At 36.4% G+C, this 62,723-nt stretch overlaps 2 protein-coding genes across 2 annotated transcripts; one reads left to right on the forward strand and one right to left on the reverse strand.

Moving 5' to 3' along the window:
- Positions 1-20,008: 20,008 nt before the first annotated feature.
- On the reverse strand, positions 20,009-39,577 carry LOC123547349 (uncharacterized). The gene is made up of 7 exons (XM_045334374.2): positions 39,509-39,577; positions 34,791-35,055; positions 33,679-33,906; positions 33,301-33,472; positions 31,196-31,323; positions 27,769-28,362; positions 20,009-26,084 (listed from the first exon to the last, which is right to left on the reverse strand). Exons 2-7 carry the CDS (start codon positions 35,053-35,055, stop codon positions 25,912-25,914), a joined length of 1,560 nt encoding a protein of 519 aa, XP_045190309.2. The 5' UTR covers positions 39,509-39,577; the 3' UTR covers positions 20,009-25,911.
- Positions 39,578-51,685: 12,108 nt separating this feature from the next.
- On the forward strand, positions 51,686-54,844 carry LOC123547350 (uncharacterized). Its single transcript, XM_045334375.2, has 2 exons — positions 51,686-51,833; positions 52,594-54,844. The coding sequence occupies exon 2, from the start codon at positions 52,621-52,623 to the stop codon at positions 54,475-54,477; it is 1,857 nt and encodes a 618-aa protein (XP_045190310.2). The 5' UTR covers positions 51,686-51,833; positions 52,594-52,620; the 3' UTR covers positions 54,478-54,844.
- The last annotated feature ends 7,879 nt before the right edge of the window (positions 54,845-62,723 follow it).

Consider the following 62,723-nt stretch of genomic DNA (forward strand, 5'->3'; position numbering starts at 1 on the left):
TCTCATGAAAAATTGGCCTTAAGGGGGTCACAATTTTTTTTTTCTTTTTTTATCCCTACTGGCCTAGTTTTTGCCCACACGTGCCCCCGGTTTCAAAAATGACCTAGTATCTCAAGGTGAACATTCGAAAATTTTCATAAGATCCCGAAAAATAGGCCCTTGAGAGGTCAAAGTTTTAACAATTTTTAGATATACCTAGTTTTTAACGCGTGAACCATTTTCAAATTTTGCCTAGTACATCAGATGACATTCAGCCCAATTTATTTAAAAATCCCCTGAAAAGTATGGCCTCAGAGGGTAAAAGGGTTTTTTTTTTTATTTTTTGCCTAGACCTTTTTTTTATGGCACGTGCCCCAGTTTAAAACTTTACCTAGATATCATCAAGGAAAATTCTCCCAATTTTCAGAAGTCCAATTCAAAGTATGGCCTTAGGAGGTCACAAGGTTTTTTCTATTTTTAGACCAACTGGCCCTTTTTTTGACCTCATTGCCCCCTTTCGAAAGTGACTAATTCATCAAGTGAACATTAAACCCATTTCATACAGATCCCATGAAAACTAGGGCCCTCTAAGGGGGCCAAAAGGGTTTTTCTATTTTTTGACCTACTGACCTGTTTTTGTGGCACGTGCCCCCATTTAAAACCCTACCTAGATACTAAAGATAACTTTGCCCCAATTTCATAAGATTAAAAATATAGGGCCCTCTAGAGAGGTCAAAAGGTTTTTCTTTTTTTTGACCTAGCCCTAGTTTTTAAACCGCTTGTGCCCCGTTTCAAACTTGACCTAGACATCATAATAAAACATCAGAAAACTTTAACGACCCCCTGAAAAATAGGGCCTTTTTAGAGAGGTCACAAGGTTTTTCTATTTTTTGACCTACTGACCGTTTTTGACGGCCGGCCCCGTTTCGAACTTGCCCTAGATATCATCAAGGTAAACGTTCTGACAAATTTTTCTGAAGATTTTGTAAAATATAGGGCCTCAAAGGAGGTAAAAGGGTTTTTTCTTTTTTTTAGACTATGCCCTATTTTTAAAGGGCCCGGACCCGTTTCAAACGCTGAATCATCAAGGGCATTCAGATAATTTTCATGAAGATTTTTTGAAAATATGGCCTCTAAGAGGTCACAAGGTTTTTCTTTTTTGACCTACTGACCTATTTTTTTTTGGGGAGGACCCATTTTCGAACTTGACCTAGATATATCAAGTAATTTGACTAACTTTCATAAAGATCCATGAAAAATGGACCCTAAGTGGTCACAAGCAAAATTTAGGGACGCACGCCGGACGCAGGGACGCACGGGACGGACGGCGAGGACACCGCGCGATCAAAAAAGCTCCCCTTGTCACTTTGGACAGGTGGCAAAAAAATTGGCCTCTAAGGGGTCACAGGTTTTTTTTAAAATTTATTTGACCTACTGACCTGTTTTTGATGGCACGTGACCCACTTTCAAAATTGACTAGATTTCATCAAGGTGAACATTCTGCCCCAATTTCAGAAGATCTCTAAAATATTTGGCCCTTAGAGGGTCAAAAGGGTTTTTTTTTTTTAAACCCTCCCGACATCGTTTTTGACCGCACGTGCCCCATTTCGAACATGACCAGTTTCATCAAGGAACATTAGCCCTTTCATACAGATCCCATGAAAAATTGGCCTTTAGAGAGGTCACAAGGTTTTTCTATTTTTGACCTCTGACCTAGTTTTTGATGGCACATGACCCATTTTCAAAATGACCTAGATTCATCAAGGTGAACGTTCGACCAATTTTCTTGGATTTGTGAAATATAGGGCCTCTAAGAGGTCCAAAAGGTTTTTCTATTTTAGTTTATGACCTATTTTTTTAAAGGCTGGCCCCAGTTTCAAATTTGCCCTGTATCATAAAAGGGAACATTCTGCCAAATTTTATAAGATCTTGTGAAATTATGGCCTCTGAGAGGTCACAAGGTTTTCATTTTTAGACCTAGCCCTTTTTTTTGAGGCACGTGCCCCAGTTTCGAACTTGACCTAGATATCATAAAGATAAACATTTGGCCAAACTTTCAAAAAGCTCCATAAAAAAGTGCCCTCTAGTGGTCACAAGCAAAAGTTTACGGACGCACGCACGCACGCACGGCGGCTGACGCCGGACGGACGGGGGACCCGCGCGACCCACAAAAGCTCAGCTTGTCACTTTGTGACAGGTGAGCTAAAAAACAACATGAAATAATGCAACTTTTTTATAACACAAAATAAACTACAACAGTGTAAGTTTATTACTGCTTCCATGTCGTTATCCAGTCACTGCCACTTGTGGTCCGTATAGGGCATGTCCTTCGGATCAGAGTATAGCGTTCTTAGTTTATGCAGGTAGCACCTAGGCATTACTTCTCATTTGTGCTGTACTGCTCATTTGCTCGATCAATCTTTACCGCTAGATGTCTTGAATCTTTCCAAGCTCCTAGGTTTGTCATAACTTTCCAAACACTGGCGTACCTGATACGTTTTAACATTTCAGTACTAATATATCTCCAAAACAGAATGCACTATAAAGACCTAATGTATCCCTTGCGGATGAATTTAGCAGTTCGGACCTGGAACGAACACGTTGGTAGGCCCTTTACATCCGGAAGTTCCTCCGAACAAGCACACCACCACCATTTGGGGAAAAACGACATAAGAAAAAGACATATATATTTGTACTAGACATTTGGGAACTTCTAGTCAGTGCTCTTCAAGAACGAGAAATACTCCCAGTGCAAAATGTGGGTGGTTTTGACAATGATGATGGACACTACGAAGAGCTTACAGATGATTTACTGTATTCAAAGGTGCTGTATAAACAATGACATGACATACGTTTTACAAAATGAATTTAATCATGTCAAGTCAATGGCTATTGCATTGAATATACCGGTAGTTTGTGTATTCAGTGACATTTTGAGCATAACATTAGTGTTTTGATGAATGCCCTTTTTGATTATACTTATATATATACATTTCTGTGTCTTGAAAAAGGCGACAGATGTTCTTTAGAGTATCTGTATCAGGTTGTAAATATTACTTGTTACCTTTTACTGGGTAAGTCATTACTTGAAATGATATTACCCTTCACTCCAGGTGGTGGCATGAAGCCTCATCTAAAAGTCATGCATCAACCATCAACCATGCATCTAGGTAACAACTGTTTGGTAACTGTTAAAACGACTTTACTTTAGAGTGCCAACATTATAATGTCACAGTTTTGAACATAGTTTTCACAGATGTCAGGTGCATTGCTACTGTGAAAGATTACAGCTTTTCCCTCAAAAATTTTTACAATTGTTTGAGAAGACGGAGATGGCTATCCAACACCATTTTATGGGGAATTCGAAAATCGTTGTTTGAGACTACTGACTGTTGTTTGTGATTAAATGGTATTGGTTTTATTAAAAATCGTTGCTTTTACCGGAGGTAAAGAAAATGAAAGTACCGTCCTTGTTAAAAATCGTTGTTTGTAGTCGATTTTGAAAGACGTCAGGGTGGTTTTTGAGAGCGTCTAGGGTTTTGAAATTAAACACCCCAGTAGTATTTCAATTAATTGTTGGATGTATTTAAAGTAATTTGAGCTTGGGATGTTACCGAAACTCTCAAAATTATATAGGAAAAGCAGATACATGTCAACAGCGGGAGACAGGTGCCTCCACTTCTTTTCACTGTACATGGTTTCACGACACTAGGTGAAGTATGTTAAGACATATGCAACAAAAACGTTAAAGCACGTCATGTTAAATACATATGCAACACAAATTCTCAATCGCTTTATGTGTATTTTTCACTAAGTCAAGGACAATAAAAATGGTTCAGCTGACTGAAATCCCAAAGAGAACACCATCAGGTGCACAACTTCACATGCTATATAACAATCCTCTAAAGTATTATGAGTCAATGTCAAGTATATTTTGAGATACATCGGACACAAACTTTTATGCCCTTAATGCATATTTTTAACTAAGTCGAGGGCCTTAACTCAGAGACAAATAAAACTCGATTCACATGCTGGATAATATTCCTACATGGTTTCATGACTCCAAGTCAAATATGTTTTGAGATATATGCAACACCAACTTTTAAGAACCTATATGTACTTATCACTACGTCAAGGACCGTTACTCTGGTCTGGCTTGGTGAAATCCCTAATAGGTGCACAATTTATCATTTATGCTATACAGCAATCCCTTAAAGTTTTATGACTCTAAGTCAAATACTTTGTGAGATACAAGCGACACAACTTGCATACCCTCAATACATATGTTGAACTTAATCAAGGGTCATAACTCTAGTCAGACCAGCAGAAATCCCGAACAATACCCCAGGTGCACAACTTTATTGCTGAATAAAATTCCCACAATGTTTCAATGACCCTATGGTAATACGTTCAAAATACATGCGACACAAATTAAACTGCTCCTTTCATTTCAATATTTTGAAGTAACGGCAATTACTTTGGCGCCCACCATTGACATCTCTAAGAAAACACTTGGTGTACAATTTCACATGCTGAATATGATATATATATATTTATAATTGAGATACATATGTTGAACTTAATCAAGGGTCATAACTCTAGTCAGACCAGCAGAAATCCCGAACAATACCCCAGGTGCACAACTTTATATGCTGAATAAAATTCCTACAATGTTTCATGACCCTATGGTAAATACGTTTCACCATACATGCGACACAAACTGAACTGCTCTTTCATGCAATATTTTGAAGTCAAGGGCAGTTACTTTGTTCTGGCTGAATGACATCTCTAACAAAACACCTGGTGTACAATTTCACATGCTGAATAATATTCCTGTAATGTTTCATAGTCCTAGGTCAATTACTTTTTGAGATCGTGCGACAAAATGTTAGGGCCTTTTATGAATATCTTAGCCATTCTGTTACCGTTTTACATCATAAAGAATAGATTAATGGCATTTCCTTCATTTTCGAGGTGTTTCAGAAAATTACATGTATTAAATTTTTGTTTGATTTTTCATGAATTTGCATTCATTCTCAAGGTTACACCTATTTCACAATGATTCTGCTTTGTTTGTGCAAATATTGAGAAAATATAGAGAAAATGGACAAATCCACTTACAGGTCACCCATCCAATAATATCAAAACTTAGCTGTGCAAGCAATATTTCAATTTATTTTACCTATTCGTGGGGTATTTACATTTAACATCCATTTTATCGTTATGATGTTTGTCAATTTTCATCAGAAACATGCTAATTCAATATTAATTAGACAACTGAAGTGCTAAATGGCGTGGAAAAGAATTTACTACGTCCTAAAACGAACAAAATAGTGGCCACCTGGTCGAAAAATTCGATCTAATTCCAAAAAACACAAGAAATTTAAGCGTTTTCAGCATTTGTTTACGGTTTACATCATAAAGAATGATTAAGGGCATTTCCATTCATTTTCGAGGGGTTTCAGAAAATAACATGTATTGCCCCTTATAAGAGAAAATTTTTGTTTGATTTTTCATGAAATTGCATTCATTCTCTAGTACACTATTTCCAATGATTCTGCTTTGTTTTGGTGGCAAAATATTGCGAAACTATAGAGAAATGAAATTCATTACAGGTCATGGGGGCGCAACCCCATCCCAAACATTATGCAAAACTTAGCCTTGTGCAAGCAATATTTCAATTAATTTTACCTTATTTGTGGGAATTTACCATAAACATCCATTTTTATGTTATGATGTTTGTCATTTCATCAGAAACATGGTAATTCATAGTTACTTGCACATCGAGTGTAAAATGCGAGAAAAAAGACTTTTACTTACGTCTAAAACGAACAAAATAGTGCACCTGGTCGGACAATTCGATTTCTAAATTCCAAAAACACAGAAATTTAGCGTTTTCAGCATTTGTTACCGTTTACATCATAAAGAATAGATTAATGGCATTTCATTCATTTTCGAGGGGTTCAGAAAATAACTGTATTGCCCCTTATAAGGGAAAATTTTTGTTTGTTTTTCCATGAATTTGCATTTCATTCAAGGTACACTATTTCACACTGATTCTGCTTTATGTTTTGGTGCAAATATTGAGAAAATATAGAGAAATGAAATTTATTTACAGGTCACCCCATCCCCTAACAAAATATGCAAAACTTAGCCTGTGCACGCATATTTCATTAATTTTACCTTATTCGCTGGAATTTTACATTTAACATCCATTTTATAGTTTTGATGTTTGTCATTGTCATTATGAACATGCTAATTTACTATTAATTAGCTAATGAAAGTGGCTAAAATGCGAGAAAAGTCATTTACTCGTCCTAAAAACGAACCAAAATAGTGCACATGGTGGAAATACGCATCTACCTTCAAAACACAGAAATTTCGGTTTTTCAGCCATTTGTTACCGTTTTTAATCATAAAGAATAGTTTAATGTGGGCTTTCCAATTCCTTTTCGAGGGGTTTCAGAAAATAACATGTATTAAATTTTGTTTGATTTTTCATGTATTTTGCATTTCATTCTCAAGGTACACCTATTTCACAATGATTCTGCTTTGTTTTGGTGCAAAATATTGAGAAAATATAGAGAAAGGACAATTCATTACAGGTCCCCCATCCCCCAAAATATGCAAAACTTAGCCCTGTGTCAAGCAATATTTCAATTATTTTACCTTATTCGTGGAATTTAACTTTAACTCCATTTTATCGTTATGATGTTTGTCATTTTCCAATTCAGAAACATGCTAAATTTCAATATTAATTAGACAAATGAAGTGCTCAAATGCGAGGAAAAGAATTTATACGTCTAAAACCGAAACAAATAGTTGCCACTGGTCGAAATTGATCTAAATTCCAAAAACACAAGGGGGGGGGGAAAAAAAATAATATTAGCGTTTCGCAGTTGTTACCGTTTTACATCATAAGAATAGATTAATGGCATTCATTCAATTTCGAGGTGTTTCAGGGAAAAATAACCTGTATTAAATTTTTGTTTGATTTTCCCATGAATTTGCATTCATTCTCAAGGTACACCTATTTCACAATGATTTGCTTTGCATATTGGTGCAAAAATATTGAGGAAAATATAGAGAAATGACATTATTAAGGTCCCCCATCCAAAAATATGCAAAACTTAGCCTGTGCAAGCAATATTTCAAGTTATTTTACATTATTCGTGGAATTTACATTTAACATCCATTTTATCGTTTATGATGTTTGTCATTTTCATTCAGAAACATGCTAATTGCGAATATTTAATTAGACAACTGAAGTGCTAAAATGCCGAGAAAAAGCATTTACTACGTCCTAAACGAACCAAAATGGCCATGGTCGAAAATTCGATCTAATATTCCAAAATACACAAGAACTTTAAGCGTTTCAGACATTTGTTACCGTTTTACATCCTAAAGAAATAGATTACTTGCATTTCCCATTCATTTTCGAGGGGTTTCAGAAAATAACATGTATTGCCCCCTTATAAGAGAAAATTTTTGTTTGATTTTTTTCCATGAATTTGCATTCATTCTAAGGTCACTCTTTCACAAAGGATGCTGCTATGTTTTGTGCAAAAATAGTTGAGAAAATATGAGAAATGACAATTCATTACAGGTCACCCCATCCCCAAAAATATGCAAAACTTAGCCTGTGCCAAGCAATATTTCAATTAATTTTACCTTATTCGTGGGAATTACATTTAAATCCATTTATCGTTATTGATGTTTGTCATTTTTCATTCAGAAAACATGCTAATTTCCACATATTTAAGTAGAAATGAATGCTAAAATGCGAGGAGAAAAGACATTTACTACGTCTCCCGCCAAATAGTGCCACCTGGTCGAACATTCGATCTAAATTCGAAAACACAAGAAATTAAGCGTTTTCAGCATTGTTACGTTTTTTACATCATAAAGAATAGATTTAATGGCTTTTCATCATTCATTTTGGGGTTTACAGGAAAATAACATGTATTGCCCCTTATAAGGGAAAATTTTTGTTTGATTTTTCCAGGAATTTGCATTCATTCTCAAAGGAACACCTATTTACAATGATTTATGCTTTGTTTGTGCTGCAAAATATTGAGAAAATATAGAGAATGTCAAATTCATTAAGGTCACCCCCATCCCCAAAAATATGCAACCTTCGCCCTGTGAAGCCATATTTCAATTAATTTTTTACTTATTCGTGGAATTTACATTTAACATCCTTTTATCGTTAAGATGTTTGTCATTTTCATTTAAGAATCATGCTAATTTCAAGTTATTAGATAACTGAGTGTAAAATGCGAGAAAAGACATTTACTACGTCTAATAAGAACCAAAATCGGGCCACCTGGTCGAAAATTCGATCTAAATCCAAAATACACAAGAATTTAAGCGTTTTCAGCCATTTGTTACCGTTTTACATCATAAAGAATAGATTAATGGGGATTTCCATTCATTTTCGAGGGGTTTCAGAAATACCATGTATAAATGTTTGTTTTTTGATTTTTTCATGAATTTGCATTCATCTCAAGGTACACTATTTCACAATGATTCTGCTTTGTTTTGGTGCCAAAATATTGAGGTAAATATAGAGAAATGACAATTCATTACAGGTCACCCATCCCAAAAAATATGCAAAAATTTGCCCTGTGACGCAATATTTCAATTAATTTACCTTATCGTGGAATTTACATTTAAATCCATTTTATCGTTATGATGTTGTCATTTTCATTCAGAAAAACATGCTTAATTTCAATATTAATTAGACAACTGAGTGCTAAATGCGAGAAAAGACCTTTACTACGTCCTTAAAACGACAAACTAGTGCCACCTGGTCGAAAAATTCCGATCTAAATTCCAACAAAAAGAAATTTCAGCGTTTTAGCCATTTGTTACCGTTTTTACATCATAAAGAATAGATTAATGGCATTTCCATCATTTTCGCGGTTGTTTCAGACAATAACAGTATTTAAATTTGTGTTTGATTTCTTCCTGTATTTGCTTTTACATTCTCAAGGTACACCTATTTCACAAATGTTTCTGACTTTGTTTTGGTGCAAAATATTGCGAAAATATAGAGAAATGACAATTCATTACAGGTCAACCCCCAATCCCCAAAAATATGCAAAACTTAGCCTGTGCAAGCATATTTCAATTAATATTTACCTTATTCGTGGAATTTACATTTCACATCATTTTATCGTTTTGTGTTTGTATTTTCATTCAGAAATGCTAATTTCATATTAAATTAGACAACTTGCGTGTAAAAATGCGAGAAAAAGAATTTATACGTCCTTAAAACGAACCAAATTAGTGCCACTGGTCGAAAATTCGATCTAAATTCCCAAAAACACATGAAAATTTAAGCGCTTTTTCAGCCATTTGTTACCGTTTTTACATCATAAAGAATAGATTATGGCATTTCTTCATTTTTCGAGGGGATTTCAGAAATACATGTAATTGCCTTATAGAGAAAATTTTATGTTGAATTTTCATGAATTTGCATTCCTTTCCAGGTACACCTATTTCACAATTGATTCTGCTTTGTTTTGGTGCAAAATATTGAGAAAATATAGAGAATTGACAATATCATACAGGTCCCCCCATCCCAATCATATGCAAAATTAGCCCGTGTGCAAGCAATATTTTCAATTCATTTTACTTATTCTAGGAATTTACATTTAACATCCATTTTATCGTTATGAGGTTTGACATTTTCATCAGAAACATGCTAATTTCATTTTAATTAGACAACTGAAGTTCTAAAATGCGAGAGAAAAGACATTTACTACGACCTAAAACGAACCAAAATAGTGCCCTGGTCGAAAATTGATCTAAATTCCAAAAAAACACAGAAATTTAAGCGGTTTTCAGCCATTTGTTACCGTTTTACATCTTAAAGATAGATTAATGGATTTCCTTCATTTTCGAGGGGTTTCAGAAAATAAACATGTATTGCCCACTTATAGGCTGAACCCCATAATCAGCTGTTCTTTTAATTTCATATAAAATCCACTCATTCTAACGGTGTTTCGACATTTTTAGCATATCAGATTTTCAGACACTTATATTCCATAAGAATAGATCGCTACCTTTAGAAAACACACAGCCACCCGGGGGTGTTAACTTTATATAAGAAAAATACCAGTTCGTTAAATACAACCGCTGAATTTATACTTTTCGTTCTCTTCACTTTTCTTTTCGTGACATTAAATTCTTACGCCGCATTTATACTCACGTGGCATCGGAACTGCCGATTTCATTAGAATGCAAAGTGATAACCTACTGAAAAAAAAACCGGCGGTAGGGTTAAAATGTAAGACGTTGCTGCCGAGAAAATGCATAGGACAGGAAAAAAGCTTAGTACTATTTATATTTGGACTACTTGTGACTAGACCTGCGGAGGCTTACATTCTATTTGGTAGTGATCAGCCTATACAATGTCCGTTTTGTTGTATGGTAGTTGATATAACATTCATACCAGCTATTGTATAACGTTCAATTTTCATTGCATTTCGTTAATTTGTGGTGGTAATGATAGCTGCAGTTTATCATTTCCTTATCTATAATTTTTCAACATATTCTTTTCATATCTTTTCCATACTTCATCTTTAGACTTGTAAGTAAATGGAAGTAATAAGTGACGTATAGTAATCACGTGACGTATGAACTTTGTAGCACTCATATTTTGTAAAAGTAGCACGTATTATTTACGTGAGGTATGGTGTACCCAAAGGAGCAGTTTTATGCCCTTATTTGTGTTTGCTACATGGTGCTTACCATATGTTATATATTTTAGCTTCTTCCACCAGACGACATTTTACCTGGTGATGATCGTCACGATCCGGAAGTATTTAACCGAGGTTCACTTGATTTTACTCGCCTGGATGTGAATTTTTCCAGCACAGAGATCCTTCGTCCCATGGTTGTGCCTTAACCGCAAAGAAGCGGCTTTTTGTAGTCAAATGGAGGACAGTCAGGGATGCAAACCCATACCAACATGGGAGCAAAAAGGAGTCAACGTTGTTTCACGGTTTTAACGGACTTATTTACAGGTATGTTCTTAGTGCTCTTTAGTTTGAAATAAAGGAAACCACTGTGATACGTTACAACAGACATGAATGTAATTTATAGGACTGTACATCTTCTAGAAAACAGATAATGAGCTCAGATTTTTTCAGTTTTCTGTTTTTTTTTCTTTTTTTCTAATAAGATTTCTTTCTTCCCCGTTCATTGTAGATAATCATTTTCTGTAAATAAACTTGTAAATATTGTAATGAGTGTTAAGTTGTTCAGATAGTTGCTGTCCCCAGCTCGTCCATCCTGTCACAATGACATTCTTTTGTACAAAAATAAAGAGGTACTGGATATCGAGTTAGATAACATGACTAAACTAGGACAAGAAACTAAGTTCAGAAATGAGCCAGAATGGCTCTTATTCTATATTAACACATTTAATAGTATTAGACAATGTTGAAATGCACAATTTGCACATATAAATACAGTTTAAATTACATAATGTTAAATTGCAAGACATAAACATAAAACAGGTTTAACAAATTTGTCAATCAATATAAATCAATCTAGTAATCTGCCTAACGAGGTGAGCTAATATACTTTTACCTCCTGGTATGGAAACAGACAGTGATAATAAAATAAGAATACTGACATCATATTCTTACATGAAGCATATCTGATCTCATTTTCAATGCCTTTTCAATGAAACTACATAAATTATTTAAGACTATGCTATTTTCAGAGTTCAATAGTTCCAACAGTTTAAACATGTCTGATTTGATAAAAGATTTTTGGTACATATATTCCTTTCTAATGTCTATATATCTCCATTTGATTAGAATTAACAATTTCACGCCAATTTTGTGAAAAAAATGTCAACAAGTCTTTGTTTAAATTGCTAAATGAAGGATTTGGGTTCAGCTGAAAATGGGTTATCCCATACATAACCAAATTCATATCTGCATAACAATAGTTTGACATTTGATGACCAATTTGTTTTACCTTTATCACAATCTTCAAGAGAATATACAATTATCAGTATATAATAATTTGAACCAGTATTTCAATATGCGTATATATATTAATATACAGAGGAAATCTTCCCACATTCCCCATACACACCTGCATTGCTCGCAGAGATTTTAACATATAGCATACGTTTACAAAAACGCAGATGTACTCTTTCCATTTCCTTTGACTTAATCATACCCCAGACTTCACACGGACAGTTCAATACAGAGCTAACAAAAGAATCAAATGACTATATAAAGTAAACTGTAAATAAGTTCTCACAGAAAAATCAAAATGTTTAATATTATTCAATAACATATTCATAGCATCGAGTGCATTACCTACAAGCATTTGTTGATTACAGTTAAAAGAACCTGAGTGACTAAATACAACGCCTTTAGAAGTAGTAAAACTGGTTAACGGCTTTTAATCTCACACCATCATAATAAAATTGTTCATTTTCTTTCAAACGACCTCTTTTGCGAAATACCTCTTTTGTCTTTTCTGTGTTAACACTGAATGCCCCACATACCACAATAATGTTTTAATGTATCTAGATTGTTTTGCAGTTTTCTTGGCTTAAGCTAACAATGCCGTGTCATCTGCATAGAGTAATAAAATTAATGTGATGTCTATGATTGCTAAACCAGATCCATTCTTTGATTGTAAAAACAGCTTCAAGTCCCCGACGAATAAAGAATAGAGCAAAGGAGATCACCCTGTTTCAAACCTACTGCTATGTTGATAAAGTCAGAGTAATTACCACAATGCCTCGCCCTTGATCTAAAAATATCGTACATAGATCTTATAATTTTCAACATTTTGCCAGTAATACCAAGCTTATATAATTCAAATCATAACGCATTCCTGTATATAGAATCGAAACACTTTTTCATGTCAGTAAAAGAACAATATAACCTTTTACCATCATAAAGGAAGTGATCGATTAAAGATGATAATGTATATATGACGATAACGGGGAGTGATCCGAGAATTCATTGAATTTCATTATTTCAAAGTTAACTATGCAAGAAAAATCACTTTCACTTGATAGTAAGTAGTCTTGAACCATTATGCCAACAGAAGGTGTATGACCCAGATCATTCCAGGCGACCGTTACAAATCCTCATTTCGGTAGATTTGCACAAATCGAGTATGTTAAGCCCTTTGGTGTTATTAATTAATTTTGTCAATTGACGAGCAACTAAGCAGCGGTAAATCTGGAGCATAATTTTCATGATCTGTGAAATTGTTTGTAGCATCATACGCAATAAAGTCTTGCCTTAGACCTACCCTACCGTTCATGTCTCCTGCTACCAAAACTGAAAGTCTACAATATCAGTCTCCAAGATGTGTGGCAATTGGTCTGCTGATGCGTCAAGTAACTACAAAGATGTTTCCAACATCCCCATCAACAGGGAACGGCAAAGGGAAGCCCGAAGAGAAAAAAAGAGAAAGGCAGACAGCGAAGTGACACCAGAATGCATGAAGCAGGGTCTTAAACTGCATGAGCTACAGACAGCTCTTAGGCAGTTGAAGACAAAGAAGTCTCCTGGACCAGATGGAGTCACAAATGAAATGCTGACCCATCTAGTCACTGAAGCAATTTGCAAACTCCTGGCAATTTACAACTACAGCTGGACACAAGGACTGCGTCTACAGATATGAGAAGACGCAGTCATGATCCCCATCCACAAGAAAGGGAATGATCCAAAGAAGGCTGCAAGCTACCGCCCAATCAGCTTAACCAGCCTGTTTGGAAAGCCCATGGAAGATTGTGAATGCAGCCTGAAGTGGTACATGGAGACAAACAACCATTCGCAACGCAACAAGCTGGCTCAAACAATTCCCTCATGAGGACCAGACACTTATCTATCGCAAGAGATAGGACGCCTTCCAAGAGCAAAGGCCTGCTTACAGCATGGATTGATTTGCAGAGGGCGTTTGACAAATTCTGGACTAATGGACTCCTCGTCAAGCTGATGAGGACTGGAGTAGGAGGTCACATGCTGAGCTGGATTAAGTCATACCTCCATAACAGGAGAGCAAGTGTCAGTTTAGACCATGCCAGCAGTAGGAAGTTCCTGTTGCGTCATGGTGTCCCACAAGGCGGAGTCTTATCCCCTACACTCTTCTTGCTTTTCATCAATGATCTGGTGTCTGATCTACCGAAAGGAGTTAAGTCTGCTCTCTACGCTGACGATCTGGTGTTATGGTGTAAGGAAGAACATGCCACTACAGCCACATACAGGATGCACAAACTTGCTGGAACAACGTGGGGAGCAAATGAGCAAATACTCAAGACAGTATATCAGGGAACAGTGAGACCCCATTTAGAGTATAGCTCAACTGTCTGGTCCACTACTGCTGAAACTAACCAACAGGCTTTAGACAATGTTCAGAACCAAGCACTGCGGATCATGACAGGTGCTACAAAGTCTTCACCAATCTCCTTCATGGAGAAGCTAACAGGCACACAGCCGTTACAAGACAGAAGACATGCAAAGGTCCTGCTTCAAGCAGAGAAGTTCAGGTCTTTTCAAGACCATCCCAAGAAAGCCAAGATAGATGGCTACACAAAGAATCGGCTCAAACGTAGCAGCTTCGTACATGAGGCAAAGAAACTCAACCGATAGTTCAAAACTGAGCTGAGCATACCAACGGCTCCCCTAGGTAGTGAAGACATTATAAACCCACTAGCGAATGATCTGTCCTCAGTGACTGTGAGACTTGCTGTTCCTCGTCTTGACCGCGGGAAGCAAGAGGATGAAGGCATTCGGAAGAGCATCATACTTGGTATGATCAATGAAGACTATCCTCCGGAATCACGGACTCCTGTCTATACAGACGGATCAGCCACATGCCCGTCAAGATGAGGAGCAGAGTTTCATTCAATACCATCTGGCAAGAGGAAACACTACATGCAGCATAGGAAACACTGCAGCAATTACAGCAGAGACTGAAGCACTCGTGAAGGCCGTCTCAATGTTGAAGACTCGCAGAAGAAAGCTCCTCATCGTCTTTCTCACAGATGCACTGCTGGTCATGGAAGCTCTGATCAACAATAAGCTCCGCAGCTAGCCAGGAGAATGCAGAGCTGACTAACCTGCAAAGTAGCACTTCAGGGATTCCATCCCATTGTGGACTTGCAGACAATGAAGAGGCAGACAACCTGGCTAAGCTAGGAGCTCAGTCAGAACAACCAACAAAACCTGTGAGTTACAAGGAGAAAGTCACCATCATCAAGGCACTAACGAGACCAAGGATGGAGGAAGATGCTTTTCATCTCCTTGATCGGTCTGAACAAGTGACGATGGTCAGGCTCCACTCAGGGCACAACAAGCTCAATGCTCACATGTACAAGAAATACAGACTGACATCATCGCCAACATGTCCATGTGGTGAAGAAGAGCATATACTTCAGAGATGTAAAAAGCATGACCAGGAGCGAGCTGCGACTTGGCTGATAGATACCTCAATCCACCAGAAACTGTATGGAAGCATTGAGGATCTGCGGCAAACCGAACAACAAGATGAAGAAAGTGTCCAAGATTTCAAACAAATATTGCAGTTGATTACATGTATAAAGTCCACAGATAAACATATCTCTCTTCAATGCAGTTGACCCAGTTTCGAACTTAACCTAGATATCATCAAGATGAACATTCAGACCAACTCATACAGATCCCATGAAAAATATGGCCTCTAGAGAGGTCATAAGGTTTTTCTATTAATTGACCTGATGACCTAGTTTTTGATGGCATGTGACCCAGTTTTGAACTGTGTGTGTGTGTGTTCGGGTTTAACGTCTTTCACAATTTTTCAGTCATATGAACGACGGTGTCTACTTCTAGCAGTAAGCACAATGCTCAACTTCATAGTGCTGCCTCACTGGAATATCACGCCGTAGACACATGACATGATACCCCACCCAGTCACATTATACTGACACCGGGCTGACCAGTCCTAGTACTATCCTCTAAATGCTGAGCGCCAAGCGAGGAAGCTACTAGTACCATTTTTTACGTCTTTGGTATGACGCGGCCAGGGATCGAACCAACGACCTCCCGCACTCGAAGCGGACGCTCTACCACTAGGCTACCGAGTTTTGAACTTGAACTAGATATCATAAAGGTGAACATTCTGACCAATTTTCATGAAGATCCATTGAAAACTATGGCCTATAGAGAGGTCACAAGGTTTTTCTATTTTTAGACCTACTGACCTAGTTTTTGACCGCACGTGACCCAGTTTCGAAATTGGTCTAGATACCATCAAGGTGAACATTCTGACCAATTTTCATGAAGATCCATTGAAAAATATGGCCTCTAGAGAGGTCACAAGGTTTCTCTATTTTTAGACCTACTTACCTAGTTTTGACCGCACGTGACCCAGTTTCGAACTTGACCTAGATATCATCAAGATGAACATTCAGACCAACTTTCATAAAGATCCCATGAAAAATGTGACCTCTAGAGTGGTCACAAGCAAAGGTTTACGCACGCACGCACACACACACGACGGACGCCGCACGATCACAAAAGCTCACCTTGTCACTTTGTAACAGGTGAGCTAAAAATGGATAAGACAATGTACCTGTATTTTTGGAACTGGGTAAGTATTGCACTATATGGCAATGTTTGACCATCATTTTCAATGTTTCAAAGTCACATATCAAACACCTTTGACAAAATATGGAATGGTATGGGAAACATAACTAATTTTTATGGTAAAAATGGCCATAATTGTGCCAAAGTCCTTGTTCTTCTTATGTAGTCTTGCTTTCATATGTAGACTATGACGGGAAACAAGTGGTCAAAGTTTCAAAGCCATATGACAAAAGGTTAGGCAAAATATGGACTATATAGACTATGACGGCAAACAATTGGTCAAAGTTTCAAAGCCATATGACAAACAGGTTAGGCAAAATATGGACTGGTATGAAAAGTTTAACTAAATTCCAAGTCAAAAAAGTGCCATTATTCAGTCAAAGCAGTTGAAAAGTTATGTACTCTTGCCTACAGATGGAGATCATGACGTTAAACAAATGTTCAAAGTTTCAAAACCACATGTCAAACAGTTTGACAAAACGTTGACTTGTACGAAAACTGAATGAAGTCCAATAAGGGCGAAAATTCAACCAAAATAGTTGACAAAGTTATGTACTCATTCCTACAGATGGTGATCATGATGATAAGCAAATGGTCAAAGTTTCAAAGCCAAATGTCAAATAGTTTTGACAAAACATAGACTCATATGAAAACTGAACCAATTTCAAAGTCCAAAAAGGCCAATACTTCAGCCAAAATAGTTAACAGAGTTATGTACTCTTGCCTATAGATGGACATCATGATCATAAACAAGGGGGTCATACTGACCCTATATCACCCACCTGTTAAAACTGGCCTTGGAATCATCAAGATAAACATTCTGACCAAGTTTCATGAAGATAGGGTCATACATGTGGCTTCTACAGTGTTAACAAGCTTTTACTTTAATTTAAGTGGTGACCTAGGTTTTGACCCCATATAACCAAATTTCGAACTATGCATGGGAATCATCAAGATAAACATTTTTACCAAGTTTCATGAAGATGGAGTCATTAATATGGCACATATAGTATTAGACCTTTCTAACGTAAACGCAATTACGAAACGGAATACTGAATCCGTAAAATTTTTGGCTAATTTGTGGTCTAGGGGAGACAATTTCATCCAATAGTAATGCAATAGTATCTCCCTTAGACCATTATTTGCAAATAACATTTATGGATCCAGTAATCCGTTTCCGATTTACGTTTACGTTAGAAATGTCTAATAACAAGCTTTACCATTATTTTGAGTGGACAACCTAGTTTTTGACCTCATATGACCCAGTTTCGAACTTGGCCTAATTTTGGCCATATGTCACGAAGATAGGATCATAAATGTGGCCTCGAGAGTGTTAACAAGCTTTTCCTTTGATTTGACAGGGTGACTTAGTTTTTGATCCCATATGACCCAGTTTCCAAGCTGGCCAAGGAATCATCAAGACAAATATTCTGACCAAGTTTCATGAAGATAGGGTCATAAATGTGGCATCTAGGGTGTTTTCCTTTGATTTGACCTGGTTACCTACATGTAGTTTTTGACCCAACACAACCCAGTCTCGAACCTGGACTAGAGATCATAAAGATAAACATTCTGTGCAAGTTTGTATCAAATCAAAGCATACAGTTTACCCTATTCAGGGGCAGTAACTCTAGAACCCATGATGGAATCTATCAAATTTTCGAAAGGAACCGATATCTTATTGTGTCTTAATTAAGTTGTGTGTAAGTGTTGTTAAAATGGAATGTAAAATGTCACTTCTATCGTGTTCACAAGGTAAAAATTAACAAATTTTGGCTTTCAGGGGTCTAACTCCGGAACCTATAATTAGATCTGACAGATTCATCATGGAATCCAAGATATATTATTGTTAAAGATAATTTGCAAGTTTGTATCAAAACAAACCATAAACGAAGTCTCTATACTGCTGCAAAAGCCAAATATCAAATTTTGGCCTTTTAATAACTCTGGAAATCATGATGGGCTCTGGTCAGTTAGGCAGTGGCTAGAGAACTGGAATCGGTTCCCTAGACAGCGGACTTAGTCATCCGGAACCGGATCTCTAACCAAAATACCATGCATAGGCTAGGGAACCGGAATTTTATTTCTATGCATAAAGCTGCCGAAATTCACTTTGTTTCTTTTGGTAAGTGTCATGCATGTTATTATCTTAATTAACTTTACCATTTCAGCAAGCCATGACCTTTCATTTATCTGTGTTTACTGTGTCTTCAAAAGTGTACTTGCCGCATACCGTGCGCCAATTATTTGAAAGATCAGATAAACTAGTACGAATGTGGAAATCGTCGGCATTGGAGCAAGCCAAAATAAACTTGAAATTTAAACTTAAAAGGTACGATAAAATAAAAGAAACAAATTAAGTAATTTCTGTTAATTAGTATGTTCACATATCTTTGAACGTGAAATGCCGAGGTGTTACAAACCAGTATTTAAAGTGATCAAAGAATCCGCATGAAGTTTTATTGGCAATTAAATTAGTTTTTACATCTATAAACATGCACTGACGCAAATACAAATCAATATTATTTTTATATTATTAAAACAATTTCAACATAGTACATGTTTAAAGCACATGTAACATTTAAAAACGGCAAAGTAGTTTTCACGCATTCATTTGTACTAGTTTATATCATTCCAGTATGGCGGACACGGTATGCGGCAAGTACACTTTTGGAGACACTATAGTAAACGCAGATAAATGCAAGGGCATGGTAAAATTAATTAAGATAATGATATGCATGACACTTACCAAGAAACAAAGTGGATTTCGACAGCATTGAGCATAGAAATAAAATTCCGGTTCCCTAGCCTATGCATGGTATTTTGGTTACAGAACCAGTTCCGGACGAAAAAGTTCGCTGTCCAGAGAACCGATTCCGGTTCTCTAGCCACTGCCAGCCAGTTACTCGAAAGAAACTGAGATATTATGGAAATACAAGATGTGTGCAAGTCTGATTAAAATCCATTGCAAAATGTGGTCTCTATCGTGTTCACAAGCCAAATAAGCAAATTTTGGCCCTGTTGCGGGCCATAACTTTAGAACCCATGATGGGATCTGGCCAGTTATCAAAAGGAACCGAGATATTATGCCAATACAAGTTGTGTGCAAATTTGATTAAAATTGATTGCAAAATGTGGTCTCTATCATGTTCACAAGGCATTGTGAACAGATGGATGGATAGACGACGGATGGATGAACGATGGACAAATGCCATCACAAAAGCTCACCCTGTCACTACTGATGCTGAAGCCGTGGTGAGTAGGATGGCTTTACTTATTCTTTGGATAGTCGAGCTAAAAATGGATCATAAAGCATTTACAGGCAATAAGTCATTCAGTTTGATTTAACAGTTACTTTTTTCAAAAGCTTTCCATTGTATATCCGGACGCTCAAATAAAAAATATAACACCAATGTCTTTAATAATCTCTAACGGCTGTTCCAAAATCTTAAGACAACATACAAGCAATTAAGTACAATCACCATTGAAAACTACACATATTAAACATTCTAGACCATTTACAGAAATAACAATACAAGAATCTATTGCAGAAATCCAGAATACACACAAAATCTGCACATCTCTATTTCCCTTTAGCAAAGTTCCCCGGCTTCATTCAACCAAGGCAGACAAAATCCCCGCTTTCATTTTTTTTCAATTATTTAAGAAATAATAAGTTCCCAATCATGGACTATCGTAGAATAACCCATTTTTCTGAGTTCTTATGTGTTAGAATATATCGCGAAGGCCGTAGGCCTGAGTGATATATTATTTTGCATAAGAACAAAAATTCGGGTTATTCTACGATAAATCACACTTGGGAGCTTGTTATTTCGATTCTAACATGACATACTTGTATCAAAGTTTTAGAAACATGAGGGTCATGATGACCCTGGATCGCTCACCTGAGTAATATGAGCTACATGTTTCAAATGTCAAACTGATGCTAAAATATTAGAAAGTAGGTCAGTAGTCACTGGAAATCAGTTTTAAGATCGGTGTGCAAAATTATGTGTCATTCAAATTTCAAGGCTGTATCTTAACAAGAGCTGTCTGATGACAGCGCGCTCGACTATTCGAAGAATTGATTGAAGAATAGGGTCAAAATATTTCCACGGATATTCAGACAAAAGGAATAAATAGATTAGACAAACAATGTTCCTGTATTACTTTGATTTCGATAAGTCTTGCACTAAATGGCAATATATGAGCCAATTTCAAAGTCAAAAAAGGGCCATAATTCAGTCAAAATAGTTATGTACTCTTGCCTACAGATGGAAATCATAATGATAAACAAGTGTTCAAAGTTTAAAAGCCATATGTCAAATAGTTTTGACAAAACATGGACTTGTATGAAAACAGAACCAATTTCAAAATCCAAAAACGACCATAATTCAGACAAAATAGATGACAGAGTTATGTTCTCTTTCCTACAGATAGAGACTATTATACTAAATAAGTGATAAAAGTTTCAAAGCCATATGTCAAACACTTTACAAACAAGAGGACCATGTTGTCCTGAATCGCTCACCTCTTCCCACATGATACAGTTTTGAGTATGACGTCGTTTTTTCTACTATTTGACATAGTGACCTAGTTTTTTAGCTTATGTGACCCAGTTTTGAACTTGACCTAGATATTATAAAGATAAAAATTCTGACCAATTTTCATGAAGATCCATTGAAAAATATGGTCTCTAGAGAGGTCACAAGGTTTTTCTATTATTTGACCTATTGACCTAGTTTTTTAAGGCACGTGACCCAGTTTCAAACTTGACCTAGATATCATCAAGGTGAACATTCTGACCAATTTTCATGAAGATCCATTCAAGGGTATGGCCTCTAGAGAGGTCACAAGGTTTTTCTATTTCAAGACCTTCTGACCTAGTTTTTGATCGCAGTTGACCTAGTTTCAAACTTGACCTAGATATCATCAAGATAAACATTCAGACCAACTTTCATACAGATCCCATGAAAAATATGGCCTTTAGAGAGGTCACAACGTTTTTTCATTATTTGACCTACTGACCTAGTTTTTGATGGCATGTGACCCACTTTCGAACTTGATTTAGATATAATCAAGGTGAACATTCTGACCAATTCTTATGGAGATCCATTCACAAGTATGGCCTCTAGAGAGGTCACAAGGTTTTTCTATTTTTAGACCTACTGACCTAGTTTTTGACCGCACATGACCCTGTTTCGAATTTGACCTAGATATCATTGAGATGAACATTCAGACAAACATTCATGAAGATCCATTGAAAAATATGGCCTTTAGAGAGGTCACAAGGTTTTACTATTATTTGACCTACTGACCTAGTTTTTGACGGCACGTGACCCACTTTCAAACTTGATCTAGATATCATCAAGATGAACATTAAGACCAACTTTCATACAGATCCCATGGAAAATATGGCCTCTAGTTAGGTCACAAGGTTTTTCTATTATTTGACCTACTGACCTAGTTTTTGATGGCACGTGACCCACTTTCGAACTTGACTTAGATATCATCAAGGTGAACATTCTGACAAATTTTCATGAAGATTTCATGAAATATATGGCCTCTAGAGAGGTCACAAGGTTTTTCTATTTTTAGACCTACTGACCTAGTTTTTGACCGCATGTGACCCAGTTTCGAACTTGACCTAGATATTATCAAGATGAACATTAAGACCAACTTTCACACAGATCCCATGAAAAATATGGCCTTTAGAGAGGTCACAAGGTTTTTCTATTATTTGACCTACTGACCTAGTTTTTGAAGACACGTAACCCAGTTTCGAACCTGACCTAGATATCATCAAGGTGAACGTTCTGACCAATTTTCATGAAGATCTTGTGAAATATATGGCCTCTAGAAAGGTCACAAGGTTTTTCTATTTTTAGACCTACTGACCTAGTTTTTGACGGCATGTGACCCAGTTTCGAACTTGACCTAAATATCATCAAGATGAACATTCAGACCAACTTTCATACAGATCCCTTGAAAAATATGGCCTTTAAAGAGGTCACAAGGTTTTTCTATTATTTGACCTACTGACCTAGTTATTGACGGCAAGTGACCCAGTTTCGAACTTGACCTAGATATCATCAAGGTGAACGTTCTGACCAACTTTCATGAAGATCTTGTGAAATATATGGCCTCTGGAGAGGTCACAAGGTTTTTCTATTTTTAGATCTACTGACCTAGTTTTTGACCGCACGTGACCCAATTTCGAACTTGACTTAGATATCATCAAGATGAACATTCTGACCAATTTTCATGAAGATCCATTGTAAAATTTGGCCTCTAGAGAGGTCACAAGGTTTTTCTATTGTTAGACCTACTGACCTAGTTTTGGAGGGCACGTGACCCACTTTCGAACTTGACTTAGATATCATCAAGGTGAACATTCTGACCAATTCTTATGGAGATCCATTCACAAGTATGGCCTCTAGAGAGGTCACAAGGTTTTTCTATTTTTAGACCTACTGACCTAGTTTTTGACCGCACATGACCCAGTTTCGAACTTGACTTAGATATCATCAAGATGAACATTCTGACCAATTTTCATGAAGATCCATTGAAAATTTTGGCCTCTAGAGAGGTCACAAGGTTTTTCTATTTTTAGACCTACTGACCTAGTTTTGGAGGGCACGTGACCCAGTTTCGAACTTGACCTAGATATCATCAAGGTGAACATTCTGACGGGCTTTCATAAAGATCCCATGAAAAATGTGACCTCTAGAGTGGTCACAAGCAAAAGTTTACGGATGCACGCACGGACGGACGGACGGACGATGGACGACGGACACTGCGCGATCACAAAAGCTCACCTTGTCACTTTGTGACAGGTGAGCTAAAAATATGAACTGGTACGAAAAACTGAACAAAGATTTCTAAGTCAAAATGGGCCATAGTTCAGCCAAAATCTTTGATGGAGTTATGTACTCTTGCCTATAACTTGACATGGTGATGGTAAACAGGTGTTGAAAGTTTCAAAGCTTTATCTCAAAAGACTTTGTCAAAATATGAACTGGTACGAAATATTAACCCAGATTTCTAAGTCAAAAAGGGCCATAATTCAGCCAAAATCCTTGATGAAGTTATGTACTCTTGCCTATAACTGGACATGGTGATGGTAAACAAGTATTGAAAGTTTCAAAGCTTTACCTCAAAAGACTTTGTCAAAATATGAACTGGTACGAAAAACTTAACCATGATTTCTAAGACAAAAGGGGCCATAATTCAGCCAAAATCCTTGATGGAGTTATGTACTCTTGCCTATAACTGGACATGGTGATGGTAAACAGGTGTTGAAAGTTTCAAAGCTTTATCTCAAAAGACTGTCAAAATATGAACTGGTACGAAATATTAACCCAGATTTCTAAGTCAAAAAGGGCCATAATTCAGCCAAAATCCTTGATGGAGTTATGTGCTCTTGCCTATAACTGGACATGGTGATGGTAAACAAATATTGAAAGTTTCAAAGCTTTATCTCAAAAGACTTTGTCAAAATATGAACTGGTACGAAAAACTTAACCATGATTTCTAAGTCAAAAGGGGCCATAATTCAGCCAAAATCCTTGACTGAGTTATGTGCTCTTGCCTATAACTGGCCATGATGATGGTAAACAAGTGTTGAAAGTTTCAAAGCTTTATCTCAAAAGACTTTGTCAAAATGCGGACTGGTACGAAAAACTTAACCCAAGGTGTGACGCCGACGCCGTGGTGAGTAGGATAGCTCTACTTATTCTTCGAATAGTCGAGCTAAAAAACAAGAAAGTAGGTCAGTAGGTCAAGGTCAGTCAAGTGACCCATAATTACTTGGAATCAGCAGGAAATTATAATTGAACAGTCTAGGAAATATGATCCGATAATTTTTGAAGTATATTTTTTCCTATATAACTCATATAAAAACTTAGTGACCCTTGGGGGCCTGTTTTCACCCCAGGGGCACAATTTAAACAATCTTGTTGAGAGCCACTAGGCAATGCTACATACCAAATATCAAAAGCCTAGGCTTTGAACTTTCAGTCAAGAAGATTATTAAAAGTTATTTTCCTATGTAATTCTATGTAAAACTTGGGACCCCAAGGGCGGGGGCCTCTTTTTAACCAAGGGGCATAATTTGAATAATCTTGGTAGAACACCACTAGGCAATGCAACATACCAAATATCAAAAGCCTAGGCCTTGCAGTTTCAGACAAGAAGATTTAAAAATAATTTCCTATATAAGTCTATGTAAAACTTGGGACCCCCGGGGCATAGCCTCTTTTCACCTTAGGGGAATAATTTGAACAATTTTGGTAGAGGAACTCAAGGCAATGCTACATACCAAACATCAAAGGCCTAGGTCTTATGGTTTCAGACAAGAAGATTTTTTTAAGTTTTTTCCTATATAAGTCTATGCAGAACTTGGGATCCCCGGGGCAGGGCCTCTTTTCATCCCGGGGGCATAATTTGAATAATCTTTATAGAGAACCATTTGATGATGTCACCTGCCAAATATTGAGGCTCTACACTTTGTGGATTTGGACAAGAAGATTTTCGAAGTTTTCCCTATATAAGTCTATGTAAACCACCCAGGGTGGATCCAAATTTGACCCTAGGGGGATAATTTGAACAATCTTGGTAGAGGACCACTAGATGATGCTACATACCAAATTTAAAAGCTCTATGTGGTTTTGGACAAGAAGATTTTTAAAGTTTTTCCTTTTGGTTGCTATGGCAACTAGAGTTCTGCTTGAATTCAATTCTTTGAACAATTTTGAAAGGGGGCCACCCAAGGATCATTTCTGTGAAATTTGGTGTAATTCTGCCCTGTGGTTTTGAAGAAGATTTTTTTTTTTAGAAATTGTTGACAGACACACGAAGGACACCGCACAACGGACATGAGCGGTCACAAAAGCTCACCATGAGCCTTTGGCTCAGGTGAGCTAAAAATGTAACTACTTTTTACAAAATAAACTACACTTCGTGCTATGCACCTGGATCATTCTATACATAGAGGATGACGTTACTACTTTGCATGCACATGGGTTATCGCAAAATAACTGTTGGTTGATTTTCTTGTATGTTTATATGGGTTATTTGCTGGTCGTGTTAGAATCAAATTTTTACTTCATTCTATTTAGAATCAATAATTGTCATTTAACAAACAGTTGTTTTTTTCATTTCTGTTCATCTTTGTATAATTCTAAAGTTTTTAATCAACAAAATCGGAGAGAGAATTTCATCCATCTTAGTCAAATTGATCATGGGGATTGGGTGGAGGGGACTTTTGTCTGGGCTGGATTTTAGTCCTTCATTCCACAAATCATTACTTAAACCCTCAAATATTTTCAGTAACAATGTATGTATTCCAATACTGAGCTATCACATCTATAATTTTCTCTTTCCTCCCACTAAAGAATGACACAGTTTCAAAATAATCCCTCGAATTTGTATCTCCATGGCACAACTGTCCATAACTGTTCCAGCCAGCAGTCAACAAGATACTGTAATCTACAAACAGAAACAACAATAAAGGTTTCATTAATTACATTTTGATCCTATATGTTAAACAGAGTAAACTTCTGTTTATTTCACATCTATTAAATGGTTCAAACATAATTTCATCCCAGTCTTCCACATTGAAGTGTAGTCACATACATGTATAAGCAAAAAATAATATAAGTTCAGATATACTTTACATCAATATAGCAACCACTCACTAAAACAATACCTTAGGTTTTTAAAAAAGAAAGTTATTACTTCAGAAAAAAAGCGATATGTCAATTAATGCTGATAACATAAAAATCTATCTTCTTGATTTAATCTCTTTTCAGTAGTAAAGTTTATAAAGATTTTTGCACATGCATTTCTGATTACCTATATTTATATTTTTCAATTCTGAAATATTCTTTTTGAAGAGTATACTTTAGAAAAGACTTTCAAGGGATGAACTTTATCAGTACAGTCTAGCTTGCATTATCAGACACATGCATCATAAACCTTACCGGTACCCTGCTAAATTCCTATAATGAACTTGTCCATGTTTCAATTTGGACAGAACCATTAACTGTTAAAAGGGATGCTTACCAAAAAGATACTGACTGAATGGTGAACAGTGCAGATCTTAATCAGACTGCATGGATGTGCAGGCTGATAAAGATCTACACTGGTCCCATAGGTAGAATCAATTGAGTCCAGAATGATAAAGGATATCATGACCCTGCTTAGAACAGTCACATTCTGGGGGGTCATTGGAATTCCCAATATAAAGACCCTCTATACAACGTGACCCAGACTAACGCAGTCAGCAGGCACTAGAAACTTCAGGGTTTTTTCTAGCTAATTTAGGAACATAGCCTATACCACCAAAATTGGGAATTTTGACGAGTAAATGTTCCAAATTGGGAAATATTTAGTCCCATAGGATATAGTAAAGATGTGTTTAAGCACTCTCTCATACACTTGTTTCACATTGTACAACCTCTTTTAACATACTTCCATTACAAAATTGTCCATAACTTGGTCAATGTTTGTTCAATTTTGATGACATTTTTTTTCAGAATGTAGATCGGGAATTTTTGCACTCATTTTGGGAAAAATACATACTTTTTGGCATTGGGCATATAGCCGAATAACTGCTATAAAAACGGCCGAAAAAAAACCCACTGAACTTCATTGTAATGCTGTAAACAAAGTGCAAGGTAATTTTGTTGTCTAAACATTGAAAATTAAATCTTTTATTGGCAACATGCCTAACTTGCTCAATACAGCCAAAAATTAAATATTTTGTATAGAATAATACTGCTCTGAAGCAATTTTTTACATAATATCATAGCTGTTATGAAAGGATGTCAAAGAAAGCCTTTGTATAGTTAAGAAACTATTCCAATCTGTTTCATGTAAATTGCGTGAGTTTTCTTTACAGTAATATGGTATTTATTTGTTGTTAAACACTTATCAGCTCTTAAAGCTTGGACACTTAACATATTATAAGCACCTGCACATATTGTAAACAATACAACTTATGTAGGTAATTATCAAAAAGAAGTTTTAAATTAATCTTGATGTCCTACATCAAAAACCTTGATATAGTGGTCAGTCACCTGTCTATAGTGGTCACTTCCAGACAGTTCCTTAAATAACTGCTAAAAAAAAGGTTCAACTGTACTTATATCAAAAATAATAATCATATTACCTGAAAGTATACATGTATGTCTTGTCCCACATGACACAGATTTCACACATAACTCGTCAGGAAAATCTAGACCATAAGGCACAGTCTGAACTTGGACACAGTCTACAGGCTGGTAATATTTTTGTGGAACACAGTATGAATCCCTTGCTTTTAAACCTGAGACACAGTCTGTGGAATGTCTTCTGCTTTTTGTCTGTGACATATTGTGATGCTGTTTCAAATCCTGATGTTCCTCACAAAATACATTTTTCTCGCAACTTTTTGTGACAGTCCTCTTTTCACATTTTGTACAATTATGAAAATCATGTATCCTTCCTGTATTTTCCTCATTTAATTCTGTAGTAAATTTTCTTTTACTAGATAGCTCATCAGAACTATCAGCTTTGATAACAGTATCAACCTTCTCATATAAAGTTCTTCCTTCCAAATTAATGTAGTTAGGACATTTTTCAAGTTCTGTGTCATAGTCTTCACTGGTAAAACTTTCCACTACAGCTTTGTGACAGCTTGTGTGAGAAGCAGTAGATAAAGTACCATTTGGAAGTCCCAATTGTCCACTTTCATTCCAGCCCCATACATAAGCATCACCACTATCTGAAGCAGGAGAAAAAAGTAGTGGATTTCAGAGTGGTTCATGTTTTTAAAGTATATCAATGAAATTATAGTTTTGATAAAAAGTGTACAATAGCGTACAGACTTTAGATCATAATAAAATGAGCCACGCCATGAGAAAACCAACATAGTGCATTTGCGACCAGCATGGATCCAGACCAGCCTGCGCGTATCAGGATCCATGCTGTTCGCTAACGGTTTCTCTAATTGCAACAGGCTTTGAAAGCGAATAGCATGGATCCTGACCAGACTGTGATGATGCGCAGGCTGACCTGGATCCATGCTGGTTGCAAATGCACTATGTTGGTTTCCTCATGGCACAGCTCAAATGTAAACAGAGTTAAATCTAAACTGGAAATGATGTTGGATATTAAGTCACACAAAGAGCTGCTACAGAATGGATCGACGGACACAGGAATTCCCCATGCACCCTTTTACAAATAGTTCCCAATTTTTGTAATATTGATCTCCCTTTTAAAAAAGCTGAAAGCCATTTTGGGAACAAATTTCTAAATTTCAAGGGAATGAACTTTATCAGTACAGTCTAACCTGCATTATCGGACACCTGTATATAACCCTTACCGGTACCCTTCTAAATTTCTACAATGAACTTGTCCATTTCTCAATTTAGACACTACCATTTACTTTTAACAGGAGTGCTTCACAAAAAGATAATGACTGAATGGCAAACAGTGCATGATCTACACTAGACGCAAAGGCAAAATCAATCGTGTCAAGCATGATAAGGGTTTATTCAGACCAACATCAGGTATTTAATTTGATGTTGTAATATTAACTTGTAATGTGTGAATTAAGAAATAATTTATATCAAACAGTGATTTTTAATGATTAATTTCATTTGACTTCAGATGCCAAAGAATTGCCAAGCTTGAATACAACAGAGCAACAAACAATGATGCGATATATTATTTCCATTCATACACCATGCTATCAAAAATCATTATCTACATCCTCTTAGGTATAGCAACCAAATTTTGCCTGTTTTGTGTGTTTTTTTCTTCTTCAGCGCACTGCTATGATGTTTAGTGCTATGTCTGATGCAACAAGAGGACCATGATGGTCCTGAATCGCTCACCTGTCCCCACGTGACCCAATTTTGAACTGAGTATGATGTCTTTTTCTATTATTTGACATTGTGACCTAGTATTTGAGCTCATGTAACCCAGTTTTGAACTAGACCTAGATATCATCAAGATAAAAATTCTGACCAATTTTCATGAAGATCCATTGAAAAATATGGCCTCGAGAGAGGTCACAAGGTTTTTCTATTATTTGACCTAATGACCTAGTTTTTTGAAAGCATGTAACCCAGTTTTGAACTAGACCTAGATATCATCAAGGTGAACATTCTCACAAATTTTCATGACGATCTCATGAAAAATATGGCCTCTAGAGAGGTCACAAGGTTTTTCTATTATTTGATCTAATGACCTAGTTTTTGACCGCATGTGACCCAGTTTCGAACTTTACCTAGATATTATCCAGGTGAACATTCAGACTAATTTTCATGAAGATCCATTGAAAAATATGGCCTCTAGAGAGGTCAAAAGGTTTTACTATTTTTATATCTACTGACCTAGTTTTTGAACACAGTTGACCCAGTTTCGAACTTGACCTAGATATCATCAAGATGAACATTCAGACCAACTTTCATACAGATCCCATGAAAAATATGGCCTCTAGAGAGGTCACAATGTTTTTTTATTATTTGATCTACTGACCTAGTTTTTGAAGGCACGTGACCCAGTTTCGAACTTGACCTAGATATCATCAAGTTGAACATTCTGACCAATTTTCATGAAGATCCATCCAAAAGTATGGCCTCTAGAGTGGTCACAAGGTTTTTCTATTTTTAGACCTACTGACCTAGTTTTTGAAAGCAGTTGAGCCAGTTTCAAACTTGATCTAGATATCTTCAAGATGGACATTAAGACCAACTTTCATATAGATCCCATGAAAAATATGGCCTCTAGAGAGGTCACAAGGTTTTTTTATTATTTGACCTACTGACCTAGTTTTTGAAGGCACATAACCCAGTTTCAAACTTGACCTAGATATCATCAAGGTAAACATTCTGACGGGCTTTCATGAAGATCCATTGAAAACTATGGCCTCTAGAGAGGTCACAAGGATTTTCTATTTTTAGACCTACTGACCTAGTTTTGGAATGCATGTGACACAGTTTCGAACTTGACCTAGCTATCATCAAGATGAACATTCAGAACAACTTTCATACAGATCCCATGAAAAATATGGCCTCTAGAGAGGTCACAAGGTTTTTTTATTATTTGACCTATTGACCTAGTTTTTGATGGCACGTGACCCAGTTTCAAACTTGACCTAGATATCATCAAGGTGACATTCTGACTAACTTTCATGAAGATCCAATGAAAGTATGGCCTCTAGAGAGGTCACAAGGTTTTTCTATTTTTAGACCTACTGACCTAGTTTTGGATCGCACGTGACCCAGTTTCAAACTTCACCTAGATATCATCAAGATGAACATTCTGACCAACTTTCATAAAGATCCCATGAAAAATGTTACCTCTAGAGTGGTCACAAGCAAAAGACGACAGACGCTGCACGATCACAAAAGCTCACCTTGTCACTTAGTGACATGTGAGCTAAAAACAGGGCATGTGTTACTAGTACATTATAACGCACAGTCTCAGTCTTCTTTGTTTAACAGGCAAATAAATCAGGTTGCGTTACAATAATTATTAATTATGCAAAACTGCGCAATTTGATGAAACTTCTGCACTGCAAGATTTTATATTATAATAGAAATACAAACCAGTAACTGCAGTGGAATGCCAACCTCCAGCTGCTATGGAAATCACAAATATTCCAGAAAAGGTATCAATGCATCTAGGTGTTTTTTGAAGATCTACTGATATTTCCCCATGGCCTAGCTGCCCTCGGCTAAAAAAAGAGTCAATGACAACCTGAAAATTTGTATAGCAGACAACTTTGACAGGTTTTAATAATGTCAAACAAACAAAATTTAGGACACAAGAGAAGACCCAAGGTGCACTCTAGAAATTATTATTGGCATGGGTAGTTACCTGGATAGAAATACTAACCTTCCATATCCAGCTGGATGGTTTTCTCACATAAAAGAATTCTACAACCCAAAGGGTGTTTCTAACCTTCAGCAGAGAGGGCTGTGTAATTTGAAGTAAGCAACCAAATGGCTTCACAAAACAGACTAGACTGAACTTGAGCTATCACTAAATGAGATTACTACCCTGAAATACCACTTTGTCAGAGGACAGAAGAAATTTTGTCTCCTCCCTCCATGCAAAAAAAAATTACTGAAGGGAGGCAGGGATTGGGGTAGACTTACACAGTCTGTTGAGATTTAACATTTCCTATTTTTTTAATTTTTTTTTTAAATATATTTCAAATTATCTGTAGCTCCCTTTTACAGAGGCTAGAGATATTGTAAATTTTATGAGAAAGTGGTATCAGAGAGGATGTTATGGCCAAGTGCTTTACAGGTAATGACTCTAACGACTGATGCCAGTCTAGGATTGGGGTAACCTCAGTGACATCAAACTTTACAAAACAGATGAAATGAAATAATGAGCAGACACCGATGCATATGTGTTCAATAGTTCTACCTATTCTTTGAATAGTCAAGCTAAAAGTGCAAAACAGTTTTGGGAATGCAAAAGTGCAAACTGCTATTAACTCTCTCTATTCTTTGCAAAGTCAAGTTAAAGATATATCAGAGGCTATAAAATGATAACAAAGGTGAAGAAAGCAAATCTGCCAAGTTTCATTGGAATCTTTCTAAACTGTGGTGAAAATCGGATGAGAAATATTTGGCTTAGAGCACGGACAAGAGTAAAAAGGCCAATTTTCAGTAATTCAAGGGCCATAATTTCAAAGTGCCTGGGCTGATTTGGCTAGTTATCGAACTTGGCCAAAGTCCTATAGTCAAACACATTTTGTTCAAGTTTGGTGAAGACTGGATGAGAAATGTTCAACTTAGTCAAGATTTGTGGCAGACAGACAGACAAACAGATAGACAGACACATACATACATACACAGACAGGGGTAAATCAAATGTCTCCCACATCACTGTAAAGTGGGAGACATAATAACTTGGCAAAGAAGTGTGTGAGGTTGCATCAGTTATGGCAATGATAATAATGATGATGATGATGTTCTAACAGTACTAATGATGTGAATGGTGGTGAGAATATTGAGTTTTTGTAGTATTAATGATGATAAAGATGATGATTATATTTTTTTGCAGTTCCGGTAATGATAAAGATGATGATTATGTTGTTTTTGTAGTTCCTGTGATGATAAAGATGATGATTATCTTGTTTTTGTAGTTCCGGTGATGATAAAGATGATGATTATCTTGTTTTTGTAGTTCCAGTGATGATAAAGATGATGATTATCTTGTTTTTGTAGGTCCTGTGATGATAAAGATGATAATTATGTTACTTTGGTAGTTCCGGTGATGATAATCATTATTATTATATTGTTTTTGTAGTTCCAGTGATGATAAAGATGATGATTATCTTGTTTTTGTAGTTCCGGTGATGATTAAGATGATGATTATCTTGTTTTTGTAGATCCGGTGATGATAAGATGATGATTATATTGTTTTTATAGTTCCAGTGATGATAAAGATGATGATTATCTTGTTTTTGTAGTTCTGGTGATGATAAGATGATGATTATATTGTTTTTGTAGTTCGGGTGATGATAAAGATGATTATTATCTTGTTTTTGAAGTACCAATGATGATGAAGATGATTACTATGTTTGGTTTTTATAGAACAGATGATGACAAAGGTGATAGTGTCATTTTTGTAACACTAATGATGATAAGGTGTGATGTCATAAAAGATGATAATATTGAAGATAAAGAAAACCTACCTTGCACTACCACAGGAGTACACAGCACCCTGTCTTGTCAGCATAAGCGTATGCTCAAACCCACATGATACAGTGAGCACCTCTATGTTTACAGAGATAGGATGCAGGAATAATGTCATATAATTTTGTCCTTCCACTGATGTTTCTATGAACCCTTCAAAACACTGACATTCTGAAATATACACCTTAGAATATTACAAAAATATCCCGTCAAGTGGACACAGAGCCATAATTAAAAAAAATTGTTTACAGGAACGCAGTCCAAATTTCTTTGTGTGGGTAGGCAGGTAGGTAGGTAGAGCTGTTTATTTTTTTGCATATAATCATATAGGGAATTTTTAATAAATAGAGGAAATATAATAGAAAATGCCATCTCACCTTTGACCCCATAAACATGATCCCTTGTACCTGTAACTAAAGTCACATGCTCTACATCTGATGTAAGTTCACATATCCTTCCATCATCCTGTAGCAACACAGTGTTAGAGCTGTTTTGTAATAACACATCTTTCCCTACACCAATCACTGTCCTTGTTGGTAAGTCATCTTTAATTTTCGCAAACAAAGACAAACTCCTGTTTCCATAGCAAGTAAGCTTACCATCACCTAAAACAACATGAACAGAATATTCTGTAGACAAAGTAGGATTTTCTGTAGACAAAATACTGTAAAATCATTTAATTTTGTGGGCATGAAATTTCATGGTTTTAATCTAAACGGCAATTTTGTGGGGATATGAATCCATGGATTTCAACTTTTGTACATAGAATGAATGGAAATTTTACTTGTTTGTTGGGATTAAATTTCGTGCATTGATTCAACCACAAAAAAAAAATCCAAGAAAATTAGTCCCCCACGAATAATAATGATTCATAGTATAAGGATCTTACTTGCCTGTCTGTGAAGGACAGGGTTTCCTAACTTGATGGACAGTGAGGAATGAGAAACTGGGAATCCCCGCTGTCTGGAGTTTTGGAAATGGGCTGATATGAAAGATAATTTTTCTGCCTACAAATGAGCTGTGCCACGAGAAAACTTACATAGTGGCTTTGTGACCAGCATGGATCCAGACCAGCCTGTGCACGGGCGCAGTATGGTCAGGATCCATGCTGTTTTCTAAATGTTTCTCTAATTGCAACAGGCTTTGAAAGTGAATAGCATGGATCCTGACCAAACTGCATAGATGTGCTGGCTAGTCTGGATCCATGCTGGTCGCAAAGCCACTATGTTGATTTTCTCATGGTGTGGCTCAAACGAGTTTCTTTTTTAACATTTGTAAATTATAAAATTGCACATGCAGTTTATGGCATCAAAATTCTTCCAGTTACAATAACTAAAATCTGGATGCCACATTTTACCACAGGCATGCATAGAAGTATAAATATTCAAGCTTGCAGCCATAATGCATTTCATGATAAAACAACTGTTACAAAACTGATGTTCCATGGTAACTTTTTTAAACTGTATACTCACTACTCAAATGTACCTACCTGTTGTTCCGAAAATATCTGACCATGTGCACAGCTTAATTACTGTGTTAACTTCCTGCGGAACTGAAAAGTAATTTGCATTTCCTTTTGTCTGACAGATGTCTAGATACTCTCCTGCTTGTTCCTCTACCTTTTCTACCTCCTTCAAATTGTGTGAAGAGTTTTCAGCATCATCACAAAGGTCTTGTTGGGTCTGTGACATACACTGTGAAATCTGTTTGAAACCATTAAAACCACATAGGTAATGCTTTTGTGAAAAGTTCATCTGAAAACACACAAAAAATATTCAAATTTGTTCATTTGAATATTACTGAAATTCATAACTTAGGGATCACATAAAACCCATGACATTATAAAATTTTGTGATTCTGTGACCGCATAAATCAGTTACAGACTTGAATATCTATGACATACTGAAATTTCCTTGAAGATTAACTCAAGGGACTAAAACCTGTGAAGCTTTCTATCTTTAGGAAGGCACAAAGAATCATTTATGGTATTTATATAATATAACATACCTAATTATAATTGAATAATGACAGATACTGCTACAGACTATGATGGTAAAGACAATATGTTTCGTGAATGCTTAATCAAATAACATGTGTTATATATACAATGCTCCGAGGGATTTAGTGGATTTAAATCTTAATCACTCGTAACTTGTCTTTCAGTCATTGATTCTTTTTTGACAGGTCATACCTAGAATTGTTCATTATGATTGTTAGGAACAGTAGGTGGCAAGTCCTCTGGGGATTTTGTAGCCGTCCGGTAACTGATTTCTTAATGAATAAGTAATGATTTTATATAGTTTTAACTGTTATTTACTGAAGATATCAATACTTATCTGTAAAAAAAAATATTTGTATGAATACATACCAAAGTATATTTTTCACTTTCTCGAATAGATTACTGATTTTTCAGTTGATAAAACGAAAGAGATTGTGTTTGTATAAAAAATCCGTTGATATTCTATTTTTAGAAATGATAAAACATTGATCGCCGGACGTCCATGTTATTTTGTAAAAAGTGATGTTTTTCTAATGGCCTAAACTTTAATTCTTAAAACAGAAATTTACATAAAAAAAATTGATGAATTGAAAGCAGTTCATTAATAAATTTTGACTTTTATTTCGAATTCTAATATGCTTGTTTCTGTTAAAACACACTTACGCTAGAATGACATCACGTTAATGTGCGGTGACGTCAGAGTTTTTGTTGCGACCAAGAAAGAGCGCTACTATATTTTATTTACTGTTTTAGATAAAAGGCATATTAGAATTGGAATAATTCATAGCAAATCCGTGTTTAACACTTTATACACTCGGGCGGTAATACGTCGTACAAATAATTTCACTCGGGCTGTGCCACCCAACGTGCATAAATAGTGTTAAAGCACTCTTTTGCTATAAATTATTTCTTAAATAAAACGGATTAATCATGAACGCTTAACTACTGTTTTTCTAAAAGTTTTGCCCGCCCCCAGATGAAGAGATTTTAATGAGTGACGTCACGGCGATTTCGCCATTATTGATTTCGGCATCAGCTATCATTACTTATTCTTATTATATTATATATACTTATACTTATTATAGGAAATATATTACCGGATGGCTAGAAAATCCCCAGAAGATTTTCTAGACATTCAGTAACAGGACGGCTAGAGTGCAGGCTAGACGTCTGGTTACACACTTCCTTGAATTTATGGCCAATTCGTGACATAATCGTAATTTAAACCTATAGCATGTAAAGCGTCGTCAGCTATGAAAATTTCATCGGAAATTGCTTCCACTATTTTGGTCTTTCAAGTGTTTGACGCGTATTGCCCATATGAAAAAATTATCTCAATATTTCCTAGGATCGCACAGGGTCACTCAAAATGAATTCATTTTTGAAAGACCCTGGCCTGGATCGTGCCAAATTTGTTCAGGAAGGTCTAATACGGGGAGTAGACACTCCGTATAAATCAATACATTTATCTGTATTATGCTGTCGTCCATACCTGTAAATACTGACCAGTCATTAGCGATCGATATTTTGTTTTCGCCACTATAGATTAGCGTGTAATTAGCATATTACCTCATGTTAATCATGGAGCTATAACACTTTTTGTTCAAAGGGTTTACAAGTCACATGTTAAGTGGCGATAATTTGATGATCAAAGATTGATCTAAAGGGATTCTGAAGGAAAAACAGCATGCGACTGCATGTGGTGACAGGGGCGTAGGGACGATTTGAGCATTGGGGCGGCGGAGGGGGTGGGTTTGGGAGGGGGTATCCCCCTGCTATGAACGGGTTGCAGGGTTGCCCCGGGAAAATATTGCATACAGCCAGAGTAAATGGTGCAATCTGGCGACTTCTTGGACTGCTCAGTATCTGTTGAACATATTCGTTTTTTTTTCCAGTTTTCACCCCTAATTACAGTTTACCATGTTTAAACACTGTAATGGCGGTACGATGTTAGATACGGACAATGTCTTGCCAGGGTAAACCCAGTAATGTCTAAGTAGGGAATCGAGCACAAGACCCTGAATTAAAGGGGGTCATCTAATCCTTATAGTATTTTAGTCATTAAATGACATTATAAAGGTAAAACGCAATTCATTGTTTTCTTTGAACCATTGGTGGTTGAATGAACGGACTTCAGGGTTCTTTTTACCAAATGATTGATTTGGAAATGCAAAACTGCGAGGGTGATTGGTCTTTTATATTTTTGGGTAGAAGCTGTAATACAGTTGAACTTCAATTGCTCGAACTTGGATCTTTCAAACACCCAGGATCGCACGAACTCTTCTCCCGGTCTCGAATGTATTCCTTCTTTATTCTATATAGTTCTACTTCGGATCGCTCGAACTTTGAAAATTCGAACTCTCGAACTCATTTGGTGGTCCCCTCGGCTTAATTACAGTGATAATTACACCTTAGTATTCAGTCGAACAGACAATCTGTGGCCGGAATGGCTTGTGTTTACAAAGTTGTTCACACCTCTGCCTGGCATTCGCCAAGCTTCCCCTTTAACCGACGTGCGCGTAATTTTCACACGCTTATGTAATTAGTTTCGGTATACGACAAACAAATTAAATAAAGTGACTTTCATTCACTGCAATGCTTCAATGAGCTTTGATTTATACGAACAGAATTATTTAAAATAATTAAGCAATGAATGTATCTATTTTTTCTGCATAAGAACAGGATATCCGATGTCAACTTTCATGCTGCGTTAGCATGGCTGAACAACTTAGAAAAGGACCCGGAAACGGGGACATATCTAAGTCGGCTACTTGAAAGCAATATATTTGATAATATTTTTACTGGACTATGATTCATAAAGGTTTGCTTTTCATTTGATGTTGTCTTCGCCAAATTTTTGTAATCATATCAGTGTTTAATATGTGTTTTGTTCATATCTACCGTATGTCATGTTTGAAAATAAATAATAAAGCATATTTCAGCGTTAGGTTTTTGATTTATCGTCATATCATACACACATTTAGGTAAAATATGACAATATATTACGATGTAAGGTTTGTAACACATCATGCACTGGAATTTTAACAGTTCGTTGTCATTCGAAATCTATGATGTAAATAGTAATTGTCATAATACTTCGTCTGTTTTGTTGGAAATCTAAAAACATTTGGCCATTTTGCAAATAGGATACCCTTAATAATTAGACTAGCCACTAGACTGATAATTACGATATTTCTATGATTTTTTTTCTTTTTTATGTTCATAGAGACAAAAGCCAGTCTATTTTAGAAATTTTCTAAGAGGACTGATGTTAAAATTGTAATATTGGACATAGTATATAGACTGGCTCAGTTTACTACATGAAATTATAAAAATGTGAAAAAAATTATCATAGTCTAGGTGCTAGTCTACTTAATAATCATCTTAAAACTTCAACATTTTTTTCAACTGGGTATCATACAGAAAAATAAGTCAATACACTGTGACTGTACAATCATACATACATTGAAAAGGCTTGATGAAATGATTAAAAAGTAGAGTTTTCCTTAAATATATGATACATTCATGCATCCTTAAAGGTGTTTCAGGTAGCAGGAAAATGCATCTATTCATGTGCCATATTAAAAATTTTCGCAATTGCCCTCCCGAACCCACCCCAGGTTGGGCCCCCCCAGCAAACAAATCCTGCACACGGGCCTGAATAATTCTACCTAAACTGAAGGCAAGCAAGTTATTTTTATTTTAATTTATATCATTTGTTATGCTTAATTTATGGACCAAGTTTGAAAGAAATATCTTCATTATTTTTCAAGAAATATTACTTTTTATGTTGTAAGCTCGATCGGGCAATGTTACCAGCCTGTTAAATTAAAATAACAATGAAATTTGTTGGACTATGCGGAAGGATTTATAAAACTACTCCAAACTGGCTGGGTGGGAAATTTAAACAGTGACAGAATACTTTGATGTGTAGCAAAAAAGTTCATAACTGTTGACGATAGTGTTTTTTTATGATTCACTGACTGGCACATTATTAACAGATTAATCTTCAGAAATACAGAGCTGTCAATGCTGTAAATTTGTTATGCAATTCGCAATACATGTCCAAAAAGTGCTTCCTTGTTTTACAACCCTAGGCTACAGCAAAGAAGATACCGGGCCAACACCCTAGATAAAGATGTCAGTTCGTGTTATGTTGTTTATCATGAAATAAAGGTCTCGCACGGTAGAATCCCAGCAGTACTTACTTTTCTCTTTCCCTTGTTACAAAAGGCGGAATGCTATAAAGGGGAAGCAACTATGAGTATCGATAATAACACTTCAGGCTATACTGTATACAGTGTGTACATACCACGTGGTTTGTTACGTCATTTTCGGGTATTACGGCAAGAAAATTAATAAACAAATCCGTCGATTCAGAACTTAAAACACCGTAAGTATTTCATTTTTTTCACCGATTTTAATAAAGTTTATACGAGGCTCAAGCAAAAATAGTGGGCTATAAACGTAAGGCAAAGATTTTCTGAAATTCTAAGCAGTTTTTGCAAAGGTCCGTTCCAACCCTGAAATGCTGCAAATTCTTGGAGGGTATTACGGCAAGAAAATCCTGTGTTTTACAAAATAATGCAGGATTGCTTTCCTTTACATTCTTGTGCCTTTCCCCGCTGTTTATTTCGGTTCCAAGAAGACTCGCGAACCACTTTACTTAAAATGAAATGGTACGTATCTGTGAAAAAAATGTGTCTTCGGAAAATGCTAATACGGCAAGAATGATATGACGGCAAGCAGATTCATGAATACACTTACTGTTCCTTTACGAACAGATTATTGTGTTTGAGACTCATTTCCTCTTGAAAAATACTTGTTTGCAGATTTCTTAAGCTTTTAAGATTTATTTCGGTATGATCTGACATGAAAGAACGTTTTTTTTTTTGTTTTTTTTTCTTCAATGCTTCTTAAAGATCGTTTAGTAGATCTATCATTTTTTTCTGTTTCATTACTTGTTACCTAATAATTTCGGGCTTTCAAGAGAAGTTTCCCAATTTTTACTTTATTTATAATCTCAAGAGGTATCTTAAAGATGAGTCCCTATGTACCTATACTGTTGCATCCGCGAATGCTAACAAATAAATTGCCAAAAAGTGAACAAAAAGTATTTTAAATTGAAAAATATATCCTAAATGTTCACATAATATGTTTCCTTATCAAGCATTAGTGAAAGTTAGGCCTCTGATCAATGCCTGATAATGTATCGAAACTTCATATAGAATAAGTCTTTGAGATTTCGAGATTACGGTGATAGATCTACAAACATTGATAAGATAAATACTTGATGTTGAAGACGAATACTCGGACGACGTATTTTAACTTTTTAGGAGTAATGACGCGAACAAAGACTAAACTTAAACTTGGGAAACGATCTAAGACGTCAGAGTTCAGACACAGAAACCAACAAGCGAGTTCAAATGTAAAGTTTGTTACATCATTGATAGAGACAGAACCCTTACCAAAATGAAAAGTTTGCGGCAAATTTGCCGCAAACATTTTAGTTCACCAGAACAGAGTAATAAATGTTTGCAGGAGTTCGCCGGTAGCGGCGATCTTTCGGCAAACGTTTCGGTGACTTTGCTGCAAACTCACCACAGACTTTTCTGAATTAAGAGTTTGCCATAACATCGCCAGAAACTTTATCACACAATTTTGTTCACCAAAACGTCACCAGAATCTTTTATCTATATTTTCTACTCCAAAACATTAGCCATATGATCTTTTAATTATCTGACCAGATGTGAAAGTTCGCCAGAGGATTGCCAGAACAGTATCACATGACTTCTTCTTTGTTTTTATTGGCTGCATAGAGTTTGGCTCCATTTTCAAACTGTCAAACAGTAGCTGAAGATCGATGTATCAGCATGAATTATTTGTTTCTTTACTAAACAAAAACTTGCACAAAAAGATGGATAAATCACCGAAGTATACTGTGTTTAATTCCGTGGATAAATTTTGCGATATAAGGTTAGTTTCCACATTGTTACGCATGCAAAAACAGAATAATTTTTATACGGTTAGCTTTTGTTTATTTCAGACATGTGTCACCTAAAGACCATTAGATACAATAGATTGCAATAAATAATTTAGTGAATCTGCAAATTTATTAAGACATTTGCACACAGGGGAAATTTTTGCAAATCAGTTATCAGCTTTCACAACGGTTCCTTTCAAATATTTAAAGAGTTTCAAACCCATGTAAGCATAAGATATATTTACTAACGACATACTTTATCATACTGATCTCGTGCATTTGTATCTTTTCGTTATAATTATTTAGAAAAGATAAATCATTATTAGCAGATGATATTTTGCTAATTGAATAGACCTTTCTTACTTTTCTTGAAAACATATCCTTTGTTCTTCAAAAACAAAAGGTCTGTTACTTTAGCGCCAAAAGTTTGCAGCAAATTTGCAGCAAAAAATTTGCATAATTGTTTGCTGCAAAGTCACCGCAAACTAATTTGCATAAATAGTTTGCCAAAAGCCCGCCAGAACATTGCCAGAAGTTCGCCAGAAAGGTTTTGGCGACTTTTCGGCAACTTTTTACCATGCAAATTAGGTTTGCCGCAAATTTGCTGCAAACTTCATTTGCATATTCATTTGCATAAATTGTTTGCGGCAAATTTATTTGCATGGTAAAAGTTTGCCAAAAGAAAGTTTGCGGCAAATTCACCAAAACGTTTGCGGCAAATTTGCCGCAACGTTCGCCGGAAGCCTGATATTTTGGTAAGGGAAGTTTTCAATAAGGTTTTTTTTATTATAAAAAATAACACATTAAATTATGATAGTATAAGCAGATAATTACACACTTTTAAAAATAGATTAAACATTTTGAAATGTAAAACATAACAGTAAAATGTAATTAAAAAATGAAATGATTGTTTCGGTGTTCACGCGAAATGAACGACAGAATAGAATCGGTAATGTAATAGGATCGGCAATAGGACAGGATCGGCAAGTTTAATAGGATCGGCAAGCTTAATTTCTTATAATTACATTATATTTTCTTTCAATTTGTAAACTATATATAATATTATGAACTGCATATGATTTGTAGCATTGAGCATTAAGATCAACTTCCCGGCCATTCTGTTCACCAGACGGATCAACTGCGATGCGTCTAAGGAGCGTTTTTCCTGACTATACGCGTAGGTCGTAAAACAGCGGTAGGTTATCACTAAGCAGCAATGATGTAACTTTCGCGCCTTTCCTTTTGCTGTTCATACGAAATGAACGTCAAATGTAAAAATGTAAAACTGGAAATATTCATTTTATCAGACCCAACAAAGCAATGACAATACAACAAATGCAAAATCAACAAAAGGCCACCAAGCCAGATTTGTAGTTTCCATATACGCAACGATATATTACGCACATTGAAACTCATAAATGAAGACTGTGCAGCATCCTTTTGTGATAAGTTTGTATTTCAAAATTATCTTTTATTTAAACAAAAATTTTACTGACGATGGGGAAACTATGATGAACGTATATGATATATTATTGTAAGAGCAAAGCATTTCCATTTCGACTTTGCATCTGCCGTATCGTCCATTAATCGCAGTTTAAACAATGTAAACCATATAATTGTAAATAAAAAAAAACATGCATATGTATGCAGTATTTCCTGTATGTCATAATTAGACACTTTCATCGCGTAAAACAACGACAAGAAGAATGTGATAAATTCGATTTTGAGTAAAACATCTTTGTATCTCATAAAAACCACATTGAACGTGAGACAAAGAACTATTGCTTTGAATAAAGCGTTAATGATAAGACAAAGAGCACATTTAAGTACGGTATTGATCTGCTCCTGTTGGTTAATAAAACATAGTTGTCACAGACGGAATCAAGGGTCGGTGTAAAATCTTCCAAATACAGGTCATGTAATGACACTGTTGTTTACCAAGTTATGATCAAAGTTATGGTAAGGATTGCAGAATCATTACTGAAGATAACTTCGACTTATCATGAAACTTAATTAAGAATCATATATCCAATCATATAAAGATAAAACCATAAAGTGGTAAAACTTTATGCCCTAGAAAGGGAGCATATAAGTAAAAGTATGAAAAGAAAAGGTTTATCCTGCTTGATAAACGTAACATTATAAATGTGAATATTCTTAAGATTTGCATTATCTATTATCAACATTGTACAGTAATACATGCATTCTTCAGACCCCTATAAGTATGTTGTCATAGTATAAAATTATTTTTTACAAACAATAAGTATCTTTTATGAACAATATTCATGAATCTAAATATTTCTAGATTTTATACCAGTTACGAATTAGCTCAGTGGTAAAGCATACAGTCCATGTTTAACAGATCCTTTGCCGTGTGGGTTCGAAACTCAGCATCGACATTTATTTATTTTTTAAATTTTTATTTCACTTTTGCATAAAAATTAAGATTCCTTCATGAGCTCTGTGACAACACGACAGAGAGGTATCTAAAGGCGACATGGCAGATCAGAATAGTTTATTATATAACAAAGATGATATTGATTAATGCAAATAATGTGGCTTAGGAAGCGAACAGCATGGATCCTGACCAGACTGCGCGGATGCGCAGGCTGGTCTGGATCCATGCTGGTCTCAAAGCCACTATGTTGGTTTTCTTATGGCGCGGCTCATATAGTGATCACAACAGGTAACGCGCCATTTGTTATTTTGCCAATGTCTTCAAAATTACTTCTTTGAAATTTAGAGTTCATTCCAAACAATAAATTGTTGATAAAATTTCAAACTTTCAAAACTTTTCATATAAATTTTAAGGCCGTATATTTCTGGAGACAGCACACAGATGGGATGATTATACAAGTCTTGAATAAGGTATTTGTTTCCACGGAATTAACATTTCGACCCTCATTAACTCTTTACTGGAGCAAAAACTACCCGACTAGTCTACATTATCATGATTACGTTTCATTGACTGTACTATTTGTCTATGAAATATTTAGTACGAATTCATAAAATTTGGTCGCTATGTTCAGGTATATTTGCTATCATTTTTATCATTGATGTCTGTATATATTTTCATTCTCACTGCACGTATATGTAAATAGTTTATTACTGCATGCTGTATATAGCTATGATGACGAGGAACTTCTTATGTTCAGGTCATATTATTATGAATAAAGTTCTGTAATGTTCTGTTCTAATGAAATATTTAATATTCTTCTGTAGAATCTTGAAGAAAACAGCTGTTGTTGAGATGGTATCGACTTCAACATTGCTTTTTAAATGCACAGTGAGGTGATTTTATTTTAAGAATTAAAGCATGCGCTCCAAACGCACAGACGAAAACGATCAAACTTCAAACATCACAAAGTAAACCACTATATTTTGTCGAATTTTATCAAGTTTTATAAAACAAAACATTTTTAATGAAAGTTGCAAGAATGAATTGGATTCACACAAACTCTGGGAACGGTACGGCATATGTTTTAGTGTACAGTACGAGGGCTGTTCAATAAATACGCGGAAATGTGCTCTCATTTCTTTATTTCTGGTCCTATTTTGCTGAGAATAGAAAATATGACGGATATAAACATAAGAAATGCGAATATTTAAATTACAGATATCACAACATGCATAATATTTATTTATAATCTACGAAACGTCATTTCCTAAAAAGCGATCCAACGTCATTAAGACGCTATCATATCACAAACAATTATTCTTGCATAAAAACTACTTTTTTCACTGGATCCGCCCATGTATTAACAGGAGAAAAATCGTGTGCAAACAAGGCAATTCACGTGCTGTTAATACCCGATTTTTATTTTTGAAATGCTTTGCCAGGGATATATGTATGTATTTTTACGCACACTGATATTTGGCATCTGCGTCTTGTTTCTTCCTTAACAACCTTATCTTGTAGCATTATAAATACAATGTAATCCATAGTATGTTTAGCTGTATCTGTTTCCAACCCCAAACGTACTGCCCCCATCAATGTACGCCCTAGCTTCTTTTAGAGTTCACTCCCTTTACAAAGCGTCTGTTCAGTTATTGTAAATAACTGTGAATAAATAAGTATCGCGTGTAACTTGTGCTATTGTTCGTTTTTAGGTATTATATTTATGATTTTGGTAAGTATCAGTCGGTATGTTTTTATCTAATTTCTCGAAGAATTTATATAAACAGCTTGGAAACTTGACACTACGTTCGTACTTATCCGTACTCCAACTGCGTGTCCGTACTCAATATAACTCGAATGCAAGGTTATTATTCTTGAAATTGTGATCGAGTCCACCAAATTGTGAAATGATTTGAACAATTATTGGTAATTTTATGTTTGTAATAATGAGAGATAAAAAAATCGCTTAAAAACCTTCAGGAGGTGCTTTTGATAGCGTTGTTTATTTCCGGGCCCTGGATACGGATATTTAAAACATGTTTACCGTTTCCAAGAACAACTGGAATGGTAAATAAAAAATGTACCGGAATCGTCAAGTCATCACGTATGAAAACAATACATAAATCGCCGTGAAATATATTTTTATGCAAGAATAGCGACAATACACGTTTGTTTTGTGTATTAACATCTGCAGAAGCCCTTGGGATATGTTTGTGACCTCGACCTTCGGTCTCGGTCACAAACAATCCCGCGGGCTTCTGCAGACGTTAATACACAAAAAAACGTGTATTATCCCTACAATCGATACAACTCGTGATTACTATTGGTTCAATGTTTATCGCAATCAAATGCATTTTCTACACCTTCCTACCAATAGATAAATATTATTCATAATTTATGATATTCCTGTGGTATTAATGGAATGGGACACTGAACTGTAATGCCGTGTCAAGGAGCTCTTTAATTGATAAAACGTAACTGAATGTCATTTTTCAGTCCTCAGCGATATTCTCTGACCACTTTTAAACGTCCCGTTCCACTAATAAAATTTTGTTTTCTTCAGAGCATTTTCTTCAACCAGTGAGACGGCCTTCATGACTGCTTCAGTCTCTGCCTGGTAATTGCTGCAGTGTTTTCCTGTGGCTACATGTAGTGTTTCTCTCTTGCCAGATGGGTATTGAATGAAAACTCCTTCTCCTCCATCTTTGACGGCGCATATGGTTGATCCGTCTGTATAGACATGAGTCCATGATTCCGGAGGATAGTCTTCATTGATCATAGCAAGTGTGAGTCTCTTCCGACCCAGATAGCAGACATGCGTTGGCCCAACGTTGGGCCAACGACAGACTCTTCGTTGGCCCAACGAAGATTCCCGACGTTGGCCCAACGCCATTTTGCTAATTGGCGCAACGTTGGCCCAACGGTTGGTACACCGTTGGCCCAACGACTGGTATCCTACACTCACTGTTGGCCCTCCATTGGGCCAACAACTGATATCCTACACTCATCGTTGGCCCTCCATTGGGCCAACAGCATTATTTCGTCTATCATCGTTGGCCCAACGCCATTTTGCTAATTGGCGCCACGTTGGCCCAACGGTTGGTACACTGTTGGCCCAACGACAGGTATCCTAAACTCATCGTTGGCCCTCCATTGGTCTATCAACTGATATCCTACACTCATCGTTGGCCCTCCATTGGGCCAACAGCATTTTTTCGTCTATTACGGTTGGTCCAACGTTAGGCCAACTCTGTTTCTTTGTTGACCAAAGATGGATGCCAACGCTATCCCAACGATAACGAAATTGAAAGAAGGCTAAAACTAGCATTGTTTAATACATGTTTTATTTTCAAATAGTTGTGATTTTGTTAACATTTAACAAAAAGAAATCTAATATTTATTTAAAGTTTATTTGCAATTTTCATAAAGAAATATAACAGAATATTTCATCACTACAACATGTAAAATATTGATTCCAGCCTTTTATAAATCTAAATATTTTTCTTATTTCAGTCACTAATTAAATCCTACTGAAGTGAATTACTGTCTGTATATTTACTCATTATATATCCAAGTGCTGTTTGTTTGTTTTCTTTTCTCACTGAAGTTGCAGCTTTTTATATTTTTATTTTTTCCTGTGCACCACAGTGCTAGGCACCCCATTATTACTCCCTTGAACAGCATCCTGTAAAAAACAAAAAATCATAATGTTGATTAAACCATCAACGTCAAATTGATAACAATAACTAAAAAATGCACATAAACCTCTGGACATAAACTTGCGTAAAATGTATGAAATAAATTTTTGTCTGTATTTTACCGACAAAAATATGTTAGAATTAACAAGAAACTGAGTTATTTTATTTACAGAATTCAATACTCAACACAAGTGCCATCCGCCAGCATTAGATATAAGTATTTAACATACGTTCAAGTCATATGGATATAACATGCATACAGGATATAAAAAAAATTCTGTATAAGAACTTTATCAAAAAATATTTCAAAAAAATAAACTTCTACTTACAGTTTATAGCTGGAAGACCTGGTTTTTGTTAAATCTAGACCTATCACATGTATAATAGTTTCCTTTACTTCACATGTCTATAAAGCTAGAAAGCTGGCCTAGAGAGTAAAATTAACCACATTTTCTGGGATTTCTTACATAACTCGGGTTAACGAGAGTTCATGTTCTGGGATATTCAACAGATTTATTGTAAACATTTTATGATTGTATAAAATTAGATATTTGTTATAGAGTTAGTAAGGCTTTTTTTTCAATACTTCTTCACATTTTTTTTAAGGTAGTGGATTTTAAATACATGTAGTTCAAAATATCATTACGGCTGCAGATAAGTTTTTAGTTTAATTAGCCCAAATTTAACTGATTACGAACTGGTGCAGAAAAGTGTTTAATAATTAATTAAATATTGCATGTTACACCTGCACAACCTGTGTTTACTTGTGGGGGGTTGTGATAAAACAGTGACCTGTAAAATATACAAATATTATATTACTTTTTCTAATGGACCAACGTTGGGCCAACGTTGGGCCAACGATGTTTTCTCTGTGTAAGTCTTTCCCTGTAAATCAATATTGGGCCAATGCAGAGATATATGTGACTAAAATTTAAAGTTGGTTCAACGTTGGCCCAACAGCTGTATTTACAATATTTATTAATCATTGTTGGGCCAACAGTGGCCCAACAACGATTATCCTTTGACGGTTTTCCGTCGTTGGCCCAATGACTTCATGTTTACAGGGGAATGCCTTCATCCTCTTGCTTCCCGCGGTCAAGACGAGGAACAGCAAGTCTCACAATCACTGAGGACAGATCATTCGCTAGTGGGTTTATAATGTCTTCACTACCTAGGGGAGTCGTTGGTATGCTCAGCTCAGTTTTGAACTCTCGGTCGAGTTTCTTTGCCTCATGAACGAAGCTGCTACGTTTGAGCCGATTTTTGGTGTAGCCATCTAGCTTGGTTTTCATGGGATGGTCTTGAAAAGACCTTGACCAGAACTTTTGCATGTCTCCTGTCTTGTAACGACTGTGTGCCTGTTAGCTTCTCCATGAAAGAGATTGGTGCAGACTTGGTGTAGCACCTTGTAATAGTTGAGCTATACTCTAAATGGGGTCTCACTGTTCCCTGATATACTGTTTTGCGTATTTGCTCATTTGCTCCCCACGTTGTTCCAGCAAGTTTGCGCATCATGGCAAGTTTCCTACGGGCTTTCCCTTCTGCTTGATTAATGTGGGGCTTCCAGGTTAGCCGTTTGTCAAAGGTCACTCCAAGGTATTTTGCCTCGTCAATCAGCGAAGTATTTCCCATCTTGATTTTACCCGCCCTCTGCTTTGACGACAGGGAGAATAGTGTGGTGGACGATTTCTCTGTATTGATCGATACACACCAATCTTCCGCCCAAGCTGAAAGCTTGTTGATGGCTTCTTGCATCCTGTATGTGGCTGTAGTGGCAAAGAGTGTAGGGGATAAGACTCTGCCTTGTGGGACACCATGACGCAACAGGAACTTCCTACTGCCGGCTTATTCTAAACTGACTCTTGCTCTCCTGTTGTAGAGGTATGAATAAATCCACTTCGGCATGTGACCTCCTACTCCAATCCTCATCAGTTTGACGAGCCAGACTTTGTCAAACGCCCTCTGCAGATCAATCCATGCTGTAAGCACGACTCTCTGCTCTTGGAAGGCGTCCTCTATCTCTTGCGATAGATATGTGGTCTGGTCCTCAGTGGAGTGGAATTGTCTGAAGCCAGCTTGTTGCGTTGCAAATAGGTTGTTAGTCTCCATGTACCACTTCAGGCGTGCATTCACAATCCTCTCCATGTTTTTTCGCACACAGCTGGTTAGGCTGATTGGGCGATAGCTTGCAGCCTTCTTTGGATCCTTCCCTTTCCTGTGGATGGGGATCATGACAGCCTCTTTCCACATCTGTGGAAGCAGTCCTTGTGTCCAGCTGTAGTTGTAAATTTCCAGGAGTTTGCAAATTGCTGCAGTGCCTAGATGGGTCAGCATTTCATTAGTGATTCCATCTGGTCCAGGAGATTTTGTCTTCAACTGCCTAAGAGTTGTCTGTAGCTCATACAGTTTAAGACTCTGCTTTCTGGTGTCACTTGGCTTGTCTGCCTTCCCTTTTTTCTCTTCGGGCTTCCCTTTGCCGTTCCCTGTTGATGGGGATGTTGGAAACATCTTTGTAGTTAGAGGCAAAAGTGTTTGCCGCTTGTTTATCCGTCAACAGTTAACCATTCTCTTCCAAAGTTACTGAGCCTCTTCCTGTTTCTTCATCGTTCAGCTGTCTCGTCAATTTCCACAGCTTTTGGTAATCTCGCTCTAGGTTGAGCGAGGCTGTTTTGTTTCTCCACCTCTTCCTCTGTGCTTCCCGTTTGTGCCTGAGGAATTTGGCCTTGGCTCGCTGTAGAGAGAGGTTACTTTCTTGTGAGGGATTGTTTTCTCCTTCCTCCCTGGCTTCTTACAACTGTGCCTGTAGATTCTCCAACTTATCACTCCAGTAGGGCTTATAGTCCTTTCTTGCTCCCCTTGAATGGGCTCAGTTAAGCAGCCTTTAAGCATACAGCGTTGCAAGTTCTTTGACAACTCCTTTGAAGATCTCTACTTTCCCCGCTATGACATACAGAGGACATAGGTGGTGGAACGATATCTTTCGTATATCGAATAAACGGCGATATCGACATAGACTAAAGCATTGTAGATTTCTGCATATGTATTGTCTTATTTTCAAAAGTTAGGATAAATTGTTGTGGCAACACATGAGCAAAGAATTCTACTGCGCTAACTAAACTGACTGCTTTGTTTAAGGTATCAAAAATTCCACTTCAGCATGTAACATATCCAATCCTCATCATTTGACGAGCCAGATACAGTTTGCAAAGCATCATGAGTCAATCCATGCGAAAAGATGCCTTTAACAGACTCTATTCTTGCAATAGATATTTCTGGGTCCTCATGACGTGAAATTTGTCTAATTGGCGTAAATGGTTGTTATCTATTACCTTCGGTGCATTCACATCTGCGCCTGTTTTTGAAAGCTTAGCTGATTGGATAGCTTATTTTTGATCCATTCCCTTTAGTGATTGCGATCATACATCTTTCCACATCTTTGTAACGACGTTTCAGACTGTAGTGAAATCGGTTTAAATTCTCGCCAATGGTCGCATTTCAATTATATTATCTGTAAGATTTGTTTTAAACTCCAGAAAAAGTTGTCTGTATCATAAGTATTTGAAGAGCTTTCTGTGTCTGCTTTCTCTTCTTTTTTACTCCGACATTTTTACCGTCCCGTTGAAATTTTGAAAATTTGGTTATAGCAAAAGGGTTGCCGCTTGTTTAATGCGACACTGCTAAATTCTTTCAAAAGTTGCGACCTCTCTAATTATACATCGTTTCGTTTCGTTGTTCCATTTTGAAGCTTAAACACTGTTAGTTTACACTTTCATTGTTGTATTTGCCCAGAATCCGTGAATAACGCTGTGAGGGGATTTCTGTGTAGGATTGGTTTACCCCTGTTTCTGGCTTATTGACACTGTGCCTGGTAATTCTCCACTAATCAAATCAATACGTTATGTATTTGCCTCCTATGGAATGCGTCTGTAAACAACCGATAAGTCAATATGTCGGAATATTGGCAACCGATTTGAATTGTCTCTATCTTCCCATATACTATACAGCCATCCGTAGCGCTTACACTTCATTATTTATATTTACCCAATTAAAGAAAAGGTAGCTTGAAATATACGCCAGTGGCAAGTAATGTTTTAGCGCATGTAGTATAGAAAAGGAAACAAAATTGGGCCGGATGACGTCACATGACGTTGCCATGGGGTCTAGTGTTTACTTATAATTTATCCAAAGAAAACAAAATTTTGTCATATCAACTCAGTATTCCCTAGTCTACATTAAGTAGCAGTTTCATTCATTTTTAATAATACATGAAGAAATGAGAGCACATTTCCGCGTATTTACTGAACGTTACACTCATCGCGTACAATTAAAGTAACAAGGAAGTATCAAGGAAGTAACAAGGAAGTAGCCTAATCTAGTTTGTGTTAAACAATAACATAATAAATTAACATTTATGTTCCCATTTCGAATCTGTATTTTACAGCAGATGTGTTCAGGTAATTTCACTTTATTTTAACTGTTGTAAGATTCATCTTTATGTAGATTCTAATTGAGTTTCTTTTTTTAAACAACTTGTTGACCTTAAGTGAAGACATCCGCCAACCGTTAAAATTCCTTAACATTTTCTTAATGCTTTATATACATTGTGGGAGTAACTACGGCTTGAAAAGGAGAAAATTATCGATGCATTTTATAATGAAATGTAAAAATACAAAAAGTAGCAAAAAAACTTGTTGCCCGACCAATATGGTGGTATCAAATTACAAGTATAGTTCAACAGTTAATGTATTATTGACGGTTGGTTACTTTGCATTTAACAAAGGCATATCCATTATACCTACCCAGTCCCTGATTAATATTTTGGGTTTGCCCTGCTTATAGAAATTGTGTTGTCAATAATAAAGTTTTCTTCCCGTCCTTGATTTTGCCGCTTACTGTCTTATTTTTAGATGTTGCGCATACTTATTATTTGTCTGCTTGTGTTAAGTGATCGAAATTAGATCATATGAAAATAAATGAAACAAATATTGGTTACATTCAATGAAAATGGTCGTTAATTTTGAAACTGAAGACTTGTGTAACCTGTAAATGAAATCATGTCAATTTTGTGGGAGCATGTTTCTTTTATCCTGAAATTTGAATGTGTTGAATTTTCTTTGTGATACAAGTAACCGCCGCTCGAGTTAATCAAAATATCTCATCATTACTGTTTCAATTATTTAAACTATACAATTATAAAATATCCATTTTTTCTAGGTTGTATCGAGTTTCTGTACCTGGATAATGGAAGTACCAGGTAAGAAGGCAAATGCAGATAGATTACCATCCCATCTTCATGGCTCCGAGGATGATGTTGAGCTTTACTGTATGGCATGTGACAGAGACGGTCCCTGGGTATCGGCCTACGGCTACTGCCAGGACTGCAATGAGCATCTTTGTGAAACTTGCTACAGAAGCCACCGAAAACCCGCACCGTGTAGAAACCACGTTCTTCTAGACAGGTTATACATGCCGAAAGTTCAAAATCTTAGTTCACCTCTTGGACCACCCGACCTTACAGAACAATGTAAACACCACCCCGGAGAACTTATCAAATACTTCTGCCGAGATCACGATATTCTTGGATGCAGTCCATGCATTACGTTGAATCATAGAACCTGTAAGGCTGACTACATTCCGGACGTGTCAAGAAATTTCGAGAAGAGTAAAGAATATAAGGAACTTCTCCATACACTAAATGTACTTCAAGAAAGCTGTAGCAGAATTATAAAAACTAGCGATGAGAACAAGAGAGATGTAGAAACGAACCGAAAAATTGTCGGGGACAAAATTAGGAAATTCAGAGAAGAAATGAATCGTTCACTTGACAAATGGGAAACAGAGGCAAATAAACAAGCTGAAAGGGTCTTAAATGAGGAGAGTACAAAAGCCAAAACCGTACTAATGGAGTGTATGGCGACATTAAAAGAAATAGAAAAACTACATGACGATTTGGCAACTTCGGCAATTTCCGGCAAATGCAATGAACTATATATCAAAGTTAAAGAAAATGAAGACATCTTGAATTCTTACACACAGATGCTCAGCCAAATACAAGAAGACAGTGCGATGGGAACTGTGGTGTTCGAACCAAATTTGACAATACAAAATATTTTCAGAACAGAAAAAGAAATTGGACAGGTAATACTTCAGAAGCATTCAGCAGAAAAAGTTCCCCCACACAGGCTTCTCAAAGATTTAACAAAAGAAAACAACAAAGGGGCTCACGAAATGAAGCAAACTGGCCAAAAGTCAAATATTCAGAAAGGTAGTTTTGAAAACCTTACTGCAACAACATTGGGAAAAATAAATGTGAAGAAATCAATGTTCACGATGGGATGTGAAATATCAGGTATAGCGTTTATTAACAGCAATAACCTTGCAGTAGCAGATTGTAAGACAAATGAAATTAGAATCGTGGACTTGAAGCAACAGAAAGTCATATCTGACATAAAATTGTCTTCTCCTCCTCATGATGTCGTTCTTCTACACGGAGACCAGTTGGCAGTTTCGCTTCCACTAGAAGGCTGTGTTCAAGTGTTGAGAACATCCGGTAAGCTGTCCAAGGACAATCTTTTGCTTGGGCAGCTACTGAATGTTGATCTCGGTTGTAGGGGATTAGCATACAATGATGGTAAGTTAGTGGTTACATTCACTGGGAGGAATGCAAAAGTCCAGATTATGACATTAGACGGGACAGTGCTCAAGAACATAACTTACGAGTGTCAGAAAAAAGAATATGGTCCCGGGTATGTTGCATTAGATTGCGGCAACAAATTAATTTTTGTCTCAGAGTTAGTGACTGGCAGAATAACTTGCTACGACTTTGAGGGAGAAGTTGTTCGTGTTTACGAGAAGCTGTTCAGACCAGCCGCCGGAATGGTTGTGTTGGATGATGGTTCTATACTGGTCACTGGCTACAGCAGAAACGACATATGCCTTCTGTCATCTGACTTTACAAAGAAAAGGATAATAATTCCAGAGAAAGACGGAATTAAATACCCACAATGCATCGAACTTGATAGGAAACAGAACAAACTATATGTTGGGTGTGAAAACAAATCAGCTTTGTTCGCATTTGACTTGAAAATAGGAAAATGACAGCATAATGATATGGAATGAAAGAGTCTACAATGTTTGTTCATAAATGTTCAGATTCTTAATTTAACCATGGAGAAATCACTATATACTTTGAAATGTAAACCTTGTTCCAGATAGACAGACATAATAATTAAACTTTCATTGGTGTATTTTTTTTTTTACCAAACGATTGGTTATTTGAGATATGACTGTTTTTACTGATTTGTAATTGTTGCTAATACATGTACGTGTGTGGAAAAGAAGAAGTATGTGTGAACTATAATTTGGTATATGACTGTAAATACTGGTGATCTAGATATGCAACGAAATAATGCTTTATATATGTAGATAGCTTTGGATATGTTTCATAAATATTTGATTCAATATTGACTTTGACATTAGCTCTCGTTTATAGAACTGAAACAGTGTTTGGAAATTTGTATGTTAAACAGTCTTATGATATCATAGCAATGGATGATATACGTTTTTGTGAATTAACATGGGAGTGTTGCTGTACATATGGGAAAATTAGACCCATCGTGAAAATCACCACAAAAGCCGATAATAGGTTTGGCCAGGTAAATCGGCTGTCGAGACTGTTCGCTAGTTTTCGGCCTACTCCGTATTTCACCTTCTTCGCCAATGTACCGTTACATTAATACTTTTGATCATATGGATTTATGGATATTGTTAAGTCTAATTTACAGTGATTGCAAAGATAGATTAGAAAATAGAAACCTAAATGGCTGTTGGTGGTTTAATCAGAATACCATAAATAACGGTATTCTCAACAAACACATTATTATAAAACCAAACAATGACTTTCCAAAAGTAATTTCTGCTTTCTTACAATCAGATGGAAACTCGCTTTTATAGCACTTTCTTTGATGTTCATGATTATGAAATAAAGAGTTTAAGTAGTTTTTTTATGTAATCAAATAACTGCACATTTATTATTATGTCGTGAGCGGTGTCCAACTAGCTTAGAATTTTATGCCAGCTCGAAGATCGAAATTCAACTTCATAACTTATCGAATTTTGATCCTAAGCTACACCTGAAGATTGAAAAACGTCAAATTGCAAAATAGCTTTTAATTTCGGGACAGCTCAATGATCGAAATTTATAATATTCCAAAAACCAAATTTCGATCTCGTATTGAATGAACAGCCTGTTCCAAAATTGATATTGAAATGAAAAAGTCAAATATCGAGCAAGCAGTTAGTGTCGAGCCATGTCGAAAATCGTACTTCAAATTTTGAAAAGCTGAATTTCAGTATAATACTGAAACTGCGATCTGCTCAAGATTCAAAGATTAAAAATCGTGCAATATTGGATATATCGAAATTCAAGTTTTTATGCCCCCGGCATCTACTGATGCGGGAGGCATATAGTGATTGTCCTGTCCGTCCGTTAGTTCGTCCGTCCGTCCGTACGAGGTTAACCAAATGGGACCGTTTCGTCTAGCATCAATACCCCTTACTAGAATGACTTGATACTAATGCAGATGTAACCTGTGACCATTCCTCATCTTCAGACATCACCTGACTTCAGTTTGACCTTGACCTTGAACTTGACCTCGTTTTGGACTTAGGTTGCTTTGTATCGACAAGGATGCCCCGGGGGCATCAAGCGTTTATTGAACACAGCTCCTTGTTAAAAATCTAAATAGATTATTCTCGGTATTATATTTCAAGCATGCTCGAATTTTTAAAGCAACCGAATTTAAAACTGGTATTGAATGTGAAACTATCTTTTAAACAGCCAGCTTCCAGGAAAACCCAGTACTGGTGTCATATGAGAAGCCATGGTCATGACCCCTTTCACGGATGCACTAACCCACGACCCCTGGGTTGAGCGGCCGACACATTATTCACTGGACGACCGCTTCCCTCAAAATATTTGAATTTTGGTCATCCTGCTGGATCTAATTTCAATTCTGCCTCGAAATTGGACGAATTCTTTTTATTTTAATTTCGATTTCCTAGTCTGTGCGAAATTCAATGTAAGCGAAATTCAACATCATCCTTTCAAAATTTGAATTTTGATTCTCTACTTCTAACTTGCCCAAAAATGCCGCCTAAAATTTCAACGTTTCTTTTTTAAATTTTGAACTTCGATCCTAAAGCTGTTTAAAATTGACTATTGGCTGTAAACAAATCCGTCATATTATGAAGCGTCCATTAATTTATAAATCCGTACATGTGTGCTGTTTAGCGGGTGAGAAGATATCAGTCTTTACCGTTAAGGAGCTTAAATTCCGTCGGAATTCACGGAAACATACGAGAATGTTCGAGTCTTTCCGATAAGGAAAAAAAACCTATACTCATCTGCAAAATGCTTAAAAAAGACCATTTTCTTCTTCACCTAGAAAACTGAAATTAGTATGAAACAATAGCTAAATGAATATAGATTACTAAGTCATTTGCAAAGGTCTATAAGACTCTATTTATTCTTTGTTAAACAGAAGAAATTTCAGCAAATTATCCATATTTTACTATATTTCTAATTGTAGATAGACAGACATAAAGTATACGCAAAAAAGACAATTTTCTTTTAAATTCATTCTTAAAATAAAATATTCATAAGAAAGACAATGCATTGAATATTATCACATCGTTTGCAAAGCTAAAATACCTATAATACTTTTTCCATAAATTTAAATAAAGTAAAGGGCTCCTTCTTTGCTCTATATAAAATATTTTCACTCGTGTGAAAAAATCGATGGGTCTAATTTTCCCATATGATAGGTCACCAATATATCCGAAGGGCTTCTGCAGATGTTAATACACAAAACGAACGTATATTGTCGCTATTCTTGCATAAAAAATATGACACAAAGGCTAAATGTATTGTATTGTTTTCATAGGTGATAACTTCACGATTTCGATACCGTATACAGTACCAAATGTATGTTTTCATGTTTTTTAAACGACTTTTTTTTCATTATTACTTATATGATATTAACCATATTTTTGCAAATCACTCAAAATTCGGTAAACTGGAATACTTCCACATACGAGATATTTTGAGTACGAACTGTTTTCAACAAGACCGACGACGCAAGCATAAATATTCGGCACTACAAAACATTTCAAAAATAAGAATAATGTACTACAGTGCGTGAATTGCCTTGTTTAGACACAATTTTTCTCCCGTTAATACATAGGCGGATCCAGTGAAAAAAGTTTTTTATGCAAGAATACGTTTTGAGGACCATAAGTCAGGCTAGCTATAGCCCAGATATATTATCCACTTTATATAAATAATTATAAAGATAGAATAAAATAGTTTTAACCAATATGCCTAGCTTAGTTTTTTTTTAAAAGCAGGAAAACTTCATGTGTTCACACATGTAAACACTGCAACAACAGACAGACGATTTCAGCTGCTGATGATAATAAAGCTGGTTTTTATGTACAGTCATTAATTGTCCGGTAATATTTGAACCTACAATACAGGTGGAGATGCGTTATAATGTTTGGCGATATCGGAACTCATAATTCCACTATTTAACATGTTCATTGCATGCGTAAGGCTCAGACCCGAGTTGCTTTTATTTATTTATATTTTTATTTTATTAAACCAGATTTATATAGCGCCCTTTTCATGATAAACACGTTCAAATGCGCTTTAGATATAGCAAACGCAGCCACACAGGGCGCGAAATTCACCCTCTACTGTACAGACACAGAGTGATCTGACCGGAGGAACAGAGTGAGATAAAGCCCCCCGAAATCCTTTTTAGATACAGCCCTGTCCGGCTAACTTAGCCTAGCTCGTGGCGAATAGACAGTCAGGTCCTTTAACGTGCCCGGTGTTTAGCCCCGATACACGCGAAGCCGTCTTTCCTGTGGAGAACTAGTATAGACCTCTTAGTTGGTGGGAGAAACTCAAGAGCATCTCAGAAATGTCCGGTGTCTGTACCGAGATATAAACATGAGAATATCCGCCCGTCACATTTTCCTGTATCTATGTACAGGAAGAAATAAAAATATTGTAATGTGATATCTCATACCTCGATTTTTCACAACATTAACATAAATAATTTAGTTCACAGAATCTGTTCCTATTGTTGATGGAATTTCAACAAAGTACTATCCGTGGACTTGTAAGATACGTTATATAAAGTACAAAAAAAGCAAATATACAATTTCCCGCATATAAGTTACTAAGGTAATAAAGTCGGAGTATAAAATGCGTATAACAAACTTTATATCTTACAAATAAAAACCTTTTTACAGTTTCATCTTGGAACAAGACCAAAGCCATACCTCTATTTGTCTCTAATTTGCAACACTGTCAGTAATTGAAGATTTTTACCTTGTTCTTCCAGTCAACGTTCGTTGTGTGGCAACGTTAAATGTCGCAACGCCGCTAAATGTCGCAACCACCGTTAAATGTCGCAAGGTTGACGTTAAATGTCGCAACCACCGCTAAATGTCGCAAAATCGTCTGCCGCTAAATGTCGCACCTTTAACGTTAAATGTCGCAAAAATTTGCCCACCGTTATATGTCGCAACGCCAACGCTAAATGTCGCACAGCAAAATAAGGTAAGTTAAACAGTCTTTATAACTTAGAGATAAGACTGGGGCTGAATTGACCTTTCACTCTAATCTGCACGTTTGCTTTTCAGTAGTTCTGCACCATACATACGTTATATATTTAATATCTAATGGTTTGAACACTAACGTGGTACTCGCCACAGTACTAGATTTACTTCAGGTCTGAACTATGTAATTCTATGGAGTCCTGTTTAGCTGATGAGACATTAAGCTCGCTCGCGCTCCGTATTGTCACGCGTTGTATCGCATGTCTTTAGTCGACCTGAATTTCGTTCCACAACAAGCCGGGGGCCAGACTTGTTGATTGAGGATGTGGGGGGGGGGGGGGGCACAAGTTTAAAACTAAAGCGTCACCGGCGACGTGCGGTAGGTACGGAGTTCCTCAGTCCGTATCTGTGGGAAAGTTTTTTTATATACAGGTATGAAATTTTGGCCTGTGGTGCATTTTTGTCTATTGTTTAGGTACGTACTAGTGGGGTACTCCCCTTATTTTAGGTGGTTAGGGTCTTTTCCCATTGACAATTTTGAAATACAGGTATGGAATGCTGGACTTTATTGCATTTTTTGTTCAAAATTTCGGTGTATGGGAGGGGTTATCCCTGTCATTTTCGAGGGCTCAGGGTCTCTCCCCGGGAAAGTTTGAAAAAACAGGTATAAACTGGTTGCCTCTGGTGCATTTTTTTTCTTAATTTTAAGGTACTGGAGGGGTACTCCCCCCATTTTAAGGGGTCAAGGGTTCTTCCTCCTGGGGAATTTTGAAATATAAGTATAAAATGCTCTCCTCTGGGGCGTTTTGGGTCTACATTTTGAGAAGATATCATTTCCAAAATAGTTGGGTGCAACTTTGACGAGTATAAGTCACTAGTAAGCCAACAAAGGTGGGGTTTGGGTGGAGGAATCGGCTCGGGCAACAATCCAGACCGGTTACACAATAGGATGTTCAACTATGCGACACGAAGACTGTGTTTTGTACCAGCTGTAGAAAACGAATATTTTTCTATTAATTAGCCATGGGTTCTATTTCTTTGTTTGGAGGGTTACATTTAAAGCCATAAGGTGACTATCAAGCTTCAATAGCGGAGAAAGATCCTATGTGGCCCTCTGTACATTCTTTCAGCTAAAGCGGGTGATTTTGATATATTTTACTTTTAGTCTCTTAAAATTGTTTGCTTTAGTCTCATTCCCCTCATTATCCTACTTTTCCGCCTACCCACACATAACCCCCTCTCCCCCCCACCACCCCTTCAAACATGTAAATATTTATATTTTCTATCAAATGTCTTGGTGCTGTGTGATTGTGTCTTAGATTCTGTGTCGTTATTCACCCCGTTCCCCACCCATACCCAACCCCCACAAACATACAACACTATTACCAAATCGTATTTAGTTAGAAGAAACCTCAGAATATTTCTGTCCTAAAATACTGGCCCTATTACAAAATATTTTCACAAATATTTTTCTTGCGTGACTGTTCAAGCAAGGTGTGGAACTCAGGTGAGCGATCTGGGGCCAATAGCCCTCTTGTTGCTATACGTAACAGCACTTATCATTAGGATAATTATTTGTATTACATAAACTTGCTAATTTTTCTTCCCTCAAAAAAGTAAATATACACAAGGAATTGATAGTTATAGTGTCAAATAGGAATTGCGACATTTAGCGTTGGTGTTGCGACATATAACGGTGGGCAAATTTTTGCGACATTTCACGTTAAAGGTGCGACATTTAGCGGCAGACGATTTTGCGACATATAGCGGTGGTTGCGACATTTAACGTCAACCTTGCGACATTTAACGGTGGTTGCGACATTTAGCGGCGTTGCGACATTTAACGTTGCCACACGTTGTTTTAACGCCAAACGGCGAGAGTATCATTATAAATGTGAACTCAGCATAAATCCAGAATTTTGAGTAATTTTGCGTTCTTACTTTTGTTGCCAAAATATATAAAACTTGTGACAATCTCAACAGTTTCTACCGGATCTACATGTAACCTTGGACCGTTTTCATCAATACTTTGACTTTAAAATGCTATATATATATATTTGCTCTGTCAGTGCCAATATGCATAGATTACAGGGAAGCTTTGTGAGCATCTTAATTCTTCAGCTAAGGATACCCGAGCAGACATTTGCTATAGACAACTTGAATATTTGCCATTCTTAACCCTAATTATGCTGGACACGACTGATTCTGCCTTTGCGGCCAGTGCGGATCTTGATCAGCCTGCACATCTGTGCAGTCTGATCAAGATCTGCACTGTTCGCCATTCATTCAATATCTTTTTGGTAAACATCCCTTTTACAGTTAATGGTACTGTACAAATGGAAAGATAGACACGTTCATTATAGAAATTTAGCAGGGTAAGGGTTAAGCGTCCATGAATACAAATATTTGTAATGAAATATAGGCCAAGTTTGATGTCGTCATGCTTAAAAGACTTCTATTCACCATGTTTTAACAATCGTGTTATGCCACCACGGAAAAATCATGGCAATTTATCTTATGTTCAGACATAATTCTGAGCTGTAAATGACACAGGTGAAAAAATAGATTTTTGGGGCCACATAGAGATAAATGTTTGTTGCATAAACAATTGTGAATTAGAAGAACTTGTTTCACCATTAATGTTAAACAAATACAAGAGCTTTTTGTAAAGAACAAATTCCATCCCATGATGGTTTGTTGGAGGCAGCTGTCTATGTAATTGTTTTCATGTGACCTTGGCCTTTGACCAAATGGCTTAAGGCAGTGGTCATTTTATGTCTACAGACAGTCGTTGTATAAAGTTTTAAGGTTACAGGCCCATACGTACTCCTTAAATTGATCAGAAATTATTTCCAGTTTAAAGGCCACTGTGACCTTTGACCTATTAACCCCCAAAACAGTAAGTTATTGAGCGGAAACCATTTAAAGCCTTTAGATCACTGTGTCGTTCACCTTTGATTCACTGACCAGATACAGGTCATCCACTGACCACAAACAATTATCCTGTTTAGTTTGACGAGTAGGCCAAGGCGTTCTTTACTTATTGAGCGGAAACTGATTTCAGTCTTATTTCCGCCATGCCTTGACATTTGACCTACTGACACTTAAAACCCTGCTCCGCGGCTATTCAAATTTTATTGTGTGTATGCAACCCATGATTACAATAGGTAACAGTTAACGGCCACGCGCCACACTTTAGCACGCAAAACCACAGGTATTTTATATAGAATTTTATATAAAATAGACTCTATTTTGACAGGCGTCACTGTTCATAGGCAGGATTTTCATGCTTTTTCAGTGACAATTTAAGGTTAAAAGGTAGGACTGGAGCAGGTCTTTAAAACCATCCAAGGCGGCGTATTATAAGATTCTTTCATTGGTTGTAGTTGCAGGTGGGAATATCCGGCCTCGAGGGAAACTGTTTAAGGCCGAAACGAGGCTCCCCGTCTGGTATGCAAGAAAATGAAATTCTAATATTGTTTATACAAAAAGTAGTGGGTCGTTTATCTGAAATAGTTGTCAAATGTTGAAATTATCATGCCAATAACGCCTTTTATCTTTAGCCATGAGGAAAACATGTGTACTAGCATTTAATAAAATGCCGTACGAGGCAATAAAGCAATTTTCCGATATTCAATCTCACTTTAATTTGTTTTTAATCAGCACATTTTTTTACGGATATTAATTTTGATAAGTAAGTTTTTGCCACATGCAAA

Source organism: Mercenaria mercenaria, chromosome 9, assembly GCF_021730395.1.
Source record: "Mercenaria mercenaria strain notata chromosome 9, MADL_Memer_1, whole genome shotgun sequence".
NCBI classification, from domain to species: Eukaryota; Metazoa; Mollusca; class Bivalvia; order Venerida; family Veneridae; genus Mercenaria; species Mercenaria mercenaria.

What these genes read in the sequence shown, in the direction of transcription:
- LOC123547350 (XM_045334375.2), top strand. Translation starts at nt 52,621, where the DNA reads ATGGAAGTACCAGGTAAGAAGGCAAATGCAGATAGATTACCATCCCAT.
- LOC123547349 (XM_045334374.2), bottom strand. Translation starts at nt 35,055, where the DNA reads ATGAACTTTTCACAAAAGCATTACCTATGTGGTTTTAATGGTTTCAAA. An exon ending in AGATATTTTCGGAACAACAG is followed by an intron (nt 33,907 to 34,790) that starts GTAGGTACATTT and finishes ATGTTGTTTTAG; the next exon opens with GTGATGGTAAGCTTACTTGC. An exon ending in TACTCCTGTGGTAGTGCAAG is followed by an intron (nt 31,324 to 33,300) that starts GTAGGTTTTCTT and finishes CTCTTTTTTTAG; the next exon opens with CCGAGGGCAGCTAGGCCATG.